Source organism: Pseudonaja textilis, chromosome 1 (genome assembly GCF_049901715.1).
Source record: "Pseudonaja textilis isolate UNSWEBS1 chromosome 1, rPseTex1.2, whole genome shotgun sequence".
NCBI classification, from domain to species: Eukaryota; Metazoa; Chordata; class Lepidosauria; order Squamata; family Elapidae; genus Pseudonaja; species Pseudonaja textilis.
In genome coordinates, this window is record NC_141990.1 from 106762918 (window position 1) to 106830707 (window position 67790).

The following is a 67790-nucleotide window of genomic DNA, read 5'->3' on the forward strand; positions in this document are numbered from 1 at the left end:
GCAATTTAATTTAGTTCTGGCTGCGGGCAAGGATGAAGGCCTTTGCTTTCACCAGTACTGAGCAGTGGCATTGTATTGTTGTGCTTCATGAAGAGGGTTACTCCTGTACAGAAATAGCCAAGAGAGTGAAATGCCATCACACCACAGTGAGCAGAGTGGTTGAAAAATACCAAATAACTGGTTCAGTTGATGACAGGCTCCTCTCTGAAAGACCAAGAAAGTCGACAAAACAGTAAGATCGGGCTCTGCAATGCATTTTGATGGCTGACAGGAAGCTCACCTCACCTCAGATTATAAGAATTTGGGGTGAAACATGTGATGTAAAATTGTGCACAAGCACAGTGTGTCGCAGACTGCTTGCCAGAGAGCTCAAAGACTGCAGGGCTTGAAGTAAACCTTTGCTCACAGACGCTCACCACTCTTGTCGACGTGCGTGGGCCAAGAAGTATGCCAAGTGGACCAATGAACAGTGGGCTAAAGTCATCTTCAGTGATGAGAGCAATTTCTACTTGACTGTGAATCAGTGCAATAAGTATGTCAGAAGATTTCCAACTGAAGAATTTAGGCTGTACTGCCTGAATCTATCTGTGAAGCATCCTTTGCACGTGATGATCTGGGGCTGTATTGCTGCTTCTGGTATTGGTAAGATACAAATTGTGCAGGGAATCATGAATTCCAAGCAGTATGTTGAAGTCCTGGAAAAGACCATGCTTCCTTGTAGGGAAGGACTTTTACTTCCAGGATGACAACACTCCTTGTCATTGAGCCAAGTCCGTCCAGCAGTGGATGAAGAAGCATGATGTTCAACTCCTGGATTGGCCCAGCTCAGAGCCCAGATTTGAACCCAATTGAGAACTTGTGGGCCAGACTTGGTTATGAAATAAGCAAGAAGCATCCAAAGACCAAGCAGGAGCGGATTGAATCCATTATTGCAGCCTGGTACCACATTGTCAACAAAGATCACATGCAAAGGCTTATACAGTCTATGCAAAAGCGATGCCGCCTGGTGATAAGCAATAAGAGCTGGCCAATTTCATATTAATAACCATGTTTGGTCACCTAAATGGTCCTTTTCAGGGCCACAAACAATAACAATATTAACAAAACACTAGCATTGGCCTTAGTAATTGCAACACGTATGCCATTGGGTATGCATCAGTTAATCTGTTTTCACAGTCATTGTAAGCATGCATTGTAAGCATTCAAGAAAATTCACAATCCCCATCCAAATGGCACCAAATTAAAAAACACCAGTATTTATTTAAATATAACAATATTTGCATAGCAGTTAGCATAAAATATCATAAAATCAATGGCCTATCCAAAAAATGTCATAAACTGTAAACCGTAAAGCATGCAGGACTTTTTCACACAGCTGTACATACGTTTTACATCTCTTGGCAATACTCTGGAGAATCACACATCTTCTCTACACATCTTCTAAGGAAATTTTATTATAGGGTTGGGGTCCCCTAAATGAAGAAATGGCAACCTGATTGTTTGCAAAGTAGTTTGTTTTTAAATAATAGAGATGTTACTGGATTCTGAATCAATATAAATATTCCAAATGAAGGGGGAAGGGACAGAGGTGAGATTCAGCCAGTTCACACTGGTTCAAGTGAACTGATTGTGAACTTTTTGCACCGTTTGGAGAACTGTCTGATCCCACCACTGGCTGGCCTCACCCCATCCCGCCCACCTATCCACTCCTTATCTTGCCACTCACCTAGAGCCATGCCCATGGGCCAGCTGGCTCCCTCACTCACTTGTCAGCCTCCGCTGCTCGCCTGGAGCATAAGGTAGCCTGGCCTCCTCACCCTCCTCCTCTCGCTCTTCTTTCCCAGTCAGGTGGCCTCTCTCTCCCCTTCCTACCCCCACCCCCCTGGAGAGCTGTGTGATGCTGCAAAAGGTGGGGCCCTCTTGGAATGGCTGCCTCGCTCGTACACCTGGCCTCACACTCTCCTGCCACAGGAAAGTAGTGGAAGCAGCTCAATGCCCATGGTGACCTCTGGGAGCTGCAGTGGTAGTGGCTGCCAGACAGAGAACGGCTCCAGGACGAGGACCCTATAGCCTCAGCAGGCTGGCGGCTAGTGGCTGAAAGGCCCTGGCACATTAGCGATGGCCTGGCACCTTAGTGATGACCTATCTAGTAATTTACAATGTGGATAGGACAGCCAGGTGAGCAAGCACCAAACCCATGGAGACGAGAGAAGCAGAGAGGGCTGTTTTTTTGCCTCTGTTTGTCCTGCTGTTGGCTGTTGGGAGGAAAACAGATAGGGGCCTGGGGAGGAGGCCACTTTCCACCCAACAGCTGGACAAACATAGGCAAAAAGCCAGCCCTCACTGGCGCTCAGCTTCACCGACAGCAGACTTGCAAAGGGCAATTTGTGACCTGCTGCCTGCATCAAGCTAGGGGTAGAGCGTGAGCGAGTTAGCGACTGCTGAGAAGACAGTAGGAGGAGCCAGGTGCTTACAGGTCATAAAGTGACAATTACCTGTAGTCAGAGGTGCTTACAGGTTGCAATGCTTTTGTCAAAAAGACAGAACAGGCAAGGGACCATTGCAATGCAATCCCCATCTCTCTTGGGTATACTTGCAATGCCATGATAAAGGTATAAAAGAAACACAACTTGTAACACAAGGGCCCCATGCTTGTTTTGTTCTCTCCTTCCTTGGCTTCCTTGCAGATGTTTCTCCATTAGCCCTCTTTAAGATTTCCAGCTAGCATGTTCCCGACTTAATCTAAAAGACAGTGAGTTATGGAAGGCTGATATAGCAATAACAATAGCATTTTAGGCTTATATATCCTCCCAATGGTGCTTTAAAGCACTTACAGAGTAAGTGTAGGGGAAGTAGTTTACAGAGTCAGTATATTCCCCTCAACAATCTGGATCCTCATTTTACTGACCACATAAGGATGGAAGGCTGAGTCAACCTTGAGCCCATCAGGATCAAACTCCAGGCTGTGGGCAGTTTGCCTGCAATACTGCACTTTAACCACCACCAGGGCTCACTGATGATCACTGAAACCAATCTGTTTCCATTATTATAAAAGGTTCCAGATGTAATCCTGAGGGACATGCATACCTATGAAACCAGGAGCTTCAGAAATCGTACATTTATCCAGAGAAGCAGAACGTTTGCTTTCTGAAATATCCCTGATGGCAGCCTGGCTATTTCTGCATCAAGAAGATCTGACCTAAGCTTTTTTTGGGGGGAAGAGAGGGGGGGAGGGGAGGGAAGGAGGGGGGAGGGAGGGAGAAGGAGAGGGAGTGGGGAAGAGAGAGAGAGAGAGAGAGACAGACAGACAGACAGAGACTCCCTGCCATAGCTATTATATTAGTATCAAATCTTCCATTTGGACTTTCCCAGCTGAGACCTATTAATGCTCACAATAGGACAGTGTTTTAATTTCTCTCCTAATTTCCCCTGCAGTAAGTGTGCCTTGATTTGTTTGCTTGTTAATTTTATTTTCTGAATCATCTCCCCCTGTAGGAAGCAACCAGAGATTTAAGCTGTCATGCTGTGTTTCCATAGCAATGGCTTGAGTCTGCTGTGTGGCTCTGAAAGCCCTCTCTTACTCAGACACGCAGCACACATTTCCACATAGATGTGTATCAAAACAAAAATGTATTCCACAACAAAGCTCTCCAGAAACAATTTGTGGTGACTAGAACTAGGCTTGAAATACTGAATTCTACTTCATTCCTAAAGGTTTTTTTTTAAATTAGAGGGAGAAAGTAATTGGAAAGTTTGTCAGGTTTAGGTCTGACCCACAGTCCATTCATGTATTATGAAATTAATTTGAGCTTGTAGCTGATATGTTCCTAGTATCATCAATTGCCTGAATGGCTTATGCACACTTCGACTAGAGCAGCCCCCATTAGAAGCCAGGTTTACATAATGACATTATTAAAGAAATTATAGGAATGGTGTCTGTTGCATTATGATATCATACCCACACCTGACTCTATTGAAATGGAATCCAATTAGTGATACCATTTCTCATCTTGAACATATTTGCATAGGGAGGCCTCTTTCACATATGAATGCTGCCATATTTGGATCAGATCATGTGATGATTTATTTATTTAGACAAAATATTGAAACCAAATTTGGACTTGACATTAGGTAGCCTTGCAGTGCTCAGTGCTTTAGATTGTAAGCCATCCAGACTTATCCTGTCGTAAGATGGGTGGCCAATAAATTTTACTAACAAATAACCATATAATAAGCATATAAATAAGCATATAAAACATATGTACATAAAGTATGGCCAACTATGGCATCAATACCCACAACACATCCCTCAAAGTAGGTGACTGCATACATATACTGTATAAATATATATTTTGGGAATTTGGGGTGTAAGTAACAGGCAAATACCCTTCCTTCCTTCCTTCCTTCCTTCCTTCCTTCCTTCCTTCCTTCCTTCCTTCCTTCCTTCCTTCCTTCCTTCCTTCCTTCCTTCCGCAGGCAAGTTAATATTTTTAGCTTCTACTGCAGTGGTAATAGTTCTGCATGTTGACATTCTCTTAGCTGTAAATGTTAGTTTAGAGCAGTGGTCACCAACTGGTGGGCTATGGCCCACCGGTGGGCCATGGAAAATTTTTGGTGGGCTGCAGAAGAAATGGCCCACAAGAGCAATTAATCTGTGCCATGTAGTTCTCTCGCTTCCCGGCTCTTCGAGGGACCCTGGAGTCAGGTCCCTGAGATGCATGTGCCAACCAGCTCCCATACATGGCGGCGGCAGTGGCAACAACAGTCCCCACCCAAGTGCCCACTGTTAGCTCTCCCCATTAGTTTTCTAGCTTTGAATTGCTCCCGCCTCTCTTTCCTTCTCCACCCCACCACGCCATGTGCAGGCAGGCAAGGAAAGGGAGATAGAGCCGTGTGAAGCTCTCCGCTCTTCTAGCCCTTGCTGCCTCTTCCAACATCGAAGCCTCGGAGACGCAGGCAAAGCCATCGCAGTGGTAGCATCCTGAGTTGCCTTAGCATGCTCGGTTAGTTAAGAATCTCCCTACCCAGAGAAGGAGCTGCTGGAGAAGGAGGAGGAGGCAGTAGTGGAGAAGCAAGCAACTCAGGGTGCTACCGCTGTGGCAGCTTTGCCTGCGTTTCTGAGGCTTCAATGTTGGGAGAGGCAGTGAGGGCTTGAAAAATGGAGAGCTGAGCATGGCTCTGTCTCCCTTTCCTTTCCTGCCTGCATGTGGGTGCGGGGGGGGAGGAGGAAAGAGAGAGAGCCAGGAGCAATTCAAAGCTAGAGAACTAATGGGGAGAGCTGACAGCGGGCACTGGGGGAGGGGACTGTTGTTGTCGTTGCCATGTGTGGGAGCATGCATCTCAGGGACCTGAGCCAGGAGGTGTGGGAACTGCAAGTGGGAGCATTTGGTGGTTTTTAAGATCTGGAATGCAGTAGATTGGTGTTTTGTAGGTCTTGGTGGAAGAGTGAGTTTTGTTTCGCCTCCTTTCCTTTCCTGGTAATGCTAGAGATGCTTTCTCTCTCCCCTCCCACACCCGCAAATAATCACTGGCTGTGTCTGGGTTTGGCAGCGAAGTGCTAAAGTGAGCAAAGTGCCCCCAGGGATACCTTTCCTTGCCTATCTCCAGGGGAGGCTGGAAGAGCCACCTCCCCCCACCTGGCATCTGAAAGGCTCTTCTGACTCTTTGGAAGGTGCAGGTTGGGGGAGGCTTCCAGCTGAGAACGTTTTATTTTGTTTTCATTAAACATTTACATTTTTGTTATAATTAAATAAATGTGTGTGTGTGTATAATTTTTATATTAAATATAAATTACACACACACACACATCACACACACACACACACACACACACACACACACATATATAATTTTTTTCTGAAGTTTTCGCGGGTATTTGTATGTGGATCTTTGATTATTCGGGTTTTCTCCCATGTAAAATTGGAAGTATCTAGGCGACATTTCCATGAAGTCTCATTCATCATCTTCAGGCTTGTGTCTTCGGCTTTGTGCTTCTCAGAGTAATGTGAGCTTGCAGCTGCTGCTTCCTTTTAACTGCTAGTGGGGGTGTGACTTGATTGGGTTGGGGCTTGGCTGTGTTCTGATTGGGTGGGGGTGTGTTCTCATTGGTTGGGGGTTTGGCTATGTTCTGTTGGGGGTTGGCTGTGTACTGATTGGCTGGGGTGTGTTCTGTTCAGGTGGGGGCTTGGTTGTGCTCAGGTTAGTCTTAGTTGCTGGGGGATTTGAGCTGGTGAGCTGTGATCCTGCTGTTTGGCTTCACGTCCGTGGTCGTGCCACATCTTCATGGTGGGCGTCAGTTCACTTCATGTATGGGTCGGAGGGGTTTGAAGTGGGTAGTAATGCAGCTGTGGTACGGCTTCTGGTCTGTGGTCGTGTCTCATCTTCTGTGTGAGTGTGAGTGTGAGTCTGCTTTCTGCGTCCACACTTCCATGTAGAAAGCAGACTCACACCCACACAGAAGATGAGACACGGCCACGGACCAGAAGCTGATTTTTGCTGTTTGGTGGCTTCCAGGAGCATGTTGGATCTCAGAGGGGTAGACAGATGAAAGGGGAAGACCTGGAAATCTCAGGGAGATGCCATGATCCCGGAGATTACAGGAGAATCTCCCAAAAACCAGCAGCAGAAGAGGGAGATCGTACAGATCGGAACCATAGACATGGCAGCCCAGCAGCTTAAAGAAGAAGGAAGTAAAGAGTGGAAAACATCAAATTGAGTAGTGGAAAGGTGAACTTAAAGAAGATTTCCAGAATACTGATTTATACTACAAAAAGAAATTGAAAATTGAAACTCCAAACTGAACAGTGCAGCAAAGCGGCAGAAATATCGGAAGGAGTACTAACTAAAGAAACAGCAGTAATTTGTGCTGATTAATGGAGTGCTGAAAACGGAGGAGCTGAAGGGTGAGACAACACCGTTTACTTTTACTTTGGGAGCTGAAAAGGGGGTTGTATAATTATATTTTTGGGCGATTGACATTTGAGAATTTTGGGAAGAAAGAGAAAGTGACAGTGACGTGTCCAAGTGATTCAGAGAGATTGGAAGAACAACTGAGAGTAAAAACTTGAAAAGAGAACAACTGACAGTTTAAAAGATTTAAGGAAAGGATTGAGGAAAGAAACCTTATAATTGCAATATTTGTCTGATAACTGTGATAAAGAAAAAAGGAAGAAATAAGACAACTAAGATTTATAAGTGGAACTACGACTGTGTGGAGAAAGAGAATAAAGGAGCAAGAAGAAGAAGAAGCCAAAATAGAAAGGAAAAACAAAATGGGGGAAGTGACTGTGCAAATTTAAAGAGGGCATTTTGAACTCGAACTAAGAACTGTAATAAGGTATTTATAAAAGAAGAAGAAGAAGAAGAAGAAGAAGAAGAAGAAGAAGAAGAAGAAGAAGAAGAAGAAGAAGAAGAAGAAGAAGAAGAAGAAGAAGAAGAAGAAGAAGAAGAAGAAGAAGAAGAAGATCACCATCATCATCATCATCATCATCATCATCATCATCATCATCATCCATGGACATCATTCAACTGGTCAATCATAGATGTAACTAAATAATATTGGTAAAACATAATCTTAATAGATATATATGTGTTAGAATATTGAGTTAAGAATACTGGTTAATAATTTTTGAAACTGGACAATTGAAAGTGCGTTGATTAAATATAGAACTCAGACCTCCAAATAATAATCATATATTAAGAAATTGAGGTATTTTTATTCTGAGGTAAGCATATAACTAAGAACTCTAAAGAAATAGATTAATTGATATTTATATATAGATAAGAATTTAATTACTTTAATGAATTAATGAATTGGCTGCTTTAAATTAATTAGTTAAGCATATAAGACTGTTGATTTAGTGAGTAAATATATCTGTATTTGATTAATATTGAATTCTCTTAAGTATTGTAATAGTTGAATAAGTTCAATAAGAAAAAATAGAAATGAGAGCTGATGTGATTTTCCATAATAGAATTTTGGTTAATTAATAATATAATAGTATATGTATTAATATTACTATTGAACTGAAAAGGAGAGGAAAATAGTGCTCCACTAGGGATAGTTGATGGTAGATTGGAAACAGCTGCTACAGATAGTTAAAATGGCAACAACATCAATTACAAATGTAAAATCAGGAAAGAAAATTACAACAACAATGTCTTCACCTATGGAGCAGAGATCTATAGATGCAATGCTACTGGCAGAAAAAACTAGTTCAGCTCAAAGCCTGCAGACAGTACAGGCAACATTCACTATGATGCAGGAAATGATGGTAAAAACCCACGAATTGATAGCAAGGAACCATGAAGATATGAAAACAGAGATGAGGACTGAAATAGGACAAGTGAAAAATGAAATACAAAATTTGAATAGTAAGATTGGAAAGATGCAGGAAAAAGTGATAAAAAATGAACAGAAATTAAATTTAGTAAAGGCAAGAACGGAGATGGTGGAGAAGAAATTAGAGGATTCAGAACAAAATTGGAAAGTGCTCTACTGCGAACTCCGGGATTTGATGGTACACATGGAATTAGAGAAGGCATCATTTCATCTTAGGTTCCAAAATGTGGTGGAAGACAAAAAGGAAGATTTACGTGCAATTATGATGAATCTGATAGCGGCGGCTTTACAGAAACCCAAACTGGAAATTGAAAATGATGTAGATGAGGGTCTACAGAGTATATACACACTATGCAAGGAGACATAGACTACCCCGAGAGGTTCATATTCGATTTGCAAGGAAGATAACATGAGACCTGCTCTATAGTAAGACCAGAGATGAACCACTTGTATACAAAGATCATGAAGTGGTTACAATAAAACAAATACCTAGGAGAGTCAGAGAGCGGAGAAGGGGCTACCAATTTTTATCAACTCAGCTTATTAGAAATGGTATTCCATTTAGGTGGCTCACCCCAGAGGGGCTTTTAGTTTCGTGGCAGGACAAAAATGCAAAATTGATACACTTGAAAAAGCACAGGAATTTCGTGAACGACACCTAGGACCCGAGGAAGAACAAGAAAGTAGAGACGACCTAAATACAAGAAGGTAAGAGGAACAACTCTCTGGAAAAAAAGAATCTGATTCACACTCTGAACCCCAAAATCTTAGAGAAGAAGTGGAAGACAACAGACTAAGAAAAAGAGAGCCTAGAACAAGAAATGAAATGAGAAATGCCTCACACAGTGACACTGATAGAGAAATCACTTTATTTTCAGTCAATATCAATGGTTTAAATCTATCATCAAAAAGAAAACAGATATTTGAGAAACTTAAAAAACAAAACGCTGACATAACTTGTATCCAAGAAGTGCATATTCCAGACAAGCAAACAGACCTCTTAAAGAATATAAATTTGGGTAAAATGTACACTGTGTGTGTGGGGGTATTGTAGTATATGTAAAGGATTGGTTGCAACATAAACAAATATAAAAAGATCAAGAAGGGAGCATGCTCTTTATAGAAATAAATGTAAATCAGAAAAAGATGTTATTAGTCACAATATATGCCCTGAATACAAACCAAAAAGACTTTTATAATAGGCTTCATCATAAGAAAATAGAATTTGAGTATGCTAATGTATGCATTGTAGGAGACTATAATGCAGTCCCAGACAAAGATAAAGATTGTAGAACTCCCCTCCCCCCCCAAAAAAAAGAAAAAAGAAAGGAGAATACTCCCTTCGTCTTTTAATAATATGGCAAGAGAACTTAACTTGAAAGATGTGTGAAGAGAATTAAATCCAAATAAAAAAAAAAAGGTTTTTTTTTTCGAACCCCCACCACTCTTGGTCCAGAATAGATCAGATATGGATGGACCCTGGGTTAATGGAAAATATTGAAAGGATCGAGATTTTGCCAAATCTATGGGCTGACCATAATCCCATTCAAATTAAATGGAAAGGAAAGAGAAAAATTGGAAAATGGACATTTAATAATACCATATTAAGAGATAAAGAATATATTGAAATGATAAAGAAAGAATTAAACGTAATTTTTGAAATAAACATACCTCTCTACAGAATCTTTGGGATACGGCCAAAGCCTATGTCTAACTATTGCTTATAGTATTAAAAAGAATAAAGAAAAAAGATAGCAACAAAACATATGGAAAGAGAAACTGAACGATTTGGAAATAGGTAGACAAAAGGACCCAAACAATTCAAACATGAAAAAAGAAATTGATCTGATAAAACATAAAATAAATTTAAATGTACAGGATGATTTGGCCCAAAAAATTAAATTAGCAAAACAAAATTATTTTGAAAACGCAAATAAGCCGGGGAGGTGGTTAGCCCATAAAATTAAAAAAGAACAACAAAAGAGAACGATCGTAGCTCTCCAAGATCAGGAAGGGAAATTATGTACGCAGACCCAAGAAAAAAAAGAAATTGCGAAGGAGTTTTTTGTGAAATTGTATAAACAGGAAGAAATACCAGAAGAATCTATTGATCAATATTTGAATGAAAAGAACTTGCCTGAAATTACTGATGAAAAGAAACAAAATTTGAATAATAAAATATCTATAGAGGAAATTAGGAAGGCAATTGGAACACAAAAAGCAAATAAGACCTCTGGTCCAGATGGAATTCCTTCGGAATTCTATAAGGAATTCCAAGAAACAATAGAGGAGATATTGGTGGACTTATACAATGAAGCCCTGGAGAATGCTAACATGCCTAAACCATGGATGGAAGCATATATTACCCTTATTTTTAAAGAACAATCAGACCCATAAAAAATTCAAATCTATAGACCAATATCACTTTTAAATGTAGATTACAAAATAATGGCTGCAATATTGGCGGAAAGATTAAAGAGAGTATTAAGTAGAATTATTCACACTGACCAGAATGGCTTCCTCCCCCATAGGCAAATAAAAACAAATACAAGAACCATTATGGATATATTAGAATATTATGAAGTACACTCAACCAAGACAATGGCATTGATATTGTTAGATGCCCAGAAGGCTTTTAACAACCTGAATTGGAACTTCCTTATTAAACAACTTATGGGCATGAAATTTGGTGAAAATTTTATAGGATTTATTAAGACAATTTATAACATGCAAACTGCAAAAATATTAATAAATGGGGAAAATACAGACACCATAAAGATAAATAAGGCAGTAAGACAAGGCTACCCTCTAGCTCCCCTACTGTATATATTGGCAGAAGAGACTCTCTTAGCACAAATTAGGCAAAATCAAGAGATTAGAGGACTAAAAATTAAAAAAGAGGAATATAAACTCCAGGCATTCGCCGATGATATGGAATTTATATTAGAAGAACGAGCCCTATACTACTAAGAGAAATAGAAGAATATGGAAAGGTGGCAGGGTTAAAAATTAATAAAGAAAAAACAAAAGTGTTAACAAAAAACTGTACAAAGGAGCAGAAGGAAGAACTAGCAAATAAATTAGGTATGCAGATGGTAAATGAAGTAAAATACTTAGGGATCTGGTTGACCGTTGTCGATTGAAAAAGAAAACTATGATAAGTTAATAACACAAATAGTTAAAGATTTAGATAATTGGGCCAAATTGCAGTTATTGCTATTGGGACGTATTTCGACAGTAAAAATGAATATTTTGCCAAAACTGTTGTTCCTGTTTCAAACAGTGCCAGTCAAATTGGAAAAGAACTTTTTTGTAGAAATAAACAAATGTATATCTAAATTTATATGGCAGAGGAAAAAACCCAGAGTGAAATATAAATTATTACAGGATGCCAAGAAAAAAGGAGGAGCCTTCCAGATTTTGAATTATGATGCTGCTATAGTAAACTGGCTTAAGGATTGGTTTAAATTAGAAAATAGAAGGTTATTAGTATTAGAAGGTTTTGATCTCCAAATTGGCTGGCACGCCTTCATGTGGGATGGAAAATCTAAACAACATTCATATTTCCAAAGGCACCATGTAAGAAATGTGTTGTTCAATATCTGGGGAAAGATTAAAAAAAAACACTACCCAAAGGTTCCATTGTGGCTATCTGCATTGGAAGCAGTCACATATCCAAATCTATTGGATTATGAAAATATTGTCAGGTATAAAGATTTACTATATGATACTGGAGAGCTTAAAAATAGGAACCAAATACAAATTCAAGGAAAGGAGATAGCAAGGTGGCCCTTTGCACAAATACAAACCCATTATAAAAAATATACATGATCCCACAAGACTTAGATAAAATATGGCTAGGAGAGGAAAAGAAAACAATTAGTAAAACATATAAATATCTTTTGGATTACAAATTAAAAGAAGAAATAGTCACAGAATCTATGATAATTTGGGCTAAAAACGTGGGTCATAGTATTGAATTAGATAAGTGGGAACACATCTGGCAAACAAATTACAAATTAACCATGTTAGTCTTGTATAAAGAAAACTTATATAAAATGGTTCATCGCTGGCACCTAGCTCCTGCGAGACTGGCTAAGATGTTCCCCAACCTACCACCCAACTGTTGGAAATGTAACTATGCACAAGGAACATATTTTCACATGTGGTGGACATATTTTCACATGTGGTGCTCAGAAGTTTTGGAGAAATATTAGAAATTGGATTTTAAATATAACAAAACAAAATTTAAAACTTGAACCAGAAATCTTTCTGCTAAGTATGATAGATTTAAACATGGAGAAAAAATATCAATATTTAATTTTGCACATCATAACTGCAGCCAGAATAACCTATGCACAAAACTGGAAACTGTCTTTCATTCCTTCAGAGGATATGGTAATTAAAAAAATACATGAATGTGCTGAGGTGGATAACCTAACCAAATTGTTAAAAAATAAACAAGATAGTGACTATTATGAAATATGGAACATTTGGTATGATTGGTTAAAGAAAAGGTAATATTTGATATTTGGATAAGTTATGGAAATGACAGAAGATGTGCATTTAATTATAAACTATATTGTAACAAGGCAGATCACGTCAATGATAAAAAGAAAAAAAAACCATTGCTCAATATATATAAAATGTATATATATATTTGCTTTGTCTGTTTTAAATGTATGTCAAATAAATGTTTTTTTCTAGAATAAAAAAAACAACTTATTTTGAATATATTTTTAAGTACACACAGCCTTAGTCTCATATAGAGAGAGGTTAAGGTGAGAGATGGTGATGGTTCTTTCCTTATCAGAAAGATTTAAGCATGATTTTAAATTAAAGCACAATTGGTCACATTTATCCAATATACCGCACTATAAATCCAAAGCAAAGGAAGAACATTATTATTGAGCTCTAGTGTAAATTAGATCACTAACAACTAATCACTAACAACTAATCAACTAATTTTTGATTAAAAGACAATAGTTTACATAAATTCTTGTAGTAAGTTGACTTTGTAAGAAAAGGATGATATGTACATGATGCTATCATGATGAAAACTAGAGATTTTCTTCTTCCTGTTGACAGCTATGGTAGTTTTGTGTAATGTATAAACCCAATGACAAGTAGAATTCAGCTGAGGGACTATAAGCTGGTTCTTTTCTAGCCTAAGTGCAACAGAGAGTCTCTCTAAATGTATATTTTTCAAATTAATGAAAAGTATGAATCATAAAAAGAATTAAAAAAAAACCCTCAGTAAACTATGTTAAGGGTTTTCCTCACCTGTTATTGGGTATTTCAAAGTATAAACTACCATACTTACATCTGATCAATATAGTGGAATCAATATATACAGCAAATTGTTGTCAATACCATTGTGTTCTCTTCAGCATGCCAAAGCAGTTTTCTTTTCTTACTTTTTAATTTCATTTAACTTTCAGATTTCAAACCTGAACCTTATCTCTTGGGAAATTATTTTGTATAAGAACAGTGCTGTCTGGAAACTTTTTCTGACATTTCAGACATTTTTCTTCTAATTTATCAGACCAAAATAATACTACTTACTATTGTTCAACAATTCATGGCCATTTTAATGTATTTAGCTATATGCAGAACAACACTATCCATACATATTTAAACTCATCTACGCTTATTATATTAACCTGCAACTTCCAGCTATTTTGTTGCTCTAGCCTTCATTATTTTCCACTAATGAACTCAGATGCTGTACCAGTGAACTACTTTATTAAATAATTCAACAACTTTCATAAATAGTCAATAACTGTGCTCTCATTCCATGGTGAATTCTAGGGATTCCTTCCCCCCCCCATCCTGTCCTGTCAAGAAACCTCCTAATCCTCTTTTCAGTTTCTTCAAATGATTTCTATAAATAATATGTAAGTAAAATTCTGTGATTTATGTTATTTGGAATGAAATGCTATTCATCATTATTTTAATACAATTTAATACAATAATGCATTATTTTAATACAATATAATTTATGCAATCAGCTATCCCATTTGTTTATCTTGGAGAAAATCTGACTTCATGCCAAATAATCAATAGCTTAGATTTAAAAAATCTGCATAAATAGTAGGTATGTAATGGCTGGAAAACTGTTTGAATTGGATTGAATTAGAGCAGGCATGGGCAATTAACTTTCCCAAGAGGTCACATGAAAAACTGGGGCCGAGATGGAGGGCCACCATACCCCTCCCTGCCATGGCCCTCTGCTACTGCAGCAATTCTGCTTGTTTTCTATAACCCTCTCTGCCCCCTCACTACCATGCCTCCCCCTACTGCAGGCTGGACAGAGACCATCAAAGGCCTGGACGTTGCCCAGAGGCCATAAAATGCCCAGGTCTGAATTAGAAACTTCCCAGTTTGGCTGGATCTCTGAATCAAAGCAAGATTGAGGCCTTTTATTAGCCAGGACAGAAGAAATTAAACTTTTTTTTTTAAAAAAAAATGCTGTTAAAGAGATGAAGTAGTGAGAAAAAGAAGGGTGCCCAGATTTTGAAAATACATATAGGAATTTGGAAGTATGATGCTACAAATTTTGATGTTGTTTGTAAACAGAATGTAATGAATTGGCTTCCGGGTTGAGCCCTCCTCGCTGACGGACCATAGATCATGACTCTCTGTGGCTATGGTCCATGCTCTTTCGTTGGAGAGCCATGATCATCGCGATTAGGAGCTGAAGCTGCCTTGGAGGGGCGGTGGAGTAAGGGGAAGCCGAAAGCCAGGTTGAGGGAAGACGCATTTCCCCTCCTGGGCTTGGTCTTTTCCCACCTGAAGACGACTGCAGCGGTGGTCTAAAATGGCCACCCCGAAGAGGAGGACTCAGCTGGACTAAGATTCGTGCAGAAGGGAAGAAAGAGGTGGATAACATCTGAACCGGGACAACTGGGCAACACAACTAAACAAAAGTACCCCGGGGTTAAGGTAATATTGAATTTTTAAGAAAAGAAAAGTGAGCGGTGAAATTACAAAGGGACAAGAAAAAAAATAAGAAAATATTTTTGACAGCTAAGCGGGGTTTTGAACCAGGAAAGGAAGAAGCCGGAACTAAAGACTTAATTAAATTGGACTAAAATATTTTGGCAATAAACAGGCATAAAACAAAGCTGGACTTAAGATTGTCAAAAAATAATAATAATAAAGTTTACAAATTGGAGACTGGACAGTGCTGGAATATTGAGGTTCGAAAAACCCTAAAAAAAAAATAAGGGAAAAAGGTGAAGACTTTGTATAACGGAGATTGTCACCTTCTGACAAAAACTTGTGCTCAAACAAAAGGGAAAGCATTCTGTTTCTGAATGAACTTGTGTTCATATAACGTTAAAGAAATATTGAAACAAAGTAAGAATCTTAGAAAGTGAAAGCTGAACCAGAATAAAGAAAAAAGCAAGGAAAGACTGACTGTGGGATTGATGTTTTTGGTATAGACTCTGGGCTGGAATAATTGAGAACTTTAGAAAATTGAAAGAATAAAGAAGGAAAGTAAAAGTGTTTTTTGTGGACTTCAATGATCATAAAATATAAGAATGTGTAATGATGATATCTCTTCAGGAATTAAAAATGGAACTTAAAAATATGAGAGAATTACTCCAGGAAAGAGGCGAATCACTTTGCTCTGTGTTAGAAAAAATGGAAATGGCAATTGAAGAACAAGAAGAAAGAGCTCCAGAGGAGGAGGAGTCGACTCAAGGAGAAGACATCTTAAATAGACAATTAACACAAAGAACACCTCAAAGAAGTGGGGAAAGAAGGAAGGTTTAAAAGTTGAGATTTAAGAAGGCAATCAAAAAGGGGAATACCTGTGAAGTCAGGAAAGGCAGAAAGACCCAGCAGAAAAGGGGAAAGGAAAATATCAAGAAAGAGAGGGATATAAACTGGAATGAGAAAAGATATGGGGAAAAGAAGGGGAGGAGAAGCAGTAAGAAACAGGTGCATAAAATAAAGAAATACGGAAATAGTAAAACGTTGAAAAGAAATCATTTTTTCAGAGATAATGGTTGATGAATTAAAAAGGGGATTCTGCAGAGTGACAAGGGTTAACAAGAATATATTTGCAATTAAAAATATTTAGAAAATAGGGTAATATAGATTATTAAAGGAGGGATAGATACTGATAACTTTTATTAAAAATTAAGGGGGGAAAATATGTTGTGGAATCCAAATTATTATTGTTGTAACTTCTTAAAAATAATGGTTTATTGGGAATCAAGATGAGGGAATAAAGGTATATTTTAACCACTAAGGTGTCACATTCAAAGCAGTAACCTATACTTGTTTTTTTTTTCTTTAGTGTTAAAACTTGTATTAATCTAGAATTTATAAAAAGAATGTGTGATGGAAAGGGAATATGACAGACTAAAGAACCACTTAAATTAATAAGTTAATATAGACTATTAAAAGGAAGGAGAGACATTGGTAATCATCATCATCATTATTATGCAAATATATATTATTTATCTTTATTTTTAAAATAAATATTAAAGGATTATATTTGAAATAATTGAAATGAAACAAAAAGATGCTTTGATTGAGATTAATGAAAGAGGCTAGAATTAATTTGTTTGTTTCTCTCCTTACTGAAAATTTGGAATGGAAAAGGTAATAATAGAATTAAGTATGCAAATATTAATGTATAACTGCTGTCATATTTGTATATAAAAGTGATGACCTGGAAATATGTTGTCCACTAAAAAGAGATTTTTGTTTTTATGTGAAAAACTGAATAATTTTTTTTTTAAAAAAAGAATGCAATGAATTTATTGGTCAACTAGTTAAACGATGGATAATCAATCCCTAAAACAATTAAAAATATTTGCTCTATTTAAAATTCACCTTTAACTTCAGGAATGAGTTAACTGGCAACTCAGTCTGCATTCCAAGATCTCAATGCCCAAACCTGGGAACACAAAGGCAAAATTAGTGAAAACCTGAATGAATGAACTAAATCGGGGCGGCAAACTCACGTTGTCAACGGTGGCATTGCATAACATATTGGGACTTTCTCCCGCTTTACTAAACCAGGTGTGGGTGTGGCCAGTGCATAAGGTATCCAGCTTGTGGGCCTGGAGTTTGACAGCCCTGAACTAAATGATGAATCAGGACCTACTACAATATTTCTGCTAATTTCAAATGCTACATGCAGCAATGCTTAAACTGAGGACTGGAACAGTCAGGAGATGTATAGATTGTTTTTCAGCTTCTGATTTGGTGTCAAGTCTTCTAGGACCACGATGGCGAGCCTATGGCATGGGTACCAGAGGTGACATGCAGAGCTCTCTTTGCAGGCATGTGAGCCGTCACCCCCAAAACAGCTCTGCTGTGCATGCGTGTGTACCTCCCACCAGCTAGCTAGTCTTCTGGTCTCTGCCACGCATGCAGGTGGGCAGGGGACAAGTGGCACAGGGTGCATGTGTGGCGGGTATGGGGGCAGGGCACATACGTGGGGGATGCACATGCATTGCACTTTGGGAGTGTGCATACACTTTGGGCACTCAGTGCCATCGCTATTCTAGGAAAACATATAAAGATGGCTCACCGAGACTGTGGGGTTTCCTATAATGTTCCTTCACTCCATCCCTGTTTTATTGTTACAAGACTCCACATGGAACAGTGGTTGAAGCTGTGGAACTCAAATATCATTGTTTTTCCCTCAGGAAAGGCCTGGAGCAGGAAAAGTCTTTTCTGCCTTTATCAAGCAGGCTAGGAATTGAAACTTGTCTACATAGAACAAATTGAGTACATAACTGGTGCTGGGCAAATGACTATATATCTATATATCTATATATATCTATATCTATATCTATATATATATATATATGTTTTCTGAGGTTCTCATGGTATTTGCATGTGGATCTTTGGTTGTTCGGGTTTTCTCCCGCGTAAGATTCAAGTGTCTAGGCAACGTTTGATGAAGTCTCATTCATCATCTTCAGGCTTCTGTCTTTGGCTCTGTGCTTCTCAGAGTGATGTGAGATTGCAGCTGCTTCTTCCTTTTTAAGGAACCCCAAAGACAAAATCGAATTAGAAAACCAAGCAGTGTGTGTGTGGCAGCTGGTGATGCAGCTGTGGTCTGGTTTCTGGACAGTGGTTGCCTTTCATCTATGGGGTGGGTTTGGATTTGAGTCTGGTGAGGAGATTGATGTTTTGATGAGGTCCCACTCACCACCTTCAGGCTGGTGCTTTCGGCTTTGTGTTTGGAATACACCAAGACCTGCATACCTGTACCCGTGAAAATCTATTAAACAAATATATATATATATATATATATATATATATATATATATATATATATATATATATATAGTTGTGTTTTTAAAGTTGTAGCACGTTTTTCACTCTGAGAAGCAAGAGCCGAAGACAGAAGCCTGAAGATGATGAATGAGACCTCATCGAAACATTGCCTAGAACACCTCGAATCTCACGCGGGAGAAAACCGAACAACCAAAGATCCATATATATATATATATATATATATATATATATATATATATATATATATATATATATATGGATCCTTGGTTGCTCGGCTCTCTCCGCGCAAGATCCGAAGCGTCCAGGCAACGCCCGATGAAGTCTCATTCATCATCCCAGGCTTCCGTCTCCGGCTCTGTGCTTCTCAGAGTAATGGAGATTGCAGCTGCTTCCTCCTTTTAACTGCCAGTGGGGGTGGGTGGGGGCTTGGCTGTGTTCTGATTGGGTGGGGTGTGTTCTCATTGGTAGGGGTTTGGCTGTGTTCTGATTGGTTGGGGTTAGCCGTGTTCTGATTGGTTGGAGCGTGTTCTGTTCAGTGGGGCTTGGTTGTGCTCAGGTTAGTCTTAGTTGCTGGGGATTTGAGCTGGTGAGCTGTGATCTTGCTGTTTGGCTTGAGTTCGTGGTCGTGCTGCATCTTCATAGTGGGTGTCGGTTTGCTTCATGTATGGCTCGGAGGGGTTTGAAGTGGGTAGTGATGCAGCTGCAGTGCAGCTTCTGGTCCATGGTCGTGTCTCATCTTCTGAGTGGGTGTGAGTCTGTTTTCTACATGGAAGTGTGGTGGTGGCATCTTGTGTGGCTCTCATGGGTGTGGGTCTGGTGTCCTTCTTCATGTTAGGTACTCGTCTGTTCATGAGGGCGGGTTTCCAAATGGCTGGAAGGCGGGAGGTGTCATCTCGTTTGTTCATGCTGTGTGGGCGTTTTTCTATCTCTATGGCTTCTCTGATTATTCTGCTGTTGAAGAAAACCAAGAGTATAAACTTAGAAAACTTAGAAAACCAAGGAGTATACGAAATCCCCTGCACTGCCTGCCCTACCACATACATTGGACAAACTAACAGAAGAATAAGTGCACGCATTGAAGAACATAAGAACTCAATCAAAAAAGAAGAAACGACCTCTTCCCTGGTCCAACACCTCAAAGCCACAGGACATGAAATTGATTTTAAAAATACCAGAACCATCGCCAAAACCGAACACTTCAACAGCAGAATAATCAGAGAAGCCATAGAGATAGAAAAACGCCCACACAGCATGAACAAACGAGATGACACCTCCCGCCTTCCAGCCATTTGGAAACCCGCCCTCATGAACAGACGAGTACCTAACATGAAGAAGGACACCAGACCCACACCCATGAGAGCCACACAAGATGCCACCACCACACTTCCATGTAGAAAACAGACTCACACCCACTCAGAAGATGAGACACGACCATGGACCAGAAGCTGCACTGCAGCTGCATCACTACCACTTCAAACCCCTCCGAGCCATACATGAAGCAAACCGACACCCACTATGAAGATGCAGCACGACCACGAACTCAAGCCAAACAGCAAGATCACAGCTCACCAGCTCAAATCCCCCAGCAACTAAGACTAACCTGAGCACAACCAAGCCCCCACCTGAACAGAACACGCCTCCAACCAATCAGAACACGGCTAACCCCCAACCAATCAGAACACAGCCAAACCCCTACCAATGAGAACACACCCCACCCAATCAGAACACAGCCAAGCCCCCACCCACCCCCACTGGCAGTTAAAAGGAGGAAGCAGCTGCAATCTCCATTACTCTGAGAAGCACAGAGCCGGAGACGGAAGCCTGGGGATGATGAATGAGACTTCATCGGGCGTTGCCTGGACGCTTCAGATCTTGCACGGAGAGAGCCCGAGCAACCAAGGATCCATATATATATATGGATCTTTGGTTGTTCGGGTTCTCTCCAGCGTGAGATTCGAGGTGTCTAGGCAATGTTTCGATGAGGTCTCATTCATCATCTTCAGGCTTCTGTCTTCGGCTCTTGCTTCTCAGAGTGAAAAACGTTGCTACAACTTTAAAAACACAACTATATATATATATATATATATATATATATATATATATATATATATGTATATATATATATTTGTTTAATAGATTTTCACGGGTACAGGTATGCAGGTCTTGGTGTATTCCAAACACAAAGCCGAAAGCACCAGCCTGAAGGTGGTGAGTGGGACCTCATCAAAACATCAATCTCCCTCACCAGACTCAAATCCAAACCCACCCCATAGATGAAAGGCAACCACTGTCCAGAAACCAGACCACAGCTGCATCACCAGCTGCCACACACACACTGCTTGGTTTTCTAATTCGATTTTGTCTTTGGGGTTCCTTAAAAAGGAAGAAGCAGCTGCAATCTCACATCACTCTGAGAAGCACAGAGCCAAAGACAGAAGCCTGAAGATGATGAATGAGACTTCATCGAAACGTTGCCTAGACACTTCGAATCTTACGCGGGAGAAAACCCGAACAACCAAAGATCCATATATATATATATATATATATATATATATATATATATATATATATTCTTAAGTTTTCATGGGTACTTACATGTATGGCATTCAGCTTTGTTTGGGTATTTTCCCATGTCATTGTAGGTCGTGCTAAGACCAGAAAGCATGCATAGAAGAGATGATTCCACCAGACTGTCAATCATTTGGAAGCCTGCACTCACAAACAAAAAAATCTCCACACCACAAGCCAGGCAAACACCTGGGCACAGACAGATCCCCCCTGACACCTCCAGCTCAAACACACTCCAACCAGGCACCCAGATGAAACCTAGCTTCCTAACTAATGATAGCCGTCCATTTACCCGGAGCCAAGCTGCACTAAAGGCCTCCAATAAAGTAACACAACGTTGCCAGCCAATCAAGAGACAAAAAGAGCCACAAAACATACAGGAGATATTAGAAACACCAATCAAGCAGAACACAGCAAACTCCAAGACCAATAAACACAGACCAAGACTCCTAACCAATCAGGGTGAAGAAAAAACCATTCTGGCACAGCAATAGGCTGCCCCAAATTTAAATCTGAAACCACTATAAAAGCCTGACTCACAGATGAACACTATACAGAAGCCTGATGATGGCAGATGAGATTCTGCTGAAACGTCGCTACAACTTTAAAAGCACAACTACAATGATGTGGGAAAATACCCGAACAAAGCTGAATGCCATACATACATACATACATACATACATACACATATACATACATACATACATACATACATACATATATATATATAACTAATTTTGTGGATCTTTGGTTGTTCGGGTTTCTCCACGTAAGATTCGAGTATCTAGGCAACGTTTGATGAAGTCTCATTCATCATCTTCAGGCTTCTGTCTCGGCTCTGTGCTTTCAGAGTAATGTGAGATTGCAGCTGCTTCCTCCTTTAACTGCCAGTGGGGTGGGTCCCACCCCACTGGCAGTTAAAAGGAGAAGCAGCTGCAATCTCACATTACTCTGAAAAGCACAGAGCCGGAGACAGAAGCCTGAAGATGATGAATGAGACTTCATCGAACGTTGCCTAGATACTTCGAATCTTACGCGAGAAAACCCGAACAACCAAAGATCCACATATAAATACCAGCGAACCTCAGAAAATAACTAATTTTATATATATATATACATATAACGATATATATATTTGGGTATGATTAGGATCCCAACACATTTGAGAAATGTGGAAGACTATAATAGAATCCAATTATTCTGCAAAAGCCACTCTGGAATAATTTGAATTCAGTAATCCTGAAGTTTCTCTTGATATGCAATTGTATAGTATTACTTTTAGAAAAAGTGAATGCAGTTGTATGGTTTTACTTTTGGAAGACGTGAAGACAATGTGGAAGCATTTTTATAACAAAATCTTATGTATGCTAACTCAAAACTGATTTCTTTCACCTGACTTGTTCCTAAAAATAAAGTATGTTGGATATTGGTCTTAACTGGGTTAATAATTAAGTTTTGGGTACAGTTTATTTTTTCAGAGATACACAGATAAAAATGACAACTAATTGATCATACATATTTAGATGAATTATTTGAGATTAAAATTCTATCAGCTTCAGAAATTGTTTTTTTTTTAATCCTTTTTCCATTACAGCTTTTTTAGGGGAGGGAAAGAGAGACACAGAGAGAGGGAGATGCTGGATTTTCCAAATAGGAAAAGAACCTGCACAGAAACTAGTGTGGCTGCAAAGGTCAGAATTCCAAGTATTTTCTACTGTATAATACAAAGAGTGAATTAGTATAAAAATGATTCAAGTGCTGAGAAACTGCAAGAAAGAAACAATTTGGAAATTGACCATTAGAGACAGGACACTGAAAATATTTAAAACTCTGATTACTTCCTAAAATTTCTAAGAATCAATTACTAAATATTTACTTTTGCCTGAAATTTAAATGGAAGCCATTTAAAGCAATTCCCCAGTAAATATAATCACAAAGCCCCTGCCCCATTTTGGGTTAATCTTACAAGAATACAAACAATAACAAAAATAATAGAAACAGGTTTTCTTTATTAAACATAACAGTGGATCTTTTGCAGTCCTTTGTTCAAGTGTTAATTATACTGTAAATTACTGAGTTGGATTTTAATGATTTTTGAAGTATGTTGTTTGAAAATTGTATTTCCTGAACAATACAGTACATTTCAGTTTTCTACATATTGAATACAAATTAGGCACATCAAAACATTATTAACATGAGTGGTAGATATATCTAAAGGTGCCAAAAATGAGGTATTGTACATTAAAACACATTATCATGCAATGTCATTAAAATAAAGTATCCAATATTTGTAAATTAATATTCTTTTAAATAATTTTTATTCTAAAATGGTTTCAAATAATTTCCCCCCTCCAATCCTGTGGGATTTCAGATGAGCCTGAACAGTGGTCATACCACATGTATTAAAAATATCAAAAGACACTTATACAACTAATGGTTTTGCTTCTATAAATTGATGCGGTGATTACCTTAGTTCCACATGAAACTTCAAAATTTGCTAAGGGAAGTCTCATTTACATGAAAGTGGACAGAATGTATGGGTTGTGGAAGAGTAGCAGCGAGATTAAGTGGAAGATTGTTGTTTATTTTACTGTCTCATGAAACCTATAAGGCTTCATAGCTAAACATTTTAGTAAATCATGTTTTTTTCAAGCTTTCTCAAAAACTCACTAAAAGAATATGGCATTTTAGATGTGCTGTAGGCCAAATACTACTATAATATGCTTGTAAAATTTTAGAACACATTGAAACACCAGTATAGGTATTTCAAGTACCCTGAAACCAAGTACAATGCCATTATCCATTGGGTATAATATTCATTCATGGTCCTGTGTTATGGTTACAATTATGCTTATTTTGCTAAAGACCTACAGCTTTGCAGTGCTCCAATATTGGGAAGAGTATATTAAAAGATCTTCAAATAATTTTTTTGGAATGCTAGTAACAGCATCCTGTTTAGGTTTACATTCTATTCCTAAATCCGCCCACAGCTTCACAGTTTTTAGATCTTCCTGTGCAATTTCTTTAAAAGAGATGTTTCACAATGTAAATAAGCATGTACAACTTTTGCTCCTGTGTCTTTGAAGTGCTACTTCTAAAGGATTTGCAAAGCCCTCTGGCTTCTTACAGAAATTAGAAGTCTGCAATCTGAAATGGATATTTCCATTTTTTTATGACTTCACTATTTCTATTTATTTCAAAACAAAAGTGTTTTTTTAACAGCCAAACAAACAAGTGACTTTTCACAAATTGCAGCTTCTCTCTCCAATACATAACCCCTGCCTCTGATTTTGAACTTTTTCTTATACCTTGGGAAAAAGACTGGGGAATTTTTGTAGCATGCCCGATTAAAATGTTAACATTTCAAAACTAAAGCCTTTATATACATTACATGTAACATATATTACAGTAAAATATATTATTTTCCAGTGGATTTTCAGAAATGTACCATGAATAATTTTCCACTAACCCATTGTGCTTTAGTTGAACAAAACATGACAAAAGAATGCCAATATAAATATTGACTATTAAGCAAGTCAATAAAGCAGCTCACATAGTTGATCTATACCCAGTGACAATGCTTATCATGTTTTTCATGCTCGGGGATAGGCATCCAAATGAAAAAATATAAGATTGCCACATCAATAATAAACAGAAGCAAGAGTCCAGTTATCTGGCTTCTACATCAGGGGAATTACAGCATTTGTAACCAAGCATATTTGTTTCCATAAAAAAAAATCAACAATAATTAGCAACATATAAGGTTAATATTTAGTAAAAAGAGGGAAATGATGAGCTCTAACAGATAACCTACTTTATTTATACACAAAGTGCTATTTTTAAAGGCTAACTTATTCAAAGTATTAACCATGAGTCAAATTATTTATATATACAAGAGAGATATTTCACGTTTAGCAGTTTTATGAAAAATCTCTGGTTGAATTTCATCACTGAAGACTGCTGGTTTAAATCAAACCAGAATGCCTTACTACACTAACTATTCAAACTAAATATCCAGTTGTCCTTGGATATTTAGATAGAGCTGCAATTAAATAACTAATAGTAACTTTTGACTGATCTAGCTTTTGCCTGCAACCACCATAGTGAATTCCACAAACACAAGTCAGCATATTGACTTCAACGGACTGTAGAAACTTTGCTATCAGTTTTGTAAATTAATGACTCCAATGTAGACACAAATCAATCTAATTAAATAGTAACAAAGAGTGGCAGAATAAAGAACTATCAGCTAAGCATTGTGTATCTAATCTGAGATATTCAGATTCTTTTCCATATGGCAGACTTCAGCTCAATTGATAAGAAAGTTAGTTCTTGATAGCTGACAGGTATTGGTTTCTATTGCCATTCTAGAAATTATTAATGCCATCCAGTTTTATTGCCATCTAACATGATATTTCACAAAATCCCGACTATTTAATGATCCTATGAAAGTTTAGTATTCATCAATCCACAACCTTCCCGCCCACTTCATGCGTTTTAACTTCAACATATGTGAAAAATGTATGTTCAAGTTATCGAATTCTAATTTATCTTCTACTACAGATAATACAGGTATGTAACAAGAAAAATTCTGAAACCAGAGTTCAATGCCTAACTATTTTTGTGATTAAGTCTAACGTGGACAAAATGGGAAAATATTTGCATATAGAATCTGAATAAGAATGAATATGCAAATATTGAAAGTTACAAAAAAGGACTTTTCTTTTGTGTAAGATGAGATTTTGTGAGAGTTTATAGACATTTGGAGGTTGCCATCCCTATCAGGCAGTATTTCTCCAGTTTTATTGAAAATGAATTACTATACGAGGAGAAATATTCAAAAATTATATATTCATAGGAACCTTAGTTCTGAAATGCATTGTTATTGAGGATCAAAGCAGATACAAAATAACAACTCTCACCAAATTATTCATGGTGCGTTGTTTGTTTAAACCTGGTAAACAAGGATATGCATTTCCTTTCCTGGGGTAATCATTGTTTTTCATTCTGAATATGTGGGAGAAAAATTGCCTAGGTGCATCAATACTTTGTAGTATTTGGTTTTCTGAGCAAATTGCAGTAATAAAATTATTTCTTCCTTATAAACGTTGCTCTCTTGAGCAGGAATAAATTGCCTAAATTAATCAAAGGAATAGACTATGTGCCGCTTGACAAGCTTTAGCAGATTTTTTGAGGTTACAAAAATCTCAATGTACTTAGTTAAGAGCAAGATTAACCGAATACACATTAATTTATGAACTGTTTTTACAGTTTTCCGTTTCATTTCTCCAAGAAGAAATGGCAAGTCACTTTAACTATATCTAGTCATTTTGCTATAAGTACAGTACAAGAAAAACTATCTGCATATTTCACTAAAATATTTATCCATGGACTCTTTAGATAACTGTTCAATGTTAGCTAAAGTGTTCAATATATTATCCGAACAATAAAATGTCAAAAAAGGATTTTAATAACATTAGTACTGGTAAACATTTCATGAAATAAAAGGGTCAGCTGTTTATTAAAACATTACAATTTGTCTTTTAAAGGAAGCAGCTTTTTAACATGACTTCTAGAGATTCTATGGATCTTATAGAACCCAACAGAGTATATCATGGCAGACTGAAGAGTTAAGTTCCCACTTGACAATCTACATACCTGATAAATCAGTGTTATACTTGCTACCTGTTGCTCCTGACCTATCCTATGTGCCCAAAACAGTACATTAAGCGAAAGGAGTAAAGTCTAACTGGATTTAAATTCCATTCTTGAAATTATTGGTAGGCTTTATGCTTAGAACATTTATGTACTTTCTATTGTTATTTGTGGAATTCATTTTAGCTGATAGGCAGATTATGCTAATGAGACTGAACAAATATACTTTATCAAAAGCCATGTTGTGTATGTATAATACCCAAGTAGGACCCAAATCCATGAAAATATGGACAAGGGCAACTTGTATTGTTAAATGAAGGAATCTTATTAAAACTGGATGAGAACAGTCAATGAGATAGCTAAACAGTTGCAATAACACTAAAAACTGAAAATGAAAGGCTATGCTGTAATCTGTCCCCTGTAATATTGCAAAACTGCTTTCTTTCAAGATTTTAAACATCTAAAGGAACAACGCTACTATAAATTATTCTAGCTGACAGAACAATTGTGCATAACTCTTCAAATTTTAGATATCCAATGAAGTGGAGCCAGCAATATTCTATGATGAAGGGGAGAAGGAGAAAGACCTATTATTTAGCTGGCAGATTGTTTGAAATCACAGCTGCAGCTGTCAACTCTGTGAAAAGCAAGCTGGCCACTTGAGTGTCTAGAAGCTCCCGCTATGTATGTATGTGGTTCCTCTTTTCGATCCATATACCTCTGTATGGATTACCGTATTTCCAAATGAGCAAATGGAAGTGAGAAATAAATGATATAGAATCTTAGCTAACTGATCTGATTATTCAAAGTGCCTAAGGCAAAGGTTTTCAAGCTTGGCAAGTTTAAGACTTGTGAATTCCTGAGCCAACATGACTGGAGGAGGAATTCTGGGAGTTGAAGTCCAAAAGTTTTAAAACTGTCAAGCTTGAAGACCCTGGCCTAAGGAAATAGCTACGTTGTTTTCAGAGCTTGATTATTCCTAAATTCCTATCTGTGAATTGAGTATGACAAGTCAAGGAAAAATTCATTTCTTCTGACAAGGGCTTTCCCTTTCTCTGGTGTTAAGAGTAGACCAATAAAGTAATTGAGAATAGGCTTCTCCTTTCACGATATCCTTAAGCTTCATGATATCCTTAAGCTTCTTCATTCTGTCAATATGACATCTGGCCTTCTTTGAAGTGTTATTTATTTTAAAAATATTGTAAATGCTCTACATGAAAGTGTCAAATTTTTGGAGACATCTTAAGATATCAGTAATGCAATTCCAAGCATGCTTACTCTGATCAGTCAGCACTGTTCAACCTGTTGTGATGACGTAGTGATGTCATTAAAAGTGGATAAAATATTTCAACATATATTTTCACTCTGGGATGTTCATGTAATCAAAGGACAGAATGGTAAGCTTATGTTTCCATTTCCTTCCTTAAAATTCTACCTACTCCAAAGGGGCAGATGAATCGACCATTTTGCAACTAAACTCAATTGTATAATCTTGCTTGCTGTTGTTTCACAAAGCTCTCTGCCATTGGCAGACTGCCTATCCCTTCTTGCAAGGGACAACTCATAAAACATTCACAGTAATTAATAAGTGATATTAAGAAATAAACAATAACCACTTAAGTTTTCTATTGGCAAGAAAATAACATTAATAAAGCTCTTTCCTGGCATCTATGAAAGTTGAGTGGTATAACAAATTTAAACCTGAACATTGTTATCTATGGTTGTATAGTAGTATGCATTAGCTATAATCTATGATTTGGTAGGAAATATAAAATTCAGCTCATAATTTGCCGCATTAAAAAAACCCACTTTACAAAGTATCACTATTGTTCTTTAGTGCGGTGTGCGTGTCTCCAAATCCCCAGCTTGTGGACTGCTACTGGTCTGTGGCCAGTTGGCAACTAATCTGCAGGAGCAGTGGGTGAATGTGTGATGCTTTAGCTGCACTCGTGCAGGATTAGGTTGCCTGTGTGAAATCATCCCCTCCCCCCACACCGCTGGCCGCTACCGGTCCGTGGAATCAGAAAAGTTGGGGTCTGCTGTTTTAGTGTACAGATATCCATTGGCATCTATGCATTATGTATCTGTTATAGATATATACTAAAATGCAACGATCCATTTAGTTTTGTAAAAAATTACAAAACTGGCAGAGAACAATGTCTTTTATCACAGCTAATCACTTCAAATTGCTTGTCTTTTTAAAAAGTACTTGCATTACTTCCTCTGGTAGGTGACTAATGCTAGATCCTTTGTGAGGGGGGAAATAATTAAGAAATGTGATTATATTTCTATTATTAGCATGCCTAGAAAACCTGAACCTCATCAGCCTTAACTCCTTGAATGTTTATCAATTGCTAAAAAGCAAAAGAGAGAAGCAGGGGAAGAAATGGGCTGAGGACATGGCTTCCTTCTCACCTTCTTCTGCCCATTTGGCAGCAGATGGCAACGTTAGTGAAGGGATTTCAAGAGATGCACCTGCACTGTTCGCCTACTAAAACCACAGGATATATCCCTTGGTCTAGTTGCTTCTATGCAAAGTTCGCTGGCACCTAGCAAAAATACATTTCTCAGCAGAAATAGCTTCCATTGCAGCAGACATTTTTGTGGCCAGGAAAATAAGAGAAGTGAAAAAGGAGCAGCGGCTAGAATGCTGCAGCAAACGAATATCTGGGCCTATTCTGCTTCTAGTGAGTTTCGCAGGTGCTGAACAGACTGCAAATTAGGTTTAGAACAAAATGCAAAATAAAGATAGTTTTTTTAAATGCATAAACTATTTTCTCAGGCCCAGTTGAACAGTTTGCCCATCACTAGCAAAAGTAAAAAATATCACATCATGTAGCTTATAATGGAATAACCTGCACACTACAAGAGTCCATGTGAATAGTTTTTGATTGCAAAAGATTGTTGTATTTGAAATGGCTCTACAAAAAAGTTTTGCTTTTTACTAAACTTGCTTGCATGGAAGCAAATGTAAGTTGCTGATTCATTTTTATACTGGGGTGCTTAAGGAACATTAAACTGCATCTTTTTGAAAAGAAATTGAACCAAGAGCCAATATAAAATTAGCTTTTATAGGTAAAGGGGTTGCTTTGCTAGTGAATTAAACTTTTTTTTTTTTGCAAAACACAGGGCTTTCCCCAGCCAACCAATCATGCAGATCAGTCGCTTCATTGCTAGGCTACACAGGCGATTGGATTAAAAAACAAAACAAAACACTACTTGTGTAATTCTCCTACATGGCCCAGAAAAGAGAGGCCTGTTCTCCTTCCCTCCCCTTAACTCCGCAGCTCTACAGATCTTCACAAGGTAAAGTGAGGGATTATGAGGAGAGGACAAGGACCACGTGGAACCCAGTAAAGCAGGTCCAGTGTCCTTGGGGACCCAGCAGGGCAGATTGTGGGGGGAAAATAGCTGGGTAAACGGCAGCATCTCTGCAAATGACCAGGTGGGCTTTGCAGAATTTGTAACTTTGAAACAGGGTCATATGTATTTTGGGGTGGGGTGGGGGTGGGGGTCTGGTATAACTTTGAATGTTTGTTAAATGACCTCCTGTACCTTGAGGACTACTTGTACCCAAAAGATTAACAATGAATGTTTGTGAAAACATATTCTGAGCCTGTTCTGAGAAGCAAAATATTTTGCTAGACCATTTTCTTTTTTTTTAAAAAAAAAGAAAACATTCTGATGTTTGGGACAGAACTAAACGTGGCTTTTAAGCAGAGGTGGGATTCAACCGGTGTTACTATTGGATCGGTGATTACGTTTTGCATGCGTGTGTAATACCCCTAAAGCTGTGCCATCTGGACAGCTGATAAGCGCTACGCGCGGGTGCGCAGCATTTGAAAAAGCACCTTTTTTCCTGCTTTTTCAACCCCAGCCGTGCTACGCAAAGCAGCTGAGGTTGAAAAAGCAGGAAATAAAAGTCAGGTAACAGCCTGGGTGGGCAGGCGGGCCAAACAGCAGCAGACATAGAACCCGTTCTTTGTCTGCTGCACTTCAGAGCTACTGGTTCTATAGAGCCGGGCAGAACCAGTAGCATTCCACCTCTGCTTTTAAGCTCTCTGTATTAGGAACAGCCCTTCCCGTTAAAAGTCCTTTTTCCAGGTCAGACTATTCTATGAATAAATTGAATGACACTTTAAATTTCCTAGTATTTCAATTTTAGTTGGTAACTGCTTTAATTCCTTCCTTCAACCTTTTTTTTTTGGGGGTAGGGAGGAGGAAGAGAATTAGGATTGTTTCATAATTTTATTTGAAGTGATTCGCATAAAAAAGTGGGTGGAAATTTACCACCTCTTAGAAATAGCTAAATTGAAACTATTACTGTCTAGAAATATTATGAAATTTTTACTTCCCTCCCTAATTTTAATAAAGTAAAGGCAAATAAAAGGTTTTTCATGAAAAACACACTAAATATAATAACAGGGAATTTATTACCAATTCCAGCTATTCACATGGTGATTAAACAAGATCTGAACAGGACCACAATACTGTGCTCTTACATAGCACTAATTTTAGGTGGTTCTTGAACTAAAAAGTTCCCAGAGAAATTCTTCTTTTTACAGTAACATGCATCATATATACATTAATCTTCAATAGACTTGGATAAATATCTTTGTACATAGTTGTTCCAAGCTTCTGATCCAAGAGATTTTCTGAGAAAGGACTAGTTGTGAGTACTACCTTTGCTTGAAGTTATTTCTCAACTACAGCTTTTCAAATTGTATTTGAGATGGGTTCTAAACTTGTTTTGCTTTGAGAGTGGTTTTCCTCCCCCCAAAATGGGGAAAAAAATCAGCTGCATGCAGATATCTTATATAACTATTTTAATTGCAGCCAATTTTGAATTTAGCTCTTTAACAGTCTATTTGTACTACCACTCAAATACTCTGGAAACAGTATTTGCAGTACAGAACAATATATACAATATTAAGCATAGCCAACATAGTCTTCATATAATAAAGTAACTGAAGGGACAGTATTGCTTGTTGTTACCTTTGTTCCTTAAAGTGAAAACTTTCTATAACAAAGCTGTAGAAATAGTCAGACCACTTCCTCACAACATCTTCTCAATCTATCAGTCATAGATTCATTGTCGAATTCTCAACCACAATGGCAACTCATGTAAGCCACTGGTCCTTTTCTTTGCTATATTTTTCAGACCACTTGTGAGTAAGCTCCAGATAAATATTTGGTTTATGCGGCTGATAATCCAGATAAGTTGTCACATCTGTCTTTTTAGGAATGGCCTTTTCAATCTGAGTCCCTTCGTGCCATTCATTAAAAGAGGTGATGGAAATGATTTCAGGTCTTACTAGAAGAGCAGCACTGAATGCCGTCTCGTAATATTTCCCGTTGACACGATTGCGTGTGTTGTGATTGTTCCAGGGTCGGATGCTGGTATCTATGTAGCCTGGGCCCACACTTGGAATAAACATTAAGTTTTTTATGTCACAGAAAGCTTTTAAACTGGGCCAATTATGATGGCTTGAACCATAAGAGAAGCCGTTTGTGGCAAAATAGGTGTAAATTCCATCAAAGCCACTTCGATGAATTTCGTGTTTATGTTTTTCTTCTACAAGAAGGGCAAAGAATAAGCTGTCATAGGGTGTATTACGTATACTATGAGATCCTGATACTGTGAGCAGGTTTGCCCACATTTCTGGGATTGTGATGTAAGAATCATAAACATAGAACATGGGAAGCGTTCTACCTGTACTGACTTTATGTCTGTAAAAAGCTGGATGGTCTCCATATCTAAAAGCAAACAAGCAAAAAAAAAAAGGGGGGGAGGGGAGAAAAAAAAGTAAAAAAAGGTAAATGTTCCATATATATATTTCTAATCATCTTAAAAGTTACTCTTCCTGCCTTTCTCTCAATTATATTTCATTTCAAATGTCATAAATAGCATTAGATAAGCCTTTAAACACAATTAACTGCAATTCAGCAAAGCAAATTTAATAAACGTAGTCTTATTAGGAAGATAAAATTACTAAATTGCTCTGCTTGTAACCCCCTATTTGTTGCTGCATGACACAGTAACAAAAATGACATCAATGATATTAAATATTGTGAATTTGAACAAAAAGAATGGGAGTTCAGTTTATTTTAATGAGAACTGTGTCTATTGATAAGGAGTTAATTTTTAATTGATAAACCACCATGAAACATATAAATAAGAAAGTCAGATGAGACAAAATAAAATTATCATATTCATATTCAAATATTGCACCAAGTTCTTACTTGTCTATAATATACTTGACATTGCTGTACATGCTACGATCATCTCTGTCTTTATATGGCTCAATATGGAAAGTGACCTGAAACATAAAAAGTTTTTTTTTTGTTTAAAAAATGGAATGTCTCAAAAGAGCAGAAAAAATCTTAAAGTCAGTAGCCCTCCATTTCTGAAAAATATAAATTTTATTTTATATTTGCACGTATAGTAGAAAATGAAGAGAAAAAAACTAAAGGAAGAGAAACTTTTAGTTCTTTACATGGGAATAGTTTGTCCTGTTGTCACCCAACCCAGATTGGTTAGAAAGTGGAAAGCATAGCTATTCGGTACAAGCACAGAACAAAAATGCTCTATGCTGCCATGGCAATTAATTTTTTGCTTTATTCATTTAATTAATTTCTATGGCCACCCTTCTAAGATAAGTGACTCTAGGCAGCAACAATCATAAAGACAATTAAAAACAATTACAGTATAGTACAACAATAAATATATATGGCAGCCATTATTAACTAAACCAGAAAAAAGGGGCTGGAAGATGACACCCAGGAGAAAGTTAGTAGCCCTTTAGTATTAAAACTATGTTTTCCTCTGCTGAAAAATCACCTAAACACAATGCTATGATGTTTTAAATTTGCCCACAGAAAAAGAAAATATAAGCACATTGCCAACTCCAATCTGAACATCAAATTTAAATGTGCTGACAGTGAAAAGAGAAATGTGTCTGGAATTTCAAATGATTAAGAGTCTCAGTGTCATTGCCATCTATGATTCATTTTTGAAGCATATCTGCCCAATAGTTTCAAGCCTTGTGCAAAACTGTAGAGACACTGAGTTACCTAATATTAAATTCACTAGATGATTATTTTATCAGAGAAACAGCATTTCAAGATATTAATGTCTCCAGGAAAAAATATACGTACTAATTTGCAAGAAATGCTTAACTTATTAAACGTTCAGTTTTAATTAGTGTTGGGATCGATTTTAGGGTTTGGGCAGTTCAAATTATTTAATTTTCCAGTTCAGCAATTTCTACCTGAATATGTAATTGGATTTACCTTATTAGCAAACAATTTTCTCCAACACATCTCCCCTGCTTTCCTAATCAACCTTATCCTTTGAAAGGAAGAGATAACTGGCAATAATGACAACGCATTACTAAAGAGGCTAATGTTGACCATTTCTTTACACAATTTCTAGCCAGTGTACATGTTATCTTTTACTCAGAATCTGGGGTGGAATAGTGTCATTTCCAATTCTGGGTTGAGACAAAGTATTTAAATAATATTTACAATAATATTTAAATATTTAAATAATCCAATTATGATTAGATTTAAAGAAACTGTACCTTAGATTTCTCAAACACATGACAATTATTTTTTAACTCTTGCATTTTTTAAGGGCAATCATTTCAGTTTTGACTAAGGACAATTCTTCCATTTTCAAAAGAATTAGAAGTTACTGTCACTAAGAACAAATTTTGGGATGGAAAAGTCTCATATATTTACATATATATTTATCTGGTAATATCTGCTTTGAATTAAGAGAGGGAACTGTTGCTTCTAAGAAGATGACTCTATACCTGCTTCAAATAGCTTTCTAACTAGAATGGTACAAAATTAAAATTAATTTAAAAGATAGGACTGCTGTCGGTTTGAATATATATAACTTATGAAAGGTAACAACATAGGATTTTGTAAGCACTCTTTTACTGAAATAAATTATTAATGATATTTAATAGTACAATTACAAATATGACTACTCAGAATTAGTCCAACTGAGTTCAATGGAATTTAATCTGAGAGAAATGGATATAAAATATCAACTCATTTTATTGCTATAACAGTGTAGACTATTTTATTCAACCCATTACAGCTAGTTTTTACAAATTTCAAATACTATACCTTTAATTTATACTTGTGTGCAATATCCAAAATTATAGGCACAAGCCCATCAGTGGGCTCGCCATTTTCATCAGCCATAACAGGAGGGTACCAGGAAAGAGCCAAAACCCCTAAGGAATAAAACATAAACCTAAATAAATTTGAATTGATACCACCACCACCGAATGTTTTCTGTAAAGCCTCACAAAATAACCACATTTTGAAGTTTTTATTTAAAGTTTGCTATAAGCCACTTCAGTTATAATAGGCCGATGATGTGTGGACACCACAGGGCTCAGTGCTGTCACCTCTCCTTTTTAACATCTACATGAAGACTTTAGGCGAAAGTATCTATTGGCATGAGGTTGGGTATCATTAATATGCTGATGATACCAGTTGCACATATCAACTTCAAGCTGTCAACCAAGAAATGCATCAAGGACTTTCCATCTTTAGTTGGAAACTGGATAGCATTTTCCAAAATTCACAATCTGAAGGTTCTCCTGGACTCAATTCCTTCTCAAAGAGCAAGTGGCAGCTGTCTCTAAGAAGGCTTTCCCCAGATTCATCAGTTGCACCACTGCACTCTTTTCTTAACTGGAATCCCTTCTCATAGGCACTAATGACTAGTCACTAGTACCAATAATGACATAGTCACTAATGACACCAGTCATAGTCACCTCCCACATGGACTACTACAATGCTCTCAACATAAGGTGGCCCTCAAAGACCACTTGGAAACTACAACTGGTCCAGAAGGAAGTAGTGAAGGCAGTGATTGATGTTCTAATTTTCTCTGGTGTGAGGTGCATTGATTGCCAGTTAAGCTTCCAGGCATAATTTATCTTGCTGTTTGTGATCCACAAAGTCTTACCAGATCTAGGGCTGGACTACTATCACTATCTGGGTGACTGTCTTTCTCTCATTGTTTCTGCCTATCCTCTAAGATAAGAAAGAGTGGACATGCTCCCATCTTTAAAAAATTAATAAATAACTGGCAAAAGAAGCCATGGGTAACAAGACAGGGTAAGTTCTAACATATAAAGGAAAGGCTTGATAAAAAGGGCTCAAGTCTTAAATTACAGGCCAATTCATCAAGTGACATTCTATACTACTGAACTCTGTGGCTTTTTACTCAGTCACTGAGGAAAAGATCTATGCAATTTACTAAATGATCATATCAAACAGATCTGGGGTGCACATTTTCCATCAGCTCAAAAATCACATTAGGCTTGTATACCGCAGTGAAAGCCACATTCCAAAAACTGGACCAATTAACTTTTTAATATTTTACAATAGCAAAATCAGCTACGGCTTTCTCATCAGTACAGGACATTAGGACTAATTTTTTGTTTGTTATATTTTACCTACAACAGCACAACTGTGTTTTGAAACAGATGGAAACATCTTTCTGCTGCTGCTGTTTTAAAAAGTTACATATGGTCCTTGGTTAATGCCCACTTGTTCAGCAATAGTTTGCACTTATGACTGGCCCTCAAATTTCAACCACTGCAGCATCCAGTGGTTACAATGTATGACTTTTCCTATCAGCTTCCTGAAAGCAATGTCAATGGGGAAGCCGACAGGAAGTCAGAAGTCATGGTCATGTGAGTCCTCACTTTATGACCAACAGTGATTTGCTTAATAATGGTAATTGGGGACTATTGGAACTGCTCTTGCTAATGGGAAGAATCAAGTGATATTGCACTTTACGACCGCATAATTTAGCAAAAAAATGGTCTCAATCAGTGTCATTAAATGAGAATTACCTATACTAAAACAAGGGAAATACAATAATATAGAGTAAAATAAATAAATACACAAAAAGATGGCAAGAACAAGACATTGGGCAGGAATATAGTGAAGGGGTTTCACTCTATTTTGTTAAGCCTTGAGTGAAGAACCAGGTTTCAAAGCCCTTCAAAACACCAGCCTGGGTGGAAGACTTCTGAATCTTGGGAAGCCTCATTCTAGAGGGAACAGAGTGAGCATGATTCCCAGATTCTAACAGAGGGCATTGTTTAATTGAAGCAGCCTGGAGCACATCGACCCTGATGAAACCAGCCAGGTAGATACTATGGGAGATAGGCAGTCCCTCAAGGAAATCGGGCTCTACGCCAGATAGTGAAGATTATAGATAACTACTGTGTTTCTCATATAATAAGGCCGGGTTTTATTTTTTTTTGAGCCCCGAAAAAATGGCTAGGCCGTCTTTTCGGGGGTGACTTAATTCCCCCCCCCCCAATTGCATCTTTGGGCGGGCGGGCAGCGATGGCTTGGATGTTGACCTTGGCATTGGTGGGGCACTTCATACTGAGGTCAACGCAGGCAGCACCATATCCGGGTGTGCAACAAAAGTACTTCCTAACTGCAAGCCTCCCCACGATTCCCCCCCATTTCGCATGTTTTAATATAGGCCTTAATTTGGGGGGAGGGGCTTAATTTCATTTCATGCCTATAAAACATGCTGGGACTTCCTATTGGGGGAGGCCATATTGTTGGAGAAACAGGGTATCAGTATCTTGAATTGCACCAGAATGCAAACACACAAGGCAAACAGCTCACAAAGTTGAGGTGTTACTGAGGGATGACCATTACTGCTCCCACCACTGCATAAAGCAAGCAAGCAACCAGTTTGTTTTAGGGGAGTTTTCTGAGAATGAGGAAGGGAAAAAAAAAGAGCTGCAGAAGGTGAATAAATTGGATCAGAAGGTGAATAAATGGTCTGGAAAGATGAGGTGAAGATTGCAAGGCTTTGAGAGGAGGCTGAAAGCAAGCAAGCAAGCAAGCAAGCAAAGGGATGTAGGACAGACAAGAGCTTTGGGCGGGGGGCAGCGAGGTGGAAAGAGATGGAATATTTACCAATGGATGCTGATCTCATTTGCTTCATGTGAGCTTCTATGACAGATGGGTCCCTAGAGCTATAAGGTCCAAGTTCTGGATAGAAGCTTGAGCCAATATCTTCTGGAGGACTGTGTCTGCCTTTTGGATAACCACTTGCAATTTTTGGATCCCAGTGTGTCAATAATGGGTGGTTCCAATGAATATATTTTCCATCAAACTGTGGAGTCCCATACCAGCTGTAGTAAAATACATGGAAGTTATAATTTGGAGGAGGTAGCTCTTCCATTTTTCTTATAGAAGTTGCAGGTGTTTTGAGATTCATCGGTAGAGGATGAACACTTTTGGTCCTCGGGAAACTGTCTTCTTTTGCTCCTTTATGCAGACTGATCTTCTTTTTTAAATGTGTTGTCTGTTGCTGAAAATCTGGTAACAGGCCAAGACCAAATGGATCTCCAAACCCAGCTCTTTCTGGTCTCAGAGTTTTCAGCGCCATCATTATAGAGCAAATAAATAAAATAAAAAGCAGCAAAACGATGCATGTTCTCCTGCGAAATCTTGCCATGATATCATGGTAGTTCAGGACACAGGTAGGAAGCGTCCAGCTGCCTGTAAACAAGAAAAAAAGAACATGACTGTAGGGTTTAGATTTTGCAATCAATTAAACCAAATTCATTCTAACATTATAGAATTATTTAATATTTATATATAACCTAAAATTTCCTAAACCCTGAATACATCTTAACATAGGAAACCACTGAACTGATTTATGTTGATCATATTGTATCATCTAGTTCAATACTATTAGTATTGATCACAGCACTCCAGTTCTCTAAGGCTACAGTTCTCATTTTTTCATGTTATAATCCATTAATAATTCTATCAAAAAAATCAAGAGTCTTTCCCAACCCCCATGATAGAAACAAAAGTAATACTTTTTTATAAGGAAGATGTTAATATAAGAGACACAGGATATTGAGCTTAATTATCTAATTATTGCTTCCAACTCTTATGTTTTATTATTACAGCATATTAAGAAATTGCATTGCTATGAGATATTTTTACTGTGGACTTTCAAACACAAATTAAAATAACAATTCCACTAAAAGTGGAAAAGCAAAGCAAAATGGAGAAATTAAGAAGGAACTGACTTAGGTGGATATTTTCTGTTCTGCAAAAAGCATTAACGATGGAAAACAACAAGACACATCATGCTTCTAGCTGTTGCTTGCAAATAATCTAATAATACAGTACATGAAAATACACAATAGAAGCTTAGGGTTTCAAATAGAAAGAATGAGGGTAGTGATGTTCAGACAACAGCAGAGATGCAATGGAGAAAAGCTCTTCCTCACTTTATCAATCTCCATCCCTGTTCAGTCAGTCAGTCAGTTAGTCAGTCATGTCAGTCAGTCAGTCAGTCTTCTCTTGCTTCTTGCAGCTGCCTGCAAAGTAATTCAACAAGCTTTTCAATGAGCATGTGAAAGAACTGGAAGTTGTCACCTGAGTAGCTCAAAGCCCTTCTCAAGCCTGAATAATTGGAAATGCTTCCCATTGTTGAGAGGGGTATGCAGTACCTCATCTACTTAAACAGTATCCCAGGCTACCTGAAAAAGTCTCTGGCTAATCTGCTAGGATGGGGTACATTGGGGGGGGGTGGCGGCAAGGAAGGGCGGAATTACAAATTCAGTGTTGTTCAATACAAGACCCATTTGCTTATGGGTCATGAAAGCCAGGGATCTTGTGGCACAATACAACAATGTTTCTTTCATTATTTGCCTGTCTGGGATCTTCTACACATAAAGCAACTATTCTAATATTGAGACAAGGAACCCTTTATCTTTAAAATATAAAACAGTCCCAGCCCAGGACGATATCTAACAGGTTAAAAGAAAAAGAAAAAGGAATAAGAAGAGAACACAAAAGTAAAAACAGGCATGGTTGGCTAATGAAAGAAGGCAGGTTGGTCTTCTGTTTGCCATGATCTCAATGAGTTTATTGATCTCCTGGTTGACACCCCTCTCTTTATTTCTATAACCTTAGTATCTCATTCAGATATAGTGATATAGATATGAACCTCTTGATAAAACAGGGCATTTATTCAAAAGTAACTGAGCACAGTTCTGCTTTTCCCATTATTAGTACTTTGAGGATTGAAGAGGATGGGAAAGTCAGAAATCATTTATGGTATGTGATTTCTCTGACAACAAGAACTACTGTAATATAACCATACCAGTTTAGCTTGCCCCTTCTACTAGTCTCAAAGGATTGACATGTTCAAGTCAATAGAAGAACAAAACATCTCCATTTTGGGACACATTTACTTTACTATCTGGATTGTAACATGGAGACAAAATGCAAAGGACAAAGAATTTCCACACACTTCCCAGTTTATATTGTCACCCAACTAGTAATTCCAACTCTGGATGCCTAACAATGAGTTACAAACAAGTAAACAAATGAAAGCCACAATGAAAGCCCAGAAGGCAAATTGCAAAACATAACACCAATAAGCCAATCACAATTATTATCTTAATCTTTAAAGAATGAGCTCATCTAAAAAACGGGAGACAAGCCAGGTTTTCAAAGCCTTATGAAAGGCTTGCAGGGCCAGGCCTATCTGATTTTTGGGAAGGAATAAATCCTTCTTAGGGCAGAGGCTATGATAGAGAAATTGCACCTTAAATGGCATGGTTTATACAGGAGACCCAACCATCCCCACTCTGTTGGAGAGAAATAATTGGGGATAAGTGATAGTCCAGAATAAGATAGCCCTGAATCATGAAGGACTTTGTAGCTGGAAATTAACAGTTTGAATTGTATCTGAAAATCAGATACTAGGAGCTAATGCAGCTCATGAAGCACTAATGTTATATTGGTATATCCTAAGCGATGTTTAGATTTTAGATGTAAATCTAAATATAATCTATTATCATGGAGAACATGACATATGTTGTCAGAAAGATACATAATGCACAAAGAAAAGCAGGACATAACTCATTTATCTTTGACAATTTTACCTCTGCTAAAAGCCAGGAGAAATTAGATTAGACAAAGAAAAGTTGAATGTTTTCCATGTGTGCTTTCTAAGCTGGTAAAAATACAGGAGGATGGAGAAATAGGAGTTATGGGTGTTCAAAACATAAACATTTAATGATCAATCCCTAGTGATCTACCATTCAGTTTCAGGAAGGCTAGAAGTCAGCAAATCTGCCTATAACTTGTGATTTACTAAGTCCCAAAAGTATTTTGTTCAGTAATGACAAAATTGAAGAAAAATATTAGGCCTCATTAACAGAATATCAGGTTTTCTTTATTTATTACATAGTCTGCATTTACTCTGTGTTCATCCAAAGCAGATTTACAATATTTTACAAGTTTTGCAATATAGGGTCAGTTTTGAAATTATGACAGCTCTCCCAATTCCCAAGCAACATAGTCAACAAAATTGGCAACTAAGGAAGTGCAATATGTAAAAAAAACACCAATGATAATTTGAATATGTAGAAAAACAAGGTGAACTCTGATTGAGTTCTTCGACTAACATCATGAGCAGTTTCCAGAAGAACGGATATATTCACGATACATTAAAAATAACAACCAAAAAAATAGCATGGATGTGTTAAGGCATAAGCTTCTTGATGTGAATTGTAATTGATCAAAGCTTATGCCACACGAGGGACACAAGCATCTGCAAAAGGCCAGGCGGTCTAGACTAGACATAATCATAGTCGGGTCTCACAATAAACCCCCCACACACTCATATTGAGAAATTGACCTTGGCTGATCTTGAAAAGCACTTCTTCAAGTTCAGCCGCCTTTGGAAACAATTGTTCCTTATTAGCAGAGGGAAGGGAGACTACTGAGAAATCCCAAGCTATAATAGGATGGAGATGAAAGTCCAGAAGAACAACCTGGGAAGAAGCTAAAGGAAAAAAGCCTTCCTACGGAGACATTCATGAAGTCTTCAAGAATAGAGCTGGGTTGGAGAGATTTGATCTTACCTCTCCAGATAACGCTGCCTCCCACCCTTCCTTCTCTCTTTCTCTCTCTCTCTCTCTCTCACACACACACAAAGGGGCTGAAGAAGCTTCTTGGATGAGGAGTGAAACGTCTTCAAAGAAAAACCAGAAAGTCCAAGTTGCCTCTTGAAAAAGAAAAGCACCTTTGGTACAACAATGACCTGAATGACTGAGAATCTTCACAGATACACACACACACACACACACACACACATATATATATATATACCCACACATACCCACACACAAATATTCACGTAACCAGCCAAGCTGAGTAACCGATATCTGGCCTAATTATTTCTCTTGCACAGCCAGCCCAAAGGCTCCTGTTTGCTGCTTTTAATAGCTCTGCACCTGACCGAGGAACCCTCTTCCACTCGAGATCCCCGCAAGGGCTGCGCAGGCAGAGGCTCTCCTTCCCAGCAACCGGTGAGCAGAGGAGAGAGGATCTATCCTCTTCCCCCCTCCCCCGGGACTCCCCGCCCCCTCCGCGTTATCCCTAGGCAAGCGGGCTAATGGGAAGACCGCAGGAGAGGAGGAGGAGGCGGCATCCACAACAAGCGCTAGCCCCTGGCGCCTTTCTCCTTGCTACTCACCCGTCTGCAGAACCGGACTGAAAAGTTCAAGCAAGGATTCGAAAGAAGGGGAGGGGGAGCAACGGCGGAGGAGGCGGAAGATTTAAAATGGACCGATCGGGGAAGGAAGCACAGGCTCAGGGTTACCAGCCTCTTTTCGGAGTTGGCTCCCCCTAGCTTGCGGTTGTCTTCTCCATCGGAGCATGCGCAGTTGCCAAGGTAGAAGGCACGTTGCCCTTACCTCCAGGAAAGCAGTAAAGTTACTCTGATCACGCCTCTCTTTCTTTGTCGGCACAACCGAACTACCTTCGGGCTTTTTTTTTTTTTTTCCTTCTTCTTCTTCTCCGGAAGTGTTGGGGCTCGCGACCTGAGTTAACAAGCATGCGAATTTTTTTTTTCTTCGCTTAAGCGTCCGTTTGCGAGCCTGTTGATAGCGAGCTCAGAAGTCTACTGTGGGTTTTTAAACCTCCATGGAAACGCGAAGATGCCATCTTCACTAACTCATTGTTCTCCATTCTTGCAGAGAGAAAAACTCGCAAGCCGTGACATTCCGTGCACTTATTCCTATAGCGTGTGTGAGTCCACGTGTGTTGGATTTTAATTCCATTCTTAGCTTTTTAGCCGCAGTGGAGCTGAGATCGTACATATCTGGTAGGTGTTACATTAGAGAAAGAGAAATACATTTTTTTTTTTGCTTATCTGTTACAGAATACATTATGGGCTTTTTCAAATCGAAGCACAGTAAATAACGAACCAGAAAAATAAATCTAATTCTTAGACTATTTGACAAAAAAATTATACCGGTAGCAAGGTACATCTGCTGTATCCTATTGGCTGAATTTGGTTATCGTGTTTATCAAAATAGAACTGAACATTAATATATATTTCTACATAAAGTTTTCTGTACATTGTTTCTGAGATTAATCAAGGGGCTGTATGTTGGACCAAGAATGCATTTGTGAGAATCTTCCCCTGAATTAAAGTTTAAATCACAGATTAGGGCAAATGCAGTCTTCTTAGCAATGCATTGGAGCATAAAATGAACAAAGCACTCAAAAACATTTGTACTGTTCATGTTTCTAGTATTTCAGGCAAAATATTGCTCAAAAAGAAAAAAACGAACCCTGTGTTTAGGTTCTGGAATTACTACAATAGTTCGTCTCTGAGTCATCAGATGGGGAGGAAAAGGGAAGAGGCTTAAAATGGAGGAGTCTGCAACATTCCAGTTTTTTGCCCAATTGCCTCTTCCATGTTAAGGCAGGGGTGTAAAACTCACGTTGTCACATCATTGTCCCGTAATGTATCTGGACTTTTTCCCCCTTTGCTCAACCGGGCATACATGTGATGCATCTGGCCCGCAGGCTGGGAGTTTCACAGCCCTGTGTTAAGGGCATAAAAAGCCCAATTACTGCTTTTTTCCCTAGCATTCTTTCTCCCTTTTCTCCTTTTTCCTGTACTTTCTGATCTCTGTTTCTACTTGTAGTTTGTATTATAATAAATTTTAATTTAAAAAAAGTTGCTCAGATAAATCTTTCCCATTCACATACCCTTCCACAGCTCTTGCTGCTCACACACCCTCACACCTGAACTGCGCTTTCAGGCACCATACCCAACCTCCCCCCATCCATTCTTCTCAACCTGCACTGCAATCAAGCATTCTCCCTGACCTCCCCAAACCTCTCACACATTCACAGGTACCCCCTCTGACCCATACCGCACCCTCCTTCACTTGGGCTTCACTTTTCATGCACTCTTGTGCACCTTGCCTGATCCACATTATACCTCATGCATTCCTATGCACTTGTTTCAACCCTCACCACACCTCTTACAAAATGTGATGATCTGGGGCATGGCACAAAGGCAACACACATAATAACTTTGCCCCCAATATTCTGGTTACCTTCTGGTCCGGAAAAATATTCTCCCAGGAATAGCTTTTGACTGTAGAGATTCAAGTCCAAAATGTTGTCAACAGAAACCTTAACTATAAGTCCAATCAAGGCAAGATGAGGTAATTAACCCGGCAGGGCAATATAAGGAGTTCAAGAAGTGAAGGAACAGCAGAAAATTAACCCAGTTGTGAGATTGCCAGGAATGCAGATAATCACAGTGAACACAAGATAAACTCACGTTTGTTCCCAGAAAATGCTGCTCTCAGCTGCCTCTCCTTTAAACTCTGCCTAATGAAGGGAATCAGGGATCTTTCCTCCCCCATAAGCCTGCAACCCACATTGCTCTCTTCTCCGTTCTTCCTTGCATGCCCTAGGATGAAGAGGGGTTGGGCCTGGGTCTTCCTCTGAACTCCCTTGTTCTACCTCTTCTCTGCTCTGCCCAGTCTGACTTTGTCCTTCCCCAGTTTCCTCCACAGCCAACAGAGCCACACACCCGCTCCCTGTCAGCTGTTCGTCTTCCTCCTTGGATTCAGACTCCAACAGGGGCATGACACATAACACTCACACCCTTGCACACCCTCCTTGACCTACACATGCCTTCTATGACTCCCACATACCCCTTGCTCTCTTCCTCACCTGCCACTGCTTACCCACCAGCTGGCCTGGGGCTTGCAACTTCCTGCTGGCTTCCCCACTGACTCCAGTTGGGAAAATCCACAAGAAATTTCCTCATCTAAAGACAGAGTCACTCTATCTGGAAATTCTGGCCCTAATTGAGTCATAAACCAAGTACTACTTGTACATACAACTTCTAAAGCCCTTCTTATTCATTTCTGAACCTTACATGGTTTTAATATTTGGGCCTCCAAAATGTGTTTTTTGAGGGGTTGAAAGAAACTACTATATTATAAGTTTGCATTTGACTGTTAAAAGTTTTGCCACAGAATGGATTCTGGATTTGTTCTAATGATTAAACAGTCCCCTTTTTGTATTATTTCAGCAACGATCATATTACAAGAAGAATTTATCATTTGAAGGTGTGACTTTGAGGATTCTTACTTTTCCACTGTTAAGCAACTTTATTATGTTCTGGTTCAGTCACCTCTTTTTACCACTTTTTACTGATAAAATTATCCTTAAATTTGTTACATCACATTGTTGTTTTTACCCCTAGTACTGTTCATTCAACAAATTGTATTTCTGTCTAGTGTCCAAATCTTGCCATGAAGAAACTTTACTTTCATGCACATTTTTAACATATAAAGTGATCACTATGATTTATTTGATGTATCAACTTCATGTGCTGTTTCTATCATTTGTGCAACACTACAATCTACTTTTAAAACCTGAGTCGGCCAGCTGATAATAAATGATTCTACATTAAGTCTAGCATACTTTTCTGTAAAACCTTGAACTGTTATATCTGTCTGCTTTCCAGGTCCCCAATTTTATGGCACAAATCAATTTCATTTTTATGTCATCTCACTTCCTCCCCAGAATGTTATTCTCAGCATTATTACTTACTCAGCCATGGTTGCTGAATCATTTAGTTTATATCCAATAGCTTTAATTTCTTGCTGAAGAATTTTCATTTTCAGAATTAAATGCTTAACTGGCTATATTTTATTTCCCCCATTCAAAATAAATGATCTAATTCAGCTGCAGCATTCATCTCCTCACACATTAAGTTGCTTCGATTGCTGTCCATTTGTCTGTCTTCTCAGTGGTCCCAGAAAGTAGAAATTGTGATGATGAGAGATCAGTTGATATCTTCAAATTGGCTCAGTGGGTCAGATCAGAACTTTCAGTTGTAGAATGCAAATTCAGATCGAGAAGCTTAATTTACTTCATTTATAAGGCTGCCTAATTCAACGTGACTGCACAATGGACAAATTTAACAGTAGATAGAACAATTAACGAAAGAGATGGCAAATGACATAGCAAAATCAAACTGATTTCCCTAGCAGCCTCCAGAAAGGATGCATCATTCATATTAGCCCAAGAACCAGGTTTTAAGAACTTTTTAAAAATAGGATCAGATTGAGAGCCATGCACTTTTTAAGAGAGAGTGCTGCTCCAGATGGTAGGAGTGATGACAAGAGAAGGCATGCTTCCAAGTTCTATCAGATCATATAGTATTATCAATGGGACTTGAACATATTGATCTGCATGCTAAACACGGAATAGAATAGACAGATACTGTGGGAGATAGATCAAGTAGTTAGACCTTATGTCATGAAGGTTATAACCAGCACCTTCAGGTGTGGGATTTAAAAATCACAGCAACCAGTTCTCTACCCAGTTGCTGGGTGGATGTGGCCATGGTGGGCATGGCCTATCAGAACTTCTGGTTTGGCCATTTTTCACCTTCCCTAGAGTCCAGAGGCTTTCTTTGAGCTTCTGGGAGGGCGAAACAGCCTCCCTGGGTTCTGGGGGGGGCTCCAGAAGCCAGAAACAGACCCATTTCTGGACGTCTAGAACTTCCGGTTCGACATGGTTTTTACCCTCCAAGAGCCTCCGCATGGACCCTGCACTTACCTGCATACAAAATGGGATGCATGGAGATTCCTGGGAGGGGAGGGGAGGGGTGGACTACTGGTTCAGTGAATCAGATGTAAATTTAACATCTGGTTCGCCTGAACTGGGCCAAACTGGCTAAATCCCACCTTTGAGTGCCTTGACTTATACCTGTAAAACCTACTGTTAACCAATGCACTTTCCAAAGCAGAGTGTTATATAGGCATCCCAAAGCTTGTTAATACATTGTCTGGCTTGCCACATACTGAATCACATTCAGCGTTGAACATTTTTCATGCAAATCCATTTAAACAGTTCAATAGAAAGAGAAATAACTTTTTCAAACCATTGTGTAACTGAGTATGTAACCTTTGAATTGTGTTTGAATATTAGTCGCTCGGATTGGTAGTCAGGCTGTTGGTTTGTATCCTTTTAATCTTACATATTTTTTAGAATTGCAAATGTAAGAGCATCCAGTATTCAGTTTTCTTGTCCATCTGCTAATTTCAGAACCAATGACGTATATAATTCAGAATAACGTAAATATCTTTAAAACCCAATTAATAGAAGTAATAGTGAAATGGTTTCTGTCCAAATAACACCACAATAACACTAGACCATATTGGTTGCAATCCAAGTGTATTTTAAGTAATTAATTGATGCTACCTGTTTCTTCCTATAAAACATAGAAGCATTCAACAGTTGCAATAACATATTTTTATTGTAATGGTAATTTTTACCTCTATATGCCGTTTTTCCCTAAAAAGAAGACCCGGTCTTATTTTCTTTTGACCCCTGAAAAAATGGCTAGGGCTTCTTTTAAGGGATCTAATTATTGACTTGCTTCATGGCAGTGGCACCAACATCCCACCCAACAGGAGCCCACTGCTGGCCCACTTCTTTTGCAGCTGCTTGCTGCCGCTCGCACATATCACCACTGGCCTCCATTTCGTGATCAGAGCCTTCTGAAAAGCCCTCTGCAGCTGAGATATGGGCTCTGGATTGACATGCAGAGCACCCTCTGGCTTCTGTTTTGCCTTCAGAGGCTTTCTGGAAAGCATTTGTAGCTGATTAAACAGCTCCAGATTGATCCAGAGCTCTGCTATTGGCTGCAGAGGCCTTTCCAGAAGCCTCTGATTACAAAACGGAGGCCGGGGATGACACGTGCAAATGGGGGCAAGCAGCTGCAGAAGAAATGGGATCTCTAACTTAATGAAACTAAGCTTCAGTAGTTATGCCTTCATTAAGGTAAGAAATATTTGCCATAACTGATCTGACAGTTAAAGCTTTCTGATTGAAAATTGAAGGAAATTTCCCCAAATTAACTCTGAATCAGTGAACTAAATTTCTGAAAATATGTTTTAGGGCTCTATTTCTGAAGTATTCATTTTATTTTACATTTTTAGTTTAAGTGATCCAAATGTATTACTATTGAATGTAGATTTAGTTTAATCATCAGATATATGCCTTGAGATATTCTCAGTTCAAGAGAAGTTATTGTCTCTGCAGCAACCTGGAACAGCAGAAAAGGGAAATGGTGCATCTATAGAACATATTCCAACAAAATGGCTACACAACATTATCAAAAAGTCCTTGCCCACTCAACCCAGCACAGCACAACCAACACAAACTTTAAAAACTGCCATATATCAAGGATATCTCAGAAACCACCAACAGACTACTACAACCCACATGGAATCAGCATAGCACACAAGCCAACTAAAGCCCTTTAAAACATCCTAAGCAAACCAAAAGACCCAGCAACCCCAGAAGAAAAAACAGGAATCACCTACAACATACAATGTAAGAACTGCAACAACCACTATGTAGGACAAACAGGCAGAAGACTGGCAGAATGCATCCATGAAGCAATCAGAAGACATGATGAAAATTCTTTAATTTCACAACTTAGACAGATTTAACCATAATTTCAATTGGAAATCCTAGATCAGGTCAAGACCAACAAAGCCATGGAATTCTAGAAGCCTGGCACTATGACTAATTAGACACATAGACACATTGATAGACACATAGACATTAACAATATATATAAAGGTAAAGGTAAAAGTTCCCCTCGCACATACGTGCTAGTAATTTCTGGCTCTAGGGGGTGGTGCTCATCCCCGTTACAAAGCCAAAGAGCCAGCGTTGTCCGAACACATCTCCATGGTCATGTGGCAGCATGACTAAACACCAAAGGCACATGGAATGCTATTACCTTCCCACCAAAGTGGTCCCTATTTTTCTACTTGCATTTTTACATGCTTTCGAACTGCTAGGTTGGAAGAAGCTGGGACAAGTAATGGGAGCTCACTCTGTTACACGGTGTTAGGGATTCGAACCGCTGAACTGCCAACCTTTCTGATCCACAAGCTCAGCATCTTAGCCACTGAGCCACTGAGCCTATGCAAAAGAGACAATCAACCATCTCAAAGGGGAACAAAAAGACTCCAGCAATAAGCAGATCATCATAGATTAATTCCAAGGTTAACCCCAGACCAAATAAATAATACTCTAATCAAAAAATTGCTAAAGAGCCAAACAGTAAACAGCCCAATCAAAGAATGTCTAAGACCACCCCCTTCCAAAACTGACAGGGCAAGCCACCAAAATATAAACTGACAGAAAACTGCATTTCTTACTAGCACTGATGATGCTCCCTACTTTTGGTCACGAAACATCTTCAAGAAAGAAGCAAGCTCAGAGAGCACCGAGGATCCTTCAATACATACTATCTATAATTTTATTTATATGTGTAATGATTTATCATTTTCTCATGATGCACTATCTTTATGCACACTCCGTGTCATGCTTTTTTATTATTAGTATTAAGGTGATTGAGAGTTTATTTCATCTTGAATTTATTTATATAACTTAAGTGTAGTAGTTGCTTTTTGTTTGTACTGAGATAGATTTTGAACCTGAATACTGCAATAGGATAAAATGAATAATATGCACAGGTTTCCTAATAGTTATTTCTCACCTGAGTTGTACAACAATTCATTTATGTTTAATACTATGTCAATGAGAAAAAAGTGTTAAAATCTTTATTTCATTTTTAGGATAACTATTAAAGAAAAATCAACATCAATCTGGAAATGAAATCCAACACTTTATAGACATTTACTGTTATAAATCTGAATACAAACATATTTTAGAAAGCTGCTGGGACTTGTTGAATAGATTTTGAGATGGTAGCAAGAAAAAAATACTCTCCAGTCCATTGTCAGAAACGGAACTGTCATTCCATTTTATTGTTTTTAACTTGCTTAACTCTATATCATACAATAATGAAGGACCAGGGGAGACATGATAGCAGTGTTCCAATATTTGAGGGACTGCCACAGAGAGGAAAGGGTCAAGCTATTTTCCAAAGCACCTGAAGGCCAGACAAGGAATAGTGGCTGGAAACTGACCATGCAGAGATTCAACCTGGAAAAAAGAAGACATTTTCTGACAGTGGGAGCACTCAACCAATGGAGCAGCTTGCCTTCAGAAGGTGTGGGAACTTCATCACTGGAAGCTTTCAAGGGGAGACTGGACTGCCATCTGTCAAAAATGGTGTAGGGTATGTTTGGGTGGGGAGGTTGGATTAGATGACCTACAAGGTACCTTCCAACTCTGTTAATCTGTAACTTGAAAAATAACCAAATTTATTTATTAATTTAAAGTTATTATTGCTGTATGTCACTTGGAATTACTGTATGTGAGTTGAGTGGCCATATAAATATAAACAAACAATCTAAATCTACTGAGCACAGATCAGAAACTCTGGGAGTGACATTAATTCTATCATACAATCCAGTGGTCATTCTATCATATAGTCCAGTGATCCTCAACCTTTCCAGCTTGGTGAACCGGCAGTGGCAGCAATGGCGGGAGAGGGGAAGACGGGATAATTTTGCATGACCACCCTCAACTTGTGTGCAAATGGAGTTTCACCCGCTCATGTGCTCATCTGCTTGCACGGCCAATTCTCAACAGGCTGCAGACTAGTACTGGGCTGCCATCTGATACTGGGCCATGGACCAGGATTTGGGAACCCCAGTATAGTCCATTGAAAAGGAAAATAGATCTAATGGCATCATTTTACATGCAGAACACAGGTAAGTTAAGGTAGAACTTGTTGGATTTGCCTTATTACAGATCCATTAAGTCAAATAAAGGAATGTTATGTATTATGAACTAAATGACAATACAGAAAGCCATATGTCAGTGTGCTTTTAAAAACAGAATTAAACATTTATGAATTTGAAGAATTCGAAAGTACTTGCCCATCTCACTAATCTACTACCCGCTACATTTTTTTTTCAAAATCAGAGATTTCATACATTACCCTGACTAAAACTATCAATAGATCTGCAGATAAGTAAAATTAAAATCATCCTTCTTGACTTTAGCTACTGATCATCATTAATTTTGCTGCAATGAATCATGCATTTTAGGAAGGAATGCTATTTTTTTTTCAGTTGGTATTAAACCCACTGTCCATCAATTTAATTTTATAACTGAATTCTGAAGAGGCAAAACAACACCTCTTGCTCCATTTTACTACATCGTATTACATATTTATTAGATATTTTAACCCTCTAAATTAAAAAGCTTCCCAGCTTTAATACTTTTTTAAAAATAGCTCCCAGAAGCTTCCACCGATGAGTCATCCATACAACTGAGATATCAAATGAAGAGATAAAAGTGCAGTCAGTATCACCCTAAGCATCCTAATGAGTCACTCTTGAGTTGTACATAGAATTCCAAATGCAGCCATATATTAAAAATACACTGTATAAGCCTGTGTACCACACTTGAATCCTGATGTGTCGAATTGTTGACTTTTCCTAGCAAGCATATAATCTTCCAAAAACAATTGAGGAAGAGGGAGTTTTAAATTCCTTTCAGAAAACAAAACCAGTTGTTCCAGTATTGCCACATCATAGACCAAATCAAACAGCACTAACCATTGACTGGAATTGAATTAAGACTTGGATTATTGTGCACACTGTTTCATAGCTTTGCCATTATGTAAATCAGCAGAGTGCCTAAAGAAATGAGAATCCAAACTGCAATTTTTAAGCTGAAGGCGCCTAGCTATACACACACATATATATCAGTGGTGGGATTAAATTTTTTTTACTACCAGTTCTGTGGGCGTGGCTTGGTGGGCGTGAAGGGGAAGGATACTGTAAAATCTCAAGTCAGAGGTGGGATTTGCCGGTTCTCTGAACTAATCAAATTTTCCACTACCAGTTCTCCAGAACTGGTCAGAACCTGCTGAATACCACCTCTGAAGTATGTGTATGTATGTATGTATGTATGTATGTATGTATGTATGTATATGTATATATGTATATGTATATATGTATATGTATATATGTATATATGTATATGTATATATATATATATATATATATATACGGATAGATAGATAGATAGATAGATAGAGTCATTAAATAGAGAAATCATTAGCAAACTATTGCTCATTAGCAAAGTTCAGGTATATATTTTTTGGTATAGGGTTCTGGAAGTTTTTGTAGGATTCATTGTACAATTTGACATTATTTATGTTGTTCCAAAGTTTTTTTTTATGACCTTTTTATTTGAGATGGAGCTGGGGTGACTGAATGGAACAGAGCATTTACTGGTCAGATGCCCGTTCTTACTCCTATGTGGAACAGATATTTTCTCTTTGCACCTTGATAAAGAAACATCTGCTGCTACCTAGGATTGAACTCTCAACCGTCCGAGTGGGAGGTGAGTATCTTCACCTCTAGGCCACCATGCCATTCTATATTGTTCCAACCTAAGTAAAGGTTGATAAACATGGATTTAAAATGTTTCATGTAATTTCCCCCAACAAACAAATTATCTTTAATATATTATTGTGACTATTTCATAGGATGCTAAAATAAATGAAAAGTCTGGAATTGAAAGCCTGTTTTGATATCTATCACTTTTCATTTTTCCAGCCTTGAGTTCAACCCTTTCTATTTCCACATCAGCGTGTGGCTTAAAAAGTAGTGGGTGGGTGGGTGGCTTGTAGGAAAATTCATTTGCATTTTCCTCAAGTTTTCTCCTAATTGAGCACACTATAAATTTGCAAAATCATTTTCTTTTAAGAAAGTCACTTTATGCATTTAAGTGCATTTGCTTGAAACAAGGAGATTTCTCTTCCATCCGTAATGAGAAACAAAGGCATGCTATGAGGGATGAGCTTTTCTTACCTTTCAGCATTTGCACCAATATATTCCAGGAAAAATTAAAGTCCTCCTCCATTTGCTAGTGACTGATGCACTATTTTTATGATTCAGGTAAGAGCATGTCAGGGAACTGTGTGTCAAAATTTGTCATTGGAGAAAACATTAAGAACGTAGCAGTTTATATTTATCAAATGTTTATAGATTAGTTTTTCACACACTTCCTCCTCTCTCTCCCTCTCTCTCTCCTTCCCACTACCACCTTAACATATTAGCCATCTTACCTGAGTTGAAAAATGATATTGTATTTTGTATGAAACCATGGGCTCTAAATGACCTTCAGGGCCAGTTCTATGACCAGGATTTCTGTGTTCTAAGTGATTGGAACTAATATACCAATCTCTAATGGGCATTGAACCAAAGAACATCCAAAGATAATGCTAAATTGTCTAATGTTTTCTGTATATTTCTATTTATTGTGCTTTGCAGTCTGTTCATAAATGATTGCAACTCATGTAAGAGGTAATTCTTGGAATCAAATGTAATTTAAGAAAACATTTTCTTGATATCCTTAATATTGCTAGCCAGTATCTTACACATTGCTACAAGAACTTATATTGCAAAATGAAGCAAATTGTGTATAGACTTCTGCATTCCCTCCTTCCTCTTTTTGGCTTATTTTCTCAAAATTGAGATTCTTTTTTCATGTCTTCCTTTTATTCTATCCAGTGTTGCCATCTGAGGAATGGTTTACATGTTTGCTGATTAGTGTACATTGAAAGTGACGACAAAGTTATTCTATGTTCTAAAAATAAAGGAGAATATTTGTAACTCAAGGATGACATGAGGAGTTCTTAGCGCTTTTTGAGCTTGCCTGTTTTCTTGCAGACATTTCATTACCCAAACTAAGTAACATCATCATGGCTTGGGTAATGAAACATTTGCAAGAAAATAAGCAAGCTCAGAGAGCACCAAATCAACCTGCTTATGCAAATCACTCTTAGTTATCAGAAAGATCATTGAGGTGAAAGTTGGAATGAAGCAGAGATGGTATTCAGCAGGTTCTGACCAGTTCTGGAGCACTGGTAGCAGAAATTTTGAGTAGTTAGGAGAACTGGCAAATCCCACCTCTGACTGGCCCCACCCCCATCTATTGTCTGCCTCCTGAGTCCCAGCTGATTGGCTGGGTCTTCTTTTGTTGCCCTACACAGGAGAACAGAGCTGGAAAGCAGGCTAGTGGGGTGGGGAGGAAGTGGGATTTTGCAGTAACCTTCCTCCAGGAGTGGGCGGAAAAGGAAATTTTACAGTATCCTTCCTTTGCCACATCCACCAAGCCACACCCAACAAGCCATACCACCCCACCAAGCCACGCCCACAGAACCGGTAGTAAAAAAAATTTGAATCCCACTACTGAAATGAAGGAATAGAGACCTGATCTTGGGAACTGGTAAATAATAAGTAAATGGAGCAATAAGTTTCAGAAGAGATTACTGAAATTCCTGATATGCAAATAGCTGACCATAGACAGAACTTGTGTGGACATCTGGTTGGATACAAATAGAATAGAATAGAATACTTTATTGGCTAAGTGTGGTTAAACACACAAGGAATTTGCCTTGGTGTAAATACTCTCAGTATACATAAATGTTTATCTTTGTCTCATTCACAGTGTGCTTCATGTTCTTAAGACATAGAGATTTCGGGGGCGGGGGGGCAGGGGAGGAATGGAGTATGAAAAGATCAATAAATCTACTCACTTTGAATGAATGAATGAATGAATGAATGAATGAATGAATGAATGAATGCAGACTCAAGTTTATTTAATGGTGTGGTTTTCGTTATGAAGATTTTTTTTTTATAAAGAAGTACTGTATAATATTTTTAGTGTCTGGAACATGAAATATGAAAATTGAAGTGATAGAAGATTGTTATGTTCTTTGTGTGTGTGTGAACAAGGAAGATGAAGTGTGACAATAGAATATTAACTTCTAAATTGAGGTAGTAGATCCTGAAATAAATAGGGCTGTCCATTCTAATCAAGAATGTCAAATATTTTGTAAGGTGGTAAAAATAGGCTTCCTATACATGTTCTGGATTTCATATGAACATTTGATTGATAGGATTTGATTAAACTTTATAAAATGAAAAGCAGCATCACGTCAAAATGATTGTCTCCGATAGGCATATGTAACTGACTTATAAGTTGTACTAATAATGCATTAAATTATTTTAATATATTCCATTATGATTATTTTGATAAATGTTGCCCATCAAAGCTTCAGTAAACTCATTTGGAAGAAGAACAGCCAGCTGATAAAGTTTGATAGATGAGCAAAACTAGGATGTCAAATAAAGTTTTTTATTTGATGAAGTCATATTGGACCATTCTGTCTAAAGGAACACTGACTGTATTAATATTGATTTGTAGTATTTCCTTAAATATCTGTATTGCAATTAAAGAGAAGAAAGATTGGTATTGGGACATTCATTTATGATTTACTTAAGGTACTTATCTGCAGATTGGTCTGAGTTTGCTCTTTAAAATCTGTCCTTCATAAAGTCCCACACTTTGTGTATTTCTTACAGGGTGTTGCAAATCATGACAATTCACTAGTTCACCTCACCACAGGATTTATTGGTTTCAGTTATCATTAATGTGAGAGGCCAAAAAATGACAAAGGTTTAGTTACCTACAAGAGAATATGTGCATCTATTATTAACATGATGAGCTATTTCTGAACAGGGTTCGGTTTCAGTTTTATCTGTCTCCAAAAGCTTTAAAGTCAAGCTTACATGATTTGATTTATTTTATTCAGAAAGCATGTTCCCATTTCATCCATCACACTCAAGAGAATATAACTAGACTATTTATAGGACCATGTTGTAGTTGGAACAGGCGCTTTTTTTGATGAAGCTTCAAATAAAGCACTCAAACAGTAGCAAAATCTCAAAGCAAAGTGCCCCTTCACATTTCTAATCAGCAGAATTTTGCACGTAGAAAGCGACTCCTGTGTATGAACAACCCCAGCTTTTTTAAAAAAGTAGCTTTTGGAGCAGCTTGTGGAGCCTGATCAGCTTTGTCTCAATGTTCCACAAATCAGGACTGATGGGTAGCCCATAATGCTGTGGGACAGCCTCTACAATGGGTCTCTCGGACTTCTGAGTGGATGTTTCTCTTCTGGTTTTTCCATGCACTTAATAGCAAGAGCAAGAGCACTTAGACTTATATATCGCTTTACAGTGCTTTACAACCCTCTCTAAGCGGTTTACAGAGTCAGCATATTGCCCCCACCAACAATCGGGCTCCTTATTTTACCAGCCTCGGAAGGATGGAAGGCTGAGTCAACCTTGAGCTTGGGGAGATTCGAACTGCCAAATTGCAAGCAGCCAGCAGTCAGCAGAAGTAGCCTGCAGTCCTGAACTCTAACCACTGTGCCACCGTGGCTTTTAAATTCCAGATATGCAATGAGTACATTCTTCAGCTCAGTTAGTCATCAACAAAGCATTAATGCAGTTGGCTTTCACCAATTTTGAAAGCCTCGTAGGCAAAAAGGAGGTGAAAGAGATCTTTTTTTTTTTTTTTGCTGTTGACACAAATTTCTGATTTGTCATGAAATTATTTCTTTCCCTCTTTTGCCAATTTTTTCCTTGAGGCAGTGAGATCATCAGGCATGAATAGCTGTACACATTGGGGCTTATAGCACTTCCTTTTCTTGAAAAGCTTCATTTGAGGTGGCAGAGCAGTATGTGAAAGGAAGATATTAGAGTACAATACTGGTATTACAGAACACTGTTCTTGTGCATCAGAGCTGGGTTTCCAGTAATTTCAGCCTGAAACTTTTCTGTCACTTCATAGCTTATTATGGTATTGAGCTGATAAGGTCTTTGATCTTTATGGCTACATTTGACAGATTTCTTATAAGAGAACCTGAGTTGTGTGAGCAACAATACTGTGGCACTGAAAAGATTTTTGGTAATTTTCAAAAGCCTGATCTAATCCTCTTTCTGTTTTTATTACTATTGTGGCTTTTACTGGGGAACTCTCCACTCTGAATAGTAGAGCCATGAAATGAAAACATTTTCTTTTATATATTTTGTAGCTGCTTTCTTCAAAGTAGAGACGTGGAGGAGCTAGAAATGAGCAAAATGTCAATGGTCAGAAATTGTGGCCAGTTGTTCAAAGCACCTACATCTATCTATCTGCCTGCCTGCCTATCTATCTATCTATCTATCTATCTATCTATCTATCTATCTATCTATCTATCTATCTATCTGTTAAGTTTGGGAAAAGAGAGGCTGAACCAGAGCATGAGTGCAACAATACTTTATTATAACAATAAAGGGCTGACCGTGCTTGCCACGCCTGGAACTGGCTCGCAGCAATCAGCAACTGGTTGGACCCCGCAGCCTGCTTTTATAGCTGGCTGCTGGGGAGAACCAACCAATGAGGAAAGGGGGAAGAACGCCCACACAACGTGAGTGGACCTGAGTGAGAACTCCTAGAGTTCTCAGGACATAACACCCCTTCCCCCCAGATGCGAACATGCATAGTCTTTGAGGTAGGCAGGAGGTTTATGTTGGCGCCCGGAACGGCGTAGCTCTGGAACGTCGTCTGTCCGTCCGGGGTCTGCCTGGGCAGGCAGAGTCGGCAAAGTGTCACCAGTGTGCCCCTCGGTTCGGGCCTGCCCGGGGCTCGTAGGGTTGATCACTGGGGATGTGCTCCCGTAGACTGGATCGGGCTGGTCAACTGTCTGGGCACCGCTGTCTGTGTTCGGGCTTTCGGAACTGGCTGTGGGTGTGAACTGATCGCTGGGCGTGATGTGGATGTGAGGCTGAGGATGAAGCCTCCCCTCGTCTTGCGCCTCTGGGTCCCTGCTGGCGATGGTGCTGAGGCGTCTACGCAGTTGGTCTATGTGCCTTCTCCAGACGCGACCATCCTCCAGTCTGACCCGATACGACCGCGGCCCGGTGATAGCTACGATCTCGCCCGGGATCCACAGGGGGTCTCCAGCGAAGTTCCTCGCGAAAACTGGCTCCTGTAAGATAAAATGTCTAACCCCGATGTGGAAGCGAGGGGAGAGTCAGGGCAGTATTGTGGGTGTAGTCTGTCCAATACAGTCCTCAGACGCCTGCCCATCAGGAGCTCAGCTGGGGACTTATTAGTGACTGAACAAGGAGTTGAGTGCTGGCTCATCAGGAACCGCGAGAGTTTGTGGTGCCAGTCATCCTTGTTGAACCTTGCCAGGGCTTCTTTAGTGGTCCTGACGGCTCTTTCAGCCAATCCGTTACTGGCAGGATGAAATGGGGCTGTGAAAATGTGGCGGATACCCAGGTTGGCAGCGAAACGGCTGAACTCAGTCGATGCGACTGTGGGCCATTGTCGGAGACAATGGAGTCGGGTAGCCCGTGCGTTACGAACAGGCGTGTTAACACGTTGGTGATTGCTAGTGTGGTGGTCGTGGATAGCTGTGCTACGTCAATCCATTTGGAATAGGCGTCCACGACCACTAGGAACATCTTCCCATGCAGAGGGCCGGCCAGGTCGATGTGAATTCTGGACCATGGAGCGCTGGCGCTTTCCCATCTAGTAGGGGTGGCAATGGGGGGAGCAGGACGGGATTCCTGGCAAATGCTGCAGGAACTTACCCAATTGACAATGTCCTCGTCTAGACCCGGCCACCACACGTAGCTGCGTGCTAACGCCTTCATTCTCACGATGCCAGGATGTCCCTCGTGCAACGCTTCCAGAACTCGGGTACGCAGCGAGGCCGGGATGACCACTCGAGTGCCCCATAGTAGACAGCCCTGCAGACTGGACAACTCCTGCATGCGAGTCTTAAAAGGTGTGAATTTGTTATCAACATTGCCACCCGGCCACCCCCTCCTCACCCAGTCGAGCACCTGGGCGAGCGTTTGGTCTGCCTTGGTTTTAGCAGCAATGTCCAGGGCAGTGATGGGTAGGTCCAACTGGGAGATCTCGAAAATAGCATGGACAGGAGCAGGGTCTTCAGCCGGGGCCGGCAAGGGGCAGCGACTGAGTGCGTCAGCGTGGGACAGTGTTTTACCCGGGTGGTGTATAAGTCTGTAGGAGTAGGCTGCTAGGAAGAGAGTCCACCTTGTCATCCTAGGGGAGAGGACTTGAGGGGTCTGTTTGTCCCCGGCTAGTGGATAGGCTTGGTTGGAGCCTCTTGAGGGTGTTCCACGAGATAATTGAGAGCGCTGACCCTGTGTCAACCTCCATGCGGCACGGTTTACCTTCTAGGGAAACGGAGAGAGAAATTTTACTAACTGTGTGGCAAGTGTGCTTGGCAAGGTCGTGCATGCGACAGTTCAATACTTGCCTCTGTGGTCCCGAGTGCGAGGGGGGGTGCCTTTGTGCTGCGCTTTGGGGAGCTTGGCAGACTCTCGCGATGTGTCCCCTTTTATGGCAGTTATTGCAGGTGGCTCCTTTAAACTTGCAGATGGCCCTCTGATGAGATCCCCCACAGGCTAGGCACAGGGTGATGTGCTTGGGTGGCCCGATGTTTTCTTGTTTGGCTCCTACCTGCGGCCGTCTGTTGTTGGAGAGGCGGTGGACTTCGTTTTCATCACTGATGGTTTCCTCTGCTACCACCTCCTCGGAGTGGACTGGAAGTGATGTCAGCTTGGCACTTGGGCCCTGGATTTCGGTGGCTGAGTTTGTTGCCAGTTCAGCTGCCAAGGCCTCCTCGACTGCTTATGCGAGGTTGAGGTCTTTTTTTGCGAGAAGGCGCCTTTGCAGGTGGAGGTCCTTGACCCTGCAGACTAATTGATCGAGGAGCATGTCCTCCAGGTAGGTTCCAAACCCACAATGCAGTGCTGCTGTTCTGAGAGCGGCCATATATTGATTGATGGTCTCCTTGCTCGATTGCTTCCTCATACGGAAGGTGAATCTCCTGGCAATCTGTGAGGGCCTGGGGGAATAGTGGTTAGTGAGAATTTCAAGTAACTCAGACCACGGAACGTTTTTCAACTCACGAGGAGCCACGAGTGCCGTGGCAGTATCGTAGACGGTGGCTCCACAGTAGATTAGGAAATACGATTTTTTCCGATGCTCCCCCGCATCCACCAGGCCAACTGCATCGATATAATGATTAAAGCGGTTCTTATACGATTCCCACTTCTCCTCGTCTGGTTTGAACGCCGGGAAGACTGGATTGGAGCTCATGGTGCTGGGACCGGTTGAACAACCTGTGGAAAGAATCTCTCTGGGGCAGCAGACAATGTTTTAGTGCCCGTGGTGGGCAAGTGATTTCAGCTCAGGAGAGGCTGTTTGCAATCCTCTCTTTCTCTCTGGGTTAACCACGTTTGGCTGTTAGCCGTTGACGGCGTTTGGATTCGCGCCCGTGTGGGCGTCAGTGACTGGCTACAGCGCTGTGCTGTACCTTTTAGGTTTGAAATTCAAATGACAACCGTTTGAATTTCGCGCCTGATACTGAGCGGCTGCGGCTCGCAGCGCTTCACTTTCCCTGTAGCTGGGCTAACAAGCGGCTACAGACGCTTCTAACTTTCGATTCTGACCGCTTTTTCTGGCTGCGGATCAGCGTTCGCTTCTTATCGCTTGCTGGCCGCTTTCTCTGTCAGCGGATCAGCGTTTCTCTTTTCGCCGGCCGATCGCTCTCTCTGGGCTGCGGATCGGCGGCTAGTGACTCAGCGGTTGCATGGTGCTTCTGGTAGCCATCCCATCCTCGTCGCCAGTGTTAAGTTTGGGAAAAGAGAGGCTGAACCAGAGCATGAGTGCAACAATACTTTATTATAACAATAAAGGGCTGACCGTGCTTGCCACGCCTGGAACTGGCTCGCAGCAATCAGCAACTGGTTGGACCCCGCAGCCTGCTTTTATAGCTGGCTGCTGGGGAGAACCAACCAATGAGGAAAGGGGGAAGAACGCCCACACAACGTGAGTGGACCTGAGTGAGAACTCCTAGAGTTCTCAGGACATAACACTATCTATCTATCTATCTATCTATCTATCTATCTATCTATCTATCTATCTATCTATCTATCTATGGTATATGGGGGTGGCCCAATTCAAAACTGATCCAGGACAGCATACAATTAAAACCAGTACAAATCAAGTGACCCTGCCCAATTTACTGCAGTCAGGCTGCAGTTGTTAAGTGAATTTAGAAAGAAGATTCCAGTGTATAGGAAACAATCTATTATCAATTCTTGGACTTAATTGATAAAATAATAATATCTACTATTTTTTATTTGTAAGAAGAATTATAGCAAATAATATATGAGAAGAATTAGGTGATTACGTGACCCTGGGTCATAATGATGGTCATAATGTGAGTCAATTCTCTAGCATCTGAATGTAAGTAATGTGACCTGCAGCAGTCCTAGGTGTGAAAACTGGTCATAAGTCACTTTTTTCAGTGCCAGTGTAACTTTGAAAGGTGGTAAGTCAAGTACGACCTGTACATACATATATGCTTGTAGAACATTTAATGGATTTCTTCTTGGTGTAGTCAGAATGGAAATTCTATATAAGACCAGGTTTATTTCTATCATGTCTATCATTTCTATCATGTCCATGCAGTCTGGCAATCTTCTCAAATGTGTACCTTAAATACTTTGTGTTACTTTTCCCATAAGACCAGAGTTAGTGATGATGAGAATTGTAGCATGAGACACTAGTTCAAGGAGAATTGCACTTTGGATTTTTTTCATTTATCATTCAAATGTTTTTTGACATAGCTGTGTAATTTTAGATAGCAAAATCTGTGGAAGTCATTGGGTAGCTATTATTTAATAGGGATAAAAATTTATCTCATAAATGATGCATGTTGCTCTCCCACCCCAATTGACATCAAACTGGAAATCTCTGTTTATATCTCCTTCCTTCCTTCCTTCCTTCCTTCCTTCCTTCCTTCCTTCCTTCCTTCCTTCCTTCCTTCCTTCCTTCCTTCCTTCCTTCCTTCCTTCTTTATAAACATTAATAACAAACTTTTTTTGCTGGTTGTCAATGCATGTTCTAAAACGAGACAGCGGGAGGAGAAACGGAATTTGTTTAAAAAACTCATAATTCCAAATAATGAAATAGTAGCTTTTTGTACTATGAATAATAAATAACTATCCCTTTTGTTCTCCTCTGACGTTCTGCTTGAGGCTCTTTACAACAGGGGCTCCCAACCTCTGGGCCCTGGCCCATTACCAGGCCATGGCCTATTTGCAACCAGGCTGCATGACTGTTCGTGTGCATGCTGGTCTCCTGCTTACATGGCCTGGATCCCCTCTGCCTCCCAGCTGGGTTGCCAAACTGCAAAGGTTGGGGACCTGTAGTAGAATTCAAAAAAATTTAATACTGGTTCTGTGGGCATGGCTTGGTGGGCATGGCTTAGTGGGCATGGCAGGGGAAGGATACTGTAAAATCTCATTCCCTCCACACCCCATTAACCTGCTTTCCAGCTCCGTTCTCCTATGCAGGGCAACAAAAGAAGACCCAGCTGATCAGCTGGGACTCAGGAGGCAGAGAATAGATGGGGGCGGGGCCAGTCAGAGGTGGTATTCCAAACTACTCAAAATTTCTGCTACGGGTTCTCTGAACTACTCAAAATTTCTGCTACAGGTTCTCCAGAACTGGTCAGAACCTGCTGAATACCACTTCTGTTGGGGACTGCTGCTTTACAAGAAGCTGCCAAATTAATTGGGGGTTAGACAGTATCACCAAACCCAAGAAATTCAAGGGCAATGACAGCCTGGATTTCTGAAAATGCTCATTAGAGTAAGGCACTGCATTTCCCACAGTCCCACATCATCGTCAATACTGGCTATACTAGAAGTCAACAAATCTCAACAGTCCTATATTACCCTGATTCAGAATTACAGGTGGTCCTTGACTTACAGCAGTTCATTTAGTGACTTTTTCAAAGTTATGACAGCACTGAAAAAAGACTTATGACCATTTTTCATAAGCATCCCCACAGTCGTGTGATCAAAATTCAGATGTTTGACAACTCATTCATAACTTATGATTATTACAGTCTTCCCAGTATCATGTGATCACTTTTTGCAACCTTCTGTCCAGCAAAGTCAATGGGGAATCCAGATTCACTTAACAACCACGTTACTAACTTAGCAACTGCAGTGATCCACTTAACAACCGTGGCAAGAAATATTGTAAAATGGGGCAAAACTCACGAAACAACTGTTCTACTTAGCCTCAGAAATTTTGGGCTCAATTCAGTGGTGGGATTTTCGACACTGGAATTTGCAACTGAATAATCCCTGGATGTACTGAATTAGTGAATGATACATGGACTGTTTGACTATGCTATAACTCTTACTGGAATAAACTATTTAACTAGCACGGTGTATCTGTTTTACTGAGTGTAAGCTACAAAAAATGTTTATCTCACATATTTTGCCTGCCTGCCTGACTGCCGTGCAGATTCAGCTAGGGTGTATCCCTAACAGGATTCAATTTTTTTTACTACTGGTTCTGTGGGTGTGGCTTGGTGGGCATGGCAGGGGAAGGATACTATAAAATCTCCAGTCAGATGTGGTATTTGCTGGTTCTCTGAACTACTCAAAATTTCCGCTACTGGTTCTCCAGAACTGGTCAGAACCTGCTGAATACCACCTATGGCTCAATTGTGGACATAAGATGGACACTACCTGTACACTGTAGGATTTTGAGTTGCCCTACTTAGGAAATTGTCTGAGAACAGTAGAGTAGATATGGGTGAAGCCTGGTGGCTTTCTACAGTTAATGAAAACCTAGAATGTGCTAGTAAAAATTATATGGATACAGTATCTGTTTTGTGTTTATTATTGTATTTATTTATAAGTCATATTTGTAAGGCTGCCCAACTCCAGCTGACTCTGGACAGCAATTGACAGTAATGTGGTTTCTTTGAATTTCTATGTGTGCTGTGTGGTAATAGCCTGGATTTGAAGGGCCAAGGTGATTCACAGTATATGTGAGAGTTCATGTAGCATCTCTCTATGACTCTTTGAATCAAATACTTTAATCAAGTTATTAAAATATTCATAGTTGGCAAGAGGTGCAGCATTGATGGTGTTTTGCCAGAAATACAAATGTGCTCTCAAGTCTAAAAAATGTAATGTGTCATAACCATTAAGAAATGACCTTAGTGTGTTTATTCCTGAAATATGTGATATGAAGAATTATTAGAAATCTACTTTGGAGATATTATTGTCTTGTACAAAGTGAACCATGTGCTTATTAGAAACATTATGATTATCACTAATGTAATATAGCAGATGGACATCTCACAACCACCCCACGCTTCTAAATTTTCAAGCATAATGTTAAGGATGCCATAAAAGATATTTCAGCCTCCAAAAGCTTGGTGAAATCTTCATGACATATAAAAATAGATCTGCCCATGAGACTCAAAAGCTAAAAGCAACCCACTAGCAATAAATCAGGTACTAAAATATCTTTACAAGCTTCCTATATTTTTTCCTGTCTAAGGAAAAAGCTGTTACCCAGTAAGTGTTAAAAGCTCACACTGCTTGATCTCTATTTGGTATGGCTGAATATGTTCACAAACCTGATTTATGAAAATTTATTTCTCTCCCTCCCTCCCTCCCTCCCTCCCTCCCTCCCTCCCTCCCTCCTTTCTTTCTTTCTTTCTTTCTTTCTTTCTTTCTTTCTTTCTTTCTTTCTTTCTTTCTTTCTTTCTTTCTTTCTTTCTTTCTTTCCCTCCGTTTATTATTTTTTTACAATTAATTCAAGGGGGTGAAGATAATTCAAGGGGGTGAAGACGTACATTCCTCCTCCCATTTTCCCAACAACAGCCCTCTGGGGTGAGTTGGATTGAGAGAGGGTGACTGGACTACTGGTAGCTTCAATTATAAGCCATCTCCTAACTTTGAGAAATCCAAATTAAATCGGAACACAATGTTCCACTCATTGCCTCTGAATGCTCCCATTGTCCCCATCTCATGTTGAAGGGGAGAAATGGAGAGAAACCATAGCCACAATCCATAGTAGAACATCCATGGGTATTTATTTGTTTAATGCCTGATGAGACAAGGGTGCTTATTGTCAAGTTTTGTTAGGCATTGGTAAAATCGTGTGAGGAAAGTGGGTCATTTAGAAATAACCTAATCACTACAGAAACACTCGATCTGTAGCTATTTTAAAATTCAGATTAAATACTGGTGGCAACTCAAGAGCGTACTAAGTCCTTGCCAGAAAATTTGCATATTGAATTATGCAGTTCTTGAAAAATATTTTCTCTTAAATGGTTAATACAAACCGAAGTACTTGAGTTTAAAGTACTAGTAAAGGAACCAGTGGTGGGATTCAATTTTTTTTTACTACTGGTTCTGTGGGCATGGCTTGGTGGGTGTGGTGTTGCTTGGTGGGCATGGCTTGGTGGGCGTGGCAGGGGAAGGGCAGTGAAAAATCTCATTTCCCTCCCCCTTTCCGTCCAGGGGGAAGGTTACTACAAAATCTTCATTCCCTCCCCACCCCACTAACCTGCTTTCCAGCTCCATTCTCCTGTGCAAGGCAACAAAAGAAGCCCCAGCGGATCAGCTGGGACTCGGGGGGCAGAGAATAAATGGGGGTGGGGCCAACCAGAGGTGGTATTTACCGGTTCTCTGAACTACTCAAAATTTCCGCTATCGGTTCTCCAGAACTGGTCAAAACCTGCTGAATACCATCTCTGAAAGGAACCCAACTGCTTGCCAAAAGGCGATCTACTTTTGTCACTGAGGAAGCCACTTTTCTCACTGGTTGATTTTCCTAAGCTTTTATTGAAATAAATTAAGCCTGCATTTTATTAGCCAATTGATCAAACCGTAACTGTGTCTTTTCTTCTTTTTCTGTGCCCCCTTATTTTATAGATTGGTGATGTGTTTATCTTCTTAACATTTAATATGAATAATAACAGGCAGAAAAGTTCTGTGCAGAAAGATAGGCTTAAATTTTCACTAACAGATTTTTTTTGCAGCCTCCTTTAATGATTAGCCTACCAAACTGAGACTTCACAAGATAAAGCTGATATTATGAAAATACTAGCCATTGAAATCAATAGGAATGGTTTCTAAGCAGCCTAATCCAGAAATAATTTCCTCAAGAGCTAGCCCTCCATGTGATATCTGCCTTAGATAGCAGCAGTGAAGATGGCTCAGTGGCCACATATGGGAAAATTGTACTGTATGCATCCCATATCTGATACAGTACATCAAAAGCTAACTAGCTCTTCTCAAGTATTGCGGGGGACATATCTCATAACCACAATTGATTAAATTGCCTGGTATACCTGAAAAATATGAAGGAGCATCAGTCCAGGAAGGCAGACAAAATTCATAGGCCTATGATTTCTTTATAAGATCTGTGTGTGTGTGTATGTTACATATTTTTATCTTGCTTTCATTATTTTCATAAATGACAGACATATCGAGTTCTCCTTTCTCCTCCTATTTTCTCTACAACAACAACCCTGTGAGGTGAGTTGGGCTGAGAGAGGGTGACTGGCCTGAAGTCATCCAGCCATTTTTCATGCCCAAGGTGGGAATAGAACTCATAGGTAAAGGTAAAGGGTCCCCTACATGATAGTCATTTCTGGCTCTAGGGGGCAGTGCTCATCTCCATTACAAGGGCGAAGAGACAGCGCTGTCCAAAGATGTCTCTGTGGTTATTTGGCTGCATGACTAAATGCTGAAGGTGCACGGAACATAAAGTGGTCCACATTTTTCTTGTTGAATTTTTACGTGCTTTCATGTAAAAATTGGCAAACTTGTCCCAGGAGCTCACTCCATTATGCAGGGCTAAGAGATTTGAACCACCAAACTGCTGACCTTTCTGATCAACAAGTTCAGTGTCTTAGCCACTAGACCAAATCTGTCTGAAAATTGCCATTTGAAACAATAATGAAAACAGTTGATTGACAAAGGTGTTTTTAACTGAATGAAAATCTTCAAATGAATGTAAATGAATGCATAGCTCACAGAATTTTTGTCCCATGTCAAAATGTCTGTTATATTCCATATTCTGAACTCTGAAAAGAATAAAAATGGAATTCTATTTATGTGACTAAGATAATGTCGTTATTAAAAGTTATTTAAAAAACTTATACGGTAGTTAAAAACTGTGGAATAATGAGAGTAAATCAAAATATGGCTTCTTTGGTTTTATTTTAATACGATTAAAAAAGTGCTTAAAACAAACCATGCCTTAACATTACCCATAAAACCAGGCTGATATTTCTTCTTTACTCTGATGAATAGCTGAAGATATTATCTGTGAGCTGCAGACCTGCAAGCGTATAAATAAGAATTCTGAATGTATTTCTGAAAAGAAGATAATAGGATCAGTCAGTGAAAGGAAATGATGGCAGTTTTTTAAAATGTGCATGAAATGATTATCTAATGGAATGACTAGGATGTGATTGTGTTCAAAAACTTTTAACCAGGGTTTTGCTCAATCCATGTGATGAAATAACATATTCAAAAAAGCCTCTGTGAAATAAATTTGTTAGTATTTAATATGCCACAAAACCCTTGGTTTATTTAGTCCACAGAAGTGATTGTCAAGTGCCCAAGGATACCTATGGTATCCTTGACTACATGAAGAGCATGAAGATTAGCAGTGCTTCTTCTGGAAAAGCACGGAACTACTAAATGCAAAATACTTCTTAGAGTTACTGAGTTAGCCATGCATACCTTTGTGTAAAGATTTCCTCTTCAAAGTACATACCATATACAGTAATTGTGAAAAGGAAGGGTATGTGCCTCTCCCATATACGAATTTAGTCTGCATGTCCCATTGCCCCGGTACATACTTCCTTTCA

General features: G+C 39.1%; 1 protein-coding gene and 1 long non-coding RNA gene across 10 annotated transcripts; one reads left to right on the forward strand and one right to left on the reverse strand.

Moving 5' to 3' along the window:
• Positions 1 to 31250: 31250 nt before the first annotated feature.
• On the reverse strand, positions 31251 to 42597 carry MANEA (mannosidase endo-alpha). 9 transcript variants are annotated; one of them, XM_087914031.1, is made up of 7 exons: positions 42172 to 42419; positions 40816 to 40886; positions 39151 to 39240; positions 37817 to 38404; positions 34976 to 35085; positions 33080 to 33156; positions 31251 to 32593 (listed from the first exon to the last, which is right to left on the reverse strand). In XM_087914031.1, exons 4-7 carry the CDS (start codon positions 38358 to 38360, stop codon positions 31957 to 31959), a joined length of 1368 nt encoding a protein of 455 aa, XP_087770157.1. In that variant the 5' UTR covers positions 38361 to 38404; positions 39151 to 39240; positions 40816 to 40886; positions 42172 to 42419; the 3' UTR covers positions 31251 to 31956. The 9 variants fall into 9 exon arrangements, with proteins under 9 accessions (XP_087770157.1, XP_087770124.1, XP_087770167.1 ...); XM_087913998.1 differs by lacking the exon at positions 40816 to 40886 and adding an exon at positions 41800 to 41909 and having other exon boundaries at positions 42172 to 42399; XM_087914041.1 differs by lacking the exon at positions 40816 to 40886 and having other exon boundaries at positions 42414 to 42597.
• A 20-nt stretch (positions 42598 to 42617) lies between these two features.
• LOC148127746 (uncharacterized) lies at positions 42618 to 45668 on the forward strand. Its single transcript, XR_015739698.1, has 2 exons — positions 42618 to 43043; positions 45285 to 45668. It is a non-coding gene; the product is annotated as an uncharacterized LOC148127746 (long non-coding RNA).
• The last annotated feature ends 22122 nt before the right edge of the window (positions 45669 to 67790 follow it).

Excerpts from the sequence above, each read along its gene's own strand:
- MANEA (XM_087914041.1), bottom strand. The coding sequence starts at position 38,360 with ATGGCAAGATTTCGCAGGAGAACATGCATCGTTTTGCTGCTTTTTATT. Across the intron at positions 35,086-37,816 it reads AATGAGATCAGCATCCATTG|GGGTTTTGGCTCTTTCCTGG; the intron begins GTAAATATTCCA and ends TTTATTCCTTAG. Across the intron at positions 32,594-33,079 it reads GTCAAGTATATTATAGACAA|ATATGGAGACCATCCAGCTT; the intron begins GTAAGAACTTGG and ends GTTTGCTTTTAG.